The 72089-nt window shown below is 37.0% G+C and overlaps 1 long non-coding RNA gene across 1 annotated transcript; it reads right to left on the bottom strand.

Annotated features, from left to right (window-relative positions):
* Positions 1-29764: 29764 nt before the first annotated feature.
* On the bottom strand, positions 29765-61611 carry LOC123651221. The gene is made up of 4 exons (XR_006739776.1): positions 61397-61611; positions 44346-44428; positions 33123-33213; positions 29765-30737 (listed from the first exon to the last, which is right to left on the bottom strand). It is a non-coding gene; the product is annotated as an uncharacterized LOC123651221 (long non-coding RNA).
* Between the last annotated feature and the right edge of the window lie 10478 nt (positions 61612-72089).

Here is a 72089-nt window from a genome sequence, read left to right as displayed (position 1 = left end):
ATGCACGATCTAGGTGAAATCATCACTTTCGTTTTTATATTATTATTTTTTTTAATTGATTTTGTACAGAGAGGAAGGGAGAGAGATACAGAGTTAGAAACATCGATGAGAGAGAGTCATCGATCAGCTGCCTCTTGCACACCCCCTACTGGGGATATGCCCGCAACCAAGGTACATGCCCTTGACCGGAATCGAACCCGGGACCTTTCAGTCCCCAAGCCTACGCTCTATCCATTGAGCTAAACCGGTTTCGGCTCGTTTTTATATTATTAACCGGACTCACTTCCAACTATGGTAACTGAAGATACCTATATAGTCTCTTGAAAACTAGTTTGTGAGTGTAAAGGGCAATGGGACTCTCTTCATATACTATTTGAAAAAGATTATTGTTAAGAAACCAAATTGCCTCATTTCTTTTCTCAATAACAATAGCAAATATTTACTTTGTGTTCATAGGCTATATGACATTATTGGATGCTGCATATATCTGAAAAATATCTTATAAATGCTCTGAGATTTTAGAGAAATTTCATAATCTTAAGCTGTAGTTGTTCATTTATTTGTTCATTTATTAATTTATATAGTCATCCAAACATTTCTTGAGAATGTGCTGTGTGCTAAGCACTGTTTCTGAGAGATATTCTTAGGGATATCTCAAAAGACGGGTCTGTTGTAAAATAAGTTTGGGAAACACTACCCACTGTATTGTCCTTCTTTGAGCTATAATAAGCATCTTCGTGTACTGGGCAGGCCTGTTCCACTCTATTAAATCTGAGAAATCCTGTATTTCATTTATATGTTTTCATAATTATTGGAACCTTTGCTTCATCAAAGCCCCCTTTCCAAAACAAAACAAGGTAATAACACCTGGAATTCTAGATAACTGAAAGATAAAATCTGGCAATCATTGGTGTAAGAGTAGCAGTTAGGATTGTATTTATTGTATTCATTTCTAATGGTAATTTTAGTAGACTAATTAACCAGTGTAACAAGTTTCCAAGTTCTGCCCCAAAGGAACATGAAGGTATAATAATTCTTAAACATGGATTTCCTAAAAAAAAAAAAAAAAAAAAAATTCAAAGTCTGGATTCCCAAGTTAAAAGCCTAGAATCCTAAAACGACAGGATATCTTGAGAAAGAGAATAGTGTACATGACTAGACCAATCTTTACATATAAAGCAGTGATTCTACTATATAAATGAAAGTAGAATTTATTTCTTGGAACAATTGTTATGAAAACCGTTTTCTGCTAAGAAATAGTTCAACAACAACATATTATTAAACCCCTTTTAAAATGCCGGGTAGCTCAGTTGGTGAGAGCACCATCCCAATACATCAAGATTGTGGGTTCAATCCCTGGTCAGAGCACACACTAGAATCAACGAATAAATGCATACATAAGTGGAACAACAAATCAATGCTTCTCTCTCTCCCTTCACCTCTCTAAAATAAGTTAATTAAAAAACTTTAATGCAGAAGTGTGTTAAATTTTAGAACTTGAGGTTTGGGCAACAAATAAAAATATTCCTACCCAGTTTAGCCAATATGTCTGGATACAGGCTAAGATAATAATAGCATATTCCCAGTCTGTTATTTTTAAATTTGAAAGCTTTGGTTTTACTCTATAGGAGCTAATGTTGCAAGGAAATATTTCCTCTTTGTAGATAGCTACTTAGCTACATTTTCTGGATCACGCAAATTGTTGCTCAGTATAAGTGACAGTTTGGACTGTCAATTCAACTTATGATGCAATGCTAAAAAGAACTTAAAATGTAAGTTTAATAGAACACAATAGTAATGACGATATTCTATAGTTATGCATCTTTTATGAAGAAAGAAGGATCCACTGGAGAAGGTTATGAATTCCCAAAAAGAAAAAAGAAAAGGATTCTCATCACAGAACTATTACTACTGTGTTTCCCCGAAAATAAGACATCCTCCGAAAATAAGACCTAGCGCATGGAAAGATAAGACATCACCTGAAAAAAAGACCTAGCGCAACTTTGGGAGAAAATTAATATAAGACACTGTCTTATTTTCGGTATCTTTCTGATACTCTACTGAAAGTGAAACGTTCATCAGTTCTACAAAGGCAATTTTACTTCATCTTGAATAGATCTTCCTTACAGGCCATATAAATAGAATTAGACTAGTTTATATGTTTCCATGTTGTTTTTTGCAGAATAATCTCATTACAGGTAGTCCTTCAAAAATTTTAAAGGATTTAACTGCCTTTTAAATATGCTTAAAATATATGAAAATAAACATCTAAAATTGAATAAATATTCTGAAACAATAGAAATGTGAATGCAAACTTAATACAAATCCATAAAGTGGTGTGACTATACATCACTACAATATATAATATGTACCTCTATAAAGCATGAGAAAACTCTAGATCAAAGAAGGACAAAAATCCATCCTGGGTGAGACACGTGGAATTGCCAACAGATTATAAATGGCAATTTAGTTTATTTAGGCAATATCCTTGAATCAAACATCACATTTACAATAATAAAGGGAAATTTACAACAATTGGCATGGGATTCCGTTGGCCTGGGCATTGATCCCCAAGAGAGAATGCACATTTAAACGTGTCCTCACACTTTCAGAATAACATATTTCAAAGTTGCCTGATTGACAGCTGCCAATTATCAAAAGTTTCTGTGAAATGAGAATGGAGTAAACAATTTAACACTAATTATGAGCATAAACAAAACTAATAATCTAGTAAATTTAATCAAATCCCAAAGCCCTGGGGTTGCTAAGGAACCTGTCCTTGCCTTAGTTCTAGTTTCTCAAAAGCTTCTGGTAGGATTTTTTATATTTTATTTTATTTTTCAATTATAGTTTACATTCAATATTATACTGTAGTAGTTTCAGGTATATAACATAAAGCAGTGTTTTTCAACCTTTTTTGGGCAAAGGCACACTTGTTTCATGAAAAAAATCACGAGGCACACCACCATTAGAAAATGTTAAAAAAATTTAACTCTGTGCCTATATTGACTATATATAAAGTAATTCTCTTGAATAGGAATCAAATAAACACAAAGAAAGTATGTTATAATTACTTTATTATGAAATATTAAGTAAAAAAAATAGTGAAAAATTATAAAATTCTTGTCTTGTCTGCACCTACGGCACACCAGGCAACATCTCGCAGCACACTAGTGTGCCGCGGAACAGCGGTTGAAAAACGCTGACATAAAGTACAATATGTGATTGGTTAGACAATCACATACTTTACAAAGTTTTTTCTCATTATTTCCAGTTCCCACCTGGCACCATGTAGAGTTACTACAATATTATTGACTATATTTCCTATGTTGCACTTTACATTCCCATGACTATTTTGTAACTACCAATTTGCACTTCTTTTTTAAAATCTTTATTGGTGAGCATATTACAGATGTCCCTGTTTTCCTTCTATTGCCCTCCCCCCACTCCATCCCAGGCATTCACCATCCTACTTTCTGTGTTCATAGGTAAGATCTTTGGTTAATCTCTTCCCACTCCCCAACCCCTTCCCTCTGAGATTTGTCAGTCTGTTCCATGTTTCCATGCCCCTCATTCTATTTTATTTACCCATTTACTTTGTTCATTAGATTTCTTATTCTTTTATTTTGATTTTTAGATTCAATTGTTGATAGATATGTATTTACTGCTATTTTATTGTTCATATTTATTTTCTTTTTTCTTCTTCTTCTTCCTCTTCTTAAAGAATACCCTTCAACATTTCATGTAGTACTGGTTTGGTGGTGATTAACTCCGTTAGCTTTATCTTGTCTGTGAAGCTCTTTATCTGACCTTCAATTCCTAAATGAGAACTTTGCTGGATAGAGTAATCTTGGTTGTAGGTTCTTGCTATTCATCACTTAGAATATTTCTTGCCCCGCTCCCTTCTGGCCTGCATAGTTTCTGTTGAGAAGTCAACTAACAGTTGTATGGGTGCTCTCCTATAGGTAACTAACTGTTTTTATCTTGCTGCTTTTAAGATTCTCTCTTTGTCTTTAACCCTAGGCATTTCAATTATGATGTGTCTTAGTGTGGGCCTTTTTGGATTCCTCTTGTTTAGGACTCTCTGTGTTTCCTGGATTTGTAAGTCTTTTCTTTCACCAGGTAGGGGAAGTTTTCTGTCATTATTCCTTCAAATAGATTTTCAATACCTTGCTCTCTTTCTTCTCCTTCTGGCACCCACAGAATGTGAATTTTGGTACACTTGAATTTATCCTGAGGCTCCTTACAGTATCTTTATATTTTTTAATTCTTTCCCACCCCCCTTTTTGCTCTTCTGCTTGAGTATTTTTTGCTTCCTCATATTCTAAGTTGTTGACTTGATTCTCAGAATCCTCTACTGTTGAATCCCTGCAAACTAGTCTTTATTTCAGTTAGTATATGCTTAATTTCTGACTGGTTCTTTTTCATGTCTTTGACATTACCACTAAGATCCTTGAAAGTCTCACTAAGTCCCTTGATGCTCCCATTAAGATCCTTGAGTAACATTATAACCATAGTTTTGAGCTCTATATCCAGTATTTCTTCCATTTATTTCATTTGTGACATGTTTCTTTGTCTCTGAATTTTGGCTGCTTTCCTGTATTTGTTCCTATGTATTAGGTAGAACAGCTGTGTCTCCTAGAATTGGTGAGTGGCCTTGTGTAGTAGGTGTCCTTGGATGGCCCAGTGGCTCAGCCTCCCCACTCACCTGAGATGCACTCCTGTGTGGGCTATATTGTGGTTGAGTCTTGATTGCTATTGGCATCTCTGGGAGGATATGACCTCCAGGTCAATTGGCTGTGAGGATTTGCTTCAACTGTAGTGGGAGAGCTGCTGTGCAGGGGACACCCCTATGGCATAGGACTTGCTTCAGTGGGACTTTGGTGCTCACTGAATCTGCCTTTTAAGTGTGTTGCTTGTGGATGAGTAGAGTTGCAATTTTCTATGGATTAGTAGAGAGCTGCTCCCAAGTTCCTGCTCCAATGTCAGACAATCCAGTACTTCCCCACATTTGTCTGGGTCCCCCAGAGCACTGGCCCGCTGCCTGACACTGGAGCTCAGAGGAAGCAGGACCTTGTCAGTTTGTGCGCTGGCCCTTTAAGAGAGACACGGAGTCTCCAGCATCTCCCGTGTTCCACGGCCACAATCCTCATTGGTTTTTACAGCCTGAAGTCATTGTGGTTTCTTTTTCTAGCTCTGGAACCCCGGGATGGGGAGTCTGGTGTGGGGCTGGAACCCCTTGCTCCTCATGGCAGCCTCTGCAGAAACAATCTCCCTCTCGATAAAAAACAAAAACAAAAACAAACAAACAAAACAAAAAAACTGCCCAGGTGGGTGTCGATCCAGCCTTCTCTTGTTGTAGCACTTCCATTCAGCCAGCTTTTGGGTGTATCTGAATGATGGTTGTTCTGTATTTTAATTGTAATTTTGATGTGGTTTTGGGAGGTGGCGAGAGCCAACATGCCAGGAAAGAGTAAAAAGGAAAACTTGAAACTATATTCGATGTCAGGTAAACACCTTTATCCCAACCTATCTTTATTCTCACACAGCATCTACGTAGCACTGGCTTATACACTTGTAAGATTAAAACAAAATTGCCAGAACAAAACGGGTCCAATTCAGAAAAAGAAATCCAGGCTTAGCTTTGTAAGGTAATTTTTCCCCCCAAAACAGGCGTTAGTTGAGTGGGAAAATGAGTGATTAGTTGAATTCTCATTTTCTGTGTGTTCTTTACTGAGAGAGAAATTGAAGGAAGAAATATTGAAAAACATATACTTGGGGAAATACTGGATGGCAAATCCAAATAGATAATTGTTTTCTAGAAAAACATTAAACCACACAGACAGAACATTTTGAAGAAGTGGCTTTTTAAAAAAAGCCATTATGCCTTCGCTCTTCAATTATTCTAAAAAGGAAAACAAAACAAACTTTGAGAAGCAAGATGAGCTCATTCCTTTCATTCCTGTCTTCTGACACGGAGTCTACTTTAAAAGGCAAACGTTTCTGTTATGCAGAAGTTCTGGGTGTAGCCTCCCTTTGATTTATAGATTGCTGGATTGGCCTTGGTACTTTTTTTAACCCAGTTTCCCTGAGCAGACCATGTGTATTCTGCTAGAGGCTACTTAAACCCAGTGGTAGCCGGGATTCTATCGTTTGACCTGACACCCTCCTTTTACTTCAGGTCAGTAGTGGCTCGGCCACAAGACTTCTTGAGGGGGTGCTTGCTCTTTGAAGACAGAAGCTGTGCCTTTTGTATTTCTGATTTCCCAATAATTCCTACAGCACATGCGATATAATGGATACTCAATACGTTTGTTTTTTTTTTTCTGAATAAATCCAATAAGTACAACAAAGCTTATATAGAGTAATTCACTGAAACCTGGGAAAGGATTCCATGCTGTAGAACAGTGTGAGTTGTCCATTAGGACGTTCTTTGAGGATGGAAAGGTTCTGCATCTGTATAGTGACTAATGTCTAATCATCCGCCACATGTGGCTATTGAACATTTGAAATGTATTGTAATTCATGCAACTGAAGAATTACATTTTTAATTTTATGAAGTTTTTATAATCACATTTTTATTTAAATAGCCACATGTGTCTAGTGGCTATGTAGTTTTTAGGGTCCCGCCCTTACTGTCCTTCAACCATGCCCATTCCCATGCCAGAGGTCATCATCCATGATTCACTCTTTGAGACCATGCTTCAGACACCCAGGCTCCAGAATTCCCTTTCTGAACAGTCTGTGCTCCCTGCCAGGCCTGTGTGGCCTTTCCTTGGTGCTCCTCCCCAGGGCCAACCTTGCTGCTGGTGTACACACCCTATATATCAAAGGAATATTCAGGAAGTACCCATTTGCTATAAGGGGTGGCTGGGTGGAGGCAGTGTGACCAGGGACTGCTGCTGGACTGTCCTTTACATATTCATGAGGCTCCTTCCCACGCAGGAGGATGGAACAGGGAGCTGAGAATGTGGCAGGCAAGGGTGCAGCTTTCCCTAAGCAGCCACGCTCCAGCATGTATATTTAGCATTTTAGTGATTTCTTTGCAAAGCATAAGCAAAAAATACAATCAATTTTTAGTACATCATAGGCAATATGATTCAATGATTATACAGTCATTCATTCATTCATTCACCAAATATTTACTGAGCACCTATCGTGCTATAGTCACTCCTCTTGTTCTAGGCACAAGAGATGCAGCAGTGAACAAAACAAAGTTCTTGGCCTTCATGGGACTTACATGCTTGTGAGAAAGACAAAAAGTGTGTGTGTGTGTGTGTGTGTGTGTGTGTGTGTGTGTGTGTGTGTGTAAGAAAATCAAAGCATCCTGAGAGAGCAATAGAGGTATTTTTAAAAATTGTACAGGGAACACATTTCTGAAGAAATTGCTTTGGAAGAAAAATCTAAATGGAAGAAAGAAACAATGAAAAATCTGGACAAAGAGTTTTCCAAGCAAGATGACAGCCAGGGCAATGGCCCTGAGACGGGGACTTCTCTGCCATATTCTAATAGCAGGAAGGTCAGCCTGCTTGGAGTGTAGTAGAGGTTGATTGACATGAAGTAGGGGAGGTAGCTAAAGTTCAGGTCACATAGAATTGTATAGATCTGTACTAAGGACTTAGCATTTATTCTAAGTTTGATGGGAGGTTATTAGAAGGTTGCCATCCGGGTTATGATTTTTGCATTTAATAAAATCCTCTCTGGCTGCTTTTTGGAAAATAGATGGTAGGGTTGCAAGAGTGGAAGCAAGGAGACAACTTTAGTGGCTCCTGTAGTAATTCAGGTGGGAAATGCAGGGAATTTGATCTGGGCTGTCAACAGTGATGTCTTCATGGCAATGCCCGAGTTTAAAGTGACACAATGAACTTCTTTCAGTCCTGTCAGGACAGCTCTGCAGCTGCATGCGTGACCTCATTTAGAAATAATGTCAAAAGTCTAAATTTGAGATCTTTGTGACTGTGAGTCCAGGGTCAAAAGTATCTTCTACTTATCCCCCTGAAGATCCTAGAACTGGCCTTGTTAGCCTCATTGAAGTGGCGGTATCTCAAGCTACATGCCCATGAGTTTCATTGACATCAGTGGAGCCTGGATTCACTGCATTAAAGCACCCAGTGACTCTAGCTGAAGCACTGCTGTTTCCAGTGAGAAGACCCTATGGGTCTTAATTGGTGGTGACATGAATCTCTTTTCATTTAACCACAGGTAAAGCTGTTCTCAAGAACTTTAGCTTCTTCTTCTGCCCATACTTTCTGGTCAAGGAGGAAGCTGAGGTGATATTTTGTGAAGGAAGGGGAGGATTGAGTTACTACTGGCCCATATTTTTCCACTACAAAGTCAGTCTCCAAAAACAGCCAGCTTGCAGTAGCTTAGGAGAAAGAAAAACTTTCCCCTCGGCCTTTTCCAACTCTCCTACAAAAGACAAGTAAAACAGTACCGATGGGGGGGGGGGGGATTGTGTGAGGAGCAAAAGCAGTTTTTGTGCATACATTTCTGTGCATTGCCTAAATATTTTGTTATATTGATTTATTTGTATTTTTTTGAATTACTCATTGTGATGTGAAATTTCCCCCTTCCTACTTTTCTCCAAGGACATAATATTATTGCGGGCTCTTTACTAAAAGATAAAATTACTGCTACAAGTAGTACAAAATTACAGAGAGATCATATTTCAGATCGAATAGTTTCTGAACAAAGAGGATGCTTTTTAAAAATTCTAGTAAATGTGACTTTTCAGGGGCCAGTGCAGGCAGTCTAGACACTAAAATTACCTAGCCCATACATGGATGGGAGGGGCCATGTCTCTTGAACCATACATAGGGTGGTCTGCTGATAGTTGGAAAGAGCTTCTGGGGTCAAACTTCAGAAACATTAGTTTTCTTTCCTGTCCTATTACCTTGATTCTCAGTGACTTTCATACATGAAATATTATATGAAAAATAAAAAAGTTCTCTTAAATCTCAGAGTTTTAGTGTTTCAAAGCACTCACATGTATTTCAATAGAACATATATAAAAGCATCTTGTAAATTGCAGAGTACTATGCAAAAAGAAGATGTGACGATTATTACTGCCTCATTTTTTCTCTCATGAAATCTTAGGAAATGCAGCTGTTAATGCAAACCTCATCATATAAATAAAAAATCATGACACAACCAGATTTTTAGCTCCATGTCCTTTTAGTGAATGATTTGGGGATTACAGAAAGCTAGTTAAACATTCTTTGTGCCAACACTTATAAATCTACAAAAGTTTTGATGGTAGATCTATTTGTGAATAGAAGAAGGATGCTGTGAAGCCAAGAGGGAAGTGACATAATCCAATTTGCATTTGCATGGGCACAGAGAATTCATCATAAAAAGACAGAAACCTGGAGGAAGGGGAACAAGTTACTAAGTAGTTGCAGTCTATCAAGAGAGAGGAAATGGTGAGTCTGTATGAAGTTGGTAGATATTTGTATGCGGAGAATTGGAGGCATTGAAAAATATTTTGAAGACAGAATTCATAGCTCTTATGATAGAGTGAAAGGATAAAAGGAGAGCTCTCTGAACATAATTGCATTAATCGTGGCACCATGTCCTACAAAACAAGAGGATGAAGATGTTACATTTTGGATATATCGGGTTTTAGATGTCTGAGGGACATATGGGAGGAGTCTAATAAGCAGTTAATATATGAGTCTGGCATATAGAACAAACAGATCTTGGGTGAGAATATAAATTTGGAAATTAACATATTGATGGTAAGTGAAGATTACATTATTAAATTCTGTGAGCAGGGGAGGGTGTCTCATATTGTGAACCAGCTTAAATAATGCACAAACTTTATTAGTGTCTATGTTCATCATTCTGGAGAGTTAGTACATCACTTTTCTCAGATTTAAAACAAAAAAAAATTGAGAATTACTGGTATAAAATGAGAAGAGAAGAGGACCTGGGATCAAATACTGAAGCATCTACATCTTAAAAGGGTATTTTGATGGAGTGGCCAAATAGGTTAATGGAAATCTAGAATCAAGCAGTAACAATGCTTCAAGGATGTGGGTGCTGCCAATGATGTCAAACATTGCCAAAAGCTCAAAGAAAAGGAGAATGGAAAGGGCCCATTGGGATCATCTTCAAAGTAGTTATTGTGACCTCCTCCAGAGCATTTTAATATGAACCGGTGGGAGCAGAAATCCTTATGTTGAGGGGTAAAGGAGAGGTGAAAGGGGGATCCTCAAACTTTAAAATAAGAAGACTCTAGAGCTTAGCTAATTCCAAGATAAATAACAAAGACTCGTTTTGCATTTTTGAAAATGGGTAAAACAACTTTCAGTCTTTCTTGTACTCATTTCCCTTTCATATTCTTAGAAATTCTGCCTGTTTTATCATTATTTTGTGACATTCTATTTCTTCTCTAAAAGAAAAGTCAGAGGAAAAAAATCAGCAAGCAAAACCTTGTCCCTAGGCCTACATAGCAACCAAATCAGTAGAATTTGCATTGGCTCCTAAAACACAACTTACAGATGTATATTTTCTTTTTAATTCTCACCTGAGGATATGATTAGAGAGAAGAAAGGAGAGAAAAATATTGATCTGAGAGAAAAAACATCAACCAGTTGCCTCCAATACACACCTCGACCAAGGATCGATTCTGCAATCCAGGTGTGTGCCCTGACTGAGAATCGAACTGGAAACCTTTTGTGCACAGTACGACACTCAACCAATTGAGCCACTCTAGCCAGGCCAGATGTATACTTCCATAGCTACAAGTTAGCATTTAAATAATGGTTGAATTGAATGCAATTATATTGGGGAGATCACCTGACTAGACAATGGCAAGAAAAGTTGTAACTTCTAGGGAGCAGGGAGCTTCCAGTCAAGAGTCTAGATTGTGTTTAAGTCACATCCAAACTAGTAATTTTAATTATCAGCCAAATGCTTTGAAAAGAGCATGCTGATAAACCAAAGAATGAGTTGCTTAAATTTTTATTGTTAAAAAGATTGCTTTGGCATTATAGAGGCAAAAACATTGTTAAAGATAACTTTAAAAAATAGAACTGTTCAATCAGAGGGATGAGTATAATGCTGAAAATGTGGTTTGCTTTTCTTGATAACACAAAGCTTTAAAAAGACATTTTTAAAAATGTTATGGCATTTTAGGGAAGTTAAAATTCTTCCCTCTTTCTTTCCACTTATTACCATCATAGTTCATGAAACACTTTGGTATACTTGTTTTTTTACATGCTTATTTCCCACTACTACATCTTAAGACTCTTTGGGAGCAGGAACTGTATCATATTCATCTTTATATTCCCAATCACTAGCACAATAATTGGGACTTAATAATCCATTGAATGAATAAATTATTTTTATTATTTACCTAAATATACCTATCAGTCTCACTTTGAATTTCCATTTGTGCAATAGAAATTAGAATTCTCCTATTGTCTTATAGCTAGAGATGACTATTTTTCCCAGAATTCATTTGAAATATTATTAATAAGACAATGGAAAAGAGAATGCCATGACTCGTTTGAAATGCAAAAAGCAAATAAACAGCAGCTAAATAACAGACATTAAATGTTGCACTTTTGTCAAGGAAAAACAAGGATGCTTTTTCTAAAATTTGAAACGTTGATGAGTGAAATTGATATGGCATTAGAATATTTTTTAGGCTAAAAGGAATCGGATGCAGATTAATAGTTACGTTCATTAAAAGAAAGAAGAGAACCATGAATTGGTGGAATCAGCTCTACTGACAGAAGGCTCCATAACTTCACAGCTTGTACTTGACATTTTACAAGAGTGATTGGGATGCATATGGCTGAGGAAGAGAATAAGGACAGTTTTCTTTGGTTACTGTAGTTACACTTTTTATAGTTTCCTCCCTCCTTGGGGATCACAAGTGGACCCCCTCAGGAAGGACTTCCTAGTACACTAAAACAAAACACCATTCAGCAAAGAAAATCACACATCACACCATTGGATACCTTTATTTGTCCAACTCTATCTGATAATGAAAGAGGCAATGAGAATTTTCAAGATGATTTAATCTAATTATAATTAGCAAATAATAGCATCAACATGAAAGGATGAAACCTCACTTCCACATTCTAAAAACTTTTAATATGGCAAGATGTACTTGGTTGACATTAAAAAACAAAATTTGGATAATATGTATTCAAAAATTTTTGTGGGATTTAAAAATATAAAATGGTGGTTTTAACATGATTATGTAGGATCACCAAGTTATATATCTCTGCAGTACTTAAGAGATTTTACTAAAAAAATGTCAAGAAATAACAGTGGTCATTCATTTGTTTATTATATCACCTAATGATGTCAGGCACTGATATCATTCCTCTAGTGATAATAAGCAGGGAGGCAATTTTAAAGATATATAATGGGTGTGTTTTTTCTATAGAAAACCATGTGAATATATATCTGCTTCTTGGAATTTTGAGTAAACTTTTCTATCTATAACATCTGCCAGGAAATCTTACAAGAATAAGTTTGCTTGCAGGATTTCTTACCCTTGTTCTTGGATGACATACTGTGGTGTCAATAATATTTGTAGCTTCTGTATGAACAACTTTTCTTACAGAATTCTTGTCAAAATCTGAGAGAATGACAAGATTCTTTTCCCCCTGATCATCTAATCACAACAAAATTAAATTACTGTAATGAATTACTTAAAATAAACATGCTTATAAAAGAGCTGTCTCGGGGGGATGGCTTATCATGCACCTCTACTTTCACAACAAAATGAGTAGACTCCTTTCTGAATTCTCTCAACCGCCACCAGAGAAAACAAGAGATCATATTGGGAATTATTTTAAAAATTGAAGATTTAAATGTACTGTTATACTTGATCTCATTTATCCTTCCATCTTTATATATCTAGCCCTGACCTCCAGACAAAGTCCAACTTCCTGCTCCCTATATCCACTGGAAGTTTAATAGGAATTTCAAACTTAACATGTCCAAAACTTGTGCTTGGTACCAGTAACTTCCTTTCCAATAGCCATCTCCCTTGTAACAACCTGCACCACCATTCACCCACCAGCCCAGGCCAAATATCTAGAATCATCCTTCACTTCATTATTCCTTTACATGCAATCAATTTTTCAGAAGTCTTACTGGAGCTATTTTCAAAACATCCTGAATATGTCAATTTGTCAGCATCTTTATAGCTGCCACCTGGGTGATGTCCAAGACTTCCTAACTGATCTTCTTGTTTTTACCTTTTCTACTCTACTCTAATCTCCACTCAGCAAATAATCTCTTAAAAATATAAATCACTAAATAAAACCCTCGAATGGCTTCCCACTACCATCTCCTTTCACAGCTTGCAGTGCTCCAATTGGTCTGGGCCTTGCCTGTCTCCCAGGCCTCAATTCTTTTCACTCTTCCCCCCATTCACTGTGCTCTAACCCTAATCCAACCAGAGGGCTGATGCTGAACATACCAAGCTCACACCTCCTTAAGGTGGCTGGGCCTGCTTTAGTGCCACAGATCTTCCTGTTTGGCTATGGCTTTGTGGGGGGCCGGGAGGGGAGCAATTGTTGTTTGGTAGTCAAGTCAAATGTTATCTATATCAGATGTCTACCCAAACTCAATATTAACCTGGAAAATACCTACCCACTGCCCTATTGTTTTTCTTTCTTCTTAGCTCTTATCACAATCTAATATTGTCTTTTTCAGTTTTTGTTTTGTTTTATTGTTGTTTTTTTGTCTAATTCTCCCAACTAGAAAATATCTTCCATGGAAACAGGCATGTGGTCTGCCATGTTAACTACAGTATCCTTAGCAGCCGAAATAGTGCTGGCCCATTGTAAACACTAGGTAATATTTGTAGAATGAATAAATGAATAAATTCAGCCCTAGAAGTTTTAGGCAGTATATTTAAAATTTAGTAATTAACAAGACTATACTAAAACACTGTATGTTTGCAGAATAATTGTTAATGTTTCAACTGCAAAGGGCCTAAGAAATCCAGGTGACAATATTTCAGTAATCAAAATATGTTGTACTAGGTCTGAGAAACGAGTTTTTGAAGTATCATAATATGCAAACTCGAGCCTTTTGATGTTGTTGGTTAAGATATATTCTTTAAAATAAAAAAATCTGGAGATAGTAAAAAAGGCTGACAAGGGAGCAGATGTGTAAAGCAAGCATGTCAAACTCGCGGCCTGTGGCCCACATGTGGCCCACTATGAGTATTTTTGCAGCCCCCCAATATAACGGCATGTAAGAAATGTTTTAATAAAAATTTCATAACTTAATTTTTACATTATCTTGTATACATAATTATTAATAGTGAACTACAACATTTGCTAATGACTGATTACTATAATCACGTTGCATTCATTTCCCTTATGTGCAGGGCAATATTTCTTGCCACTAATACTAGCAGTGAATATTTTAGCAGCTGATTGCCACGTCATTAGTCTTGGACTGACTTGTTTAATGTGCTCAAAAGGAAATATTTCACTTTCAGAGAACAAGAAAAATAGGTTTATTTGTGTTACACTTATTAATTTGTGTAGTTATTCAGTGTCTGCTAAGTTAATGTTCAAGAAAAAAATACTAATTTTTATTAAAATGTTCTATGTTAACAATTACTCATTTATTTCAGCCCTTTGTATCCAGCACATCTCTATCAAAATGAACTTATGTTTCTATGAAAATTCAAGCTTTTGTTTTTTTGTAGCCCACATAAACTTAAACCTTGTTTATTTGGCCTGTGTTAGCCTTTGAGTTTGACATGCTTGGTGTAGAGTGAATGGAGTGAGAGCTGTTCAAAGTTCTGATGGTGAGTGATAGCCAGGGAAGTGGAAACTAACCAGGTGAGAAGAGCAGCCTTTAAGTGCATCCTGCCCAGCTGAGGTGGCTCAGTGGCTGAGCATCAAACTAAGAACCAGAAGGTCATGATTCAATTCCAGGTCCGGGCACATGACGAGGTTGTGGGCTCAATTCTCTCATCATCGATGTTTCTATTTCTCTCTCCCTCTCCCTTCCTCTCTAAAAGCAATTTTATATATATATATCTTTAAAAGAGCATCTTTACCTAGGCTGACCTAAACTAAGTTAAGTTGAAATTGCCATAAAAGTTTAGGAGGAAGTTAAGAATTATTCTTATATAATAATGTCCTGTAAACACAGTATTTTTAAAAATGGTTTTGAAAGCTTTGGGGCTTAGGTGACTAAATTTATCAGGATCTTGTTCACTGCTTTTGTTTGCTGAGGGGACCACTAAAACACTTTTTAAAGTCCCTCTCACTTTTTATACTATTGGTAACTGTCATAGAAGCAGAGTAGATAATACTCATGGGGAGTGTGGAAAACAAAGCCTCCAAAAGCAATACACACTGTATAAAATTTGCAAAAGGAAAGGTGAGATCCTGACAAACTCCAGAAAAGGATATAAAACAGTAGATGGTAACCTTGACTCATAAGAGTTAATACCAAATTCAGAGTTATAGACACACACAATTGATCCTAATTATTGTGGCAATATGGCAAATGTTAGCCCTGGGATGCTTCTCCTCATCACCGGCAGAAAGAATGTAATGTGTAAATTTGGAATAGAAACTCATTTCATATTCACACAACATAATTATGAGGTAAATTTTCTGGAAAAACAACGAATGTAATAGATTCCAAAGTCAAGTGGAAGTGATTTTTAAATTATTTGCTATTTTAGGTTATTCAAAATAACCAAACATTGATTTTATAGCTACATCATCACATATTTGAAATGAATGAAAGAATAAATGAGTTTATATACAGTGAAACATTAGACTGGAGTAGTAATTGGCTGCAGATAGAAAGGTGGAGTAGTTCGAAATATAAACTCTCATCACTAGTATAACTTTATGCTTGAAAATTTATAAATGTTATATAGATAACATATACATATATAAAATCAAATGAATTTCAGGCTAGAATGCACCTGATAGGTTATTTAGTCCATTATTTCATTATTTTGAACTTATGTATTCAATTTTACCATTAAACGTGTATTCAAACATGTGATTAAAATTATTGTGTGAAGTATAACTAAGGAACCTTAACCCAAAGAGTTTCTGGGTTTTACTCAAGGTCACAGTATTGGTTTAGGGTGGAACTGGCATAGCTCTTCATTCCTAGGGTAGTAGTCTCCTAAGAAAAGCACATCACTATATCCATGATTAGATAATTCAAACCAATTTAGTTAGAACTATTGAACAGAGTATTTCTCCATCAGGTGATTATTTTCATTACTTGAATTCCTTTTTCATTGTCTTTTAAAGCACCTGTATGAAAAAAAAAAAAGTTTGCACCATTTTTTGTCAACACTATATTTACAATCCTATATAATAAAAGTGAAAAATGCAAATTGTTTGTTTGACCGGGAGTTCGACCAAGGGGTGAGACCATGACCCAACTGCCTGTGGCCCCTTCCCCCCCTCTGCATGACCAGATCTCAGGGTATCGGCGGCAGTGGGGGGCAGGGCCACCACCCGGCTCCCTCAGCACCTGGGAGCCAGAAGGTAGGGCAATAGGATCTATGGGGCAGGCAGCCACCAGGGTAAAGAAGGCCCCGGCCAGTAGCCAGCAGCCACCAGGGACCCTACACATGCATGAATTTGGTGCACTGGCCCTCTAGTAGTTTAATAAAAACTCTAATATTTGAAGGGAGTGTTTTTACGTCCCAGGCCTATCTTGTTTTCTGGTCCACATAATTATGAAAAAACTTGTATGCTTAACAAAATTATACTGTAAGTTTAGCATCCGCAAATTAAAGAAACATGTTTTAGCTATGCTACAGGAATTTGTTACTTTTTCAGATTTTTTTTTTTTTTTTTAGCCAAAAATTGGTCTTTATTTCTTTTAAGAACTCTGGATCTCAGAAGTGACAGTTGACATCTGATTTCCCCTTGGCAGATAGAATAGACATTAACAAAATGCAGAAAATGCCAAATACAGGAAAGCAACAAATATGTCAGGTGATTGAATATTGAGTACAGCTGAAAGTTAGCAGAAATTATCTTTCCATCTTAGTTTGCAAAATAAGTTAAAAGTGCTTTTTGCCTTTGTAAAAATACTTTGCAAAGCACAATTCTGAAATGAAGAGAGTGGTTTTTAGATATGTTCTTAAAATATATAAACATTTGATAGTCACATAACAGTTTGAATCAGTATGTGTTTAATAGTAAGTGGGAGATACATAAGCCCAACATTTAGGAAAAACAAAATAATGATAGGCAGACGATGAGTTTCTTCTACCAGGTTGAGCAATCAAAATCAGCCTGAGAATGATTCAGGTGTTTGCTCATCACCAGTGCTCATTGACCGTACTTGTCACCAAGGGAGCTGTCGACAGAAGAAGGCTGAAGGCCATGAACCCAGCATCATGCTGCCTGCCAAAGCATACTGGCTATTGCCTCCGCACTCATTTTCCTTCCTTTCTTTAATGAGGATATTTTAACAGCTGTTTCTTAATTTCAGAAATAATGAAAAGCTAATGCAAATAATTAAAAAATTATAGAAAAGCACAAAGGAAAAATGAAAATTAAAAAAAAAAATCACCACCATGGCAACTAAGATGTTAAGATGTTGGTATATCATTACCATTAAGTCATAATATATATTCTGCTTGTACTTTTCTTCTCATTATGCTAAAACCACTTTTTCATTTCAGTAAATATTCTTCTACAACATTGCTTAAAATATTCTTCTACAACATTGCTTAAATGGCTGCATACACTCTTCCATGATATGGATATACTCTAACTTACTTAACCAGTCTACAATAATTAGAGATCTGGATTTCCAATTTTGTTATCATTAATAACGTCAGCACATTAATTTTTGTTCTTTGGTTTTTCTTATTTTTTAAATAAAAAAAAGAATACCAAGTAAAGGAAGAATAACCAAGGAAGAAGCATCTATTCTATTTTTATGAATAAATACCCTCTTTCAAATAAAGAGTTATAGAGGTTATTAAAAGTGTTTTTTTTCAGTTCAGTGCAGCTTGATGGCATTGAATTAGTCATTAAATCAGTTCTAGTCTGCTAAAAGAAACTTTTTTTTAGATTCTGAGTTGTGGTTCTGCTATTAATCATAAAATTAGAAAAAATCAGCACATTTATTTTTGCAAAAGTTTTTATTGTCAGTGATAGTTGTAAAGTTTACACAAGAATTTTCTTTGGCAACCTATTAAACACAGAGCCACTGAGGTTGGGCTTTAAATAAAGTAAAATTGGTAAAAGTTATATATTTTTATGATTTCCTAATAACAAAGGGAATTAAATAGCAGCCATATTTTGCTGCCAATTTTGTATCCTAGTATATGCTTTTAAATATGATATTGAAATATTTAGTAAAAAGGAAGCATTTAGAAAATTTTGACAGGAAAAGGAATGGGGACTGCTCAACTATGACAGCTGTTAACTGTGTCTAAACACAATGATGTGGTGGACCTCTATTCAAATGTGGAATTAGGAAAAACTTTAAAAACCCGCATAAATACATATTCCAAATTATAGTGACAACACCAGTGAACTGATTTAAACGATGAAAGTTATTAAACAAGATTCTTTCTAAAAAGTTTATTATATGTAAAACTATGTCCTGTGCTCTTTTTATCCTAAAAAAACAAAACAAAACAAAAACAACAACAACAAACAAACAAAAACAAGATACCTCACTTTACTACTCAATCTTTATGGACACTGTAAGAACTGAATGCACACACACACACACACACACACACACACACACACACCAGAATATCTGTAAACTTATAAAACCTTTCTTTAGTATTTTGACAAGTTCAACGGTAGTCAATTATCTTTATAAACTAGGACATTGTGTAGAGATGTTCTCACATTAGAGTTATGAAGCAGGTTAATAATTTTATATTAGATGCCATTGTTCTTCTAGGCAAGTATATTTCATGCCAATAACACAAAATCAAGAAACACATCCAAACCAAGAACACATTTTGCTACAATCTTTTAAGAAAGGAGATATTGCCCTAACCGTTTTTGGCTCAGTGGATAGTGCGTCAGCCTGTGCACTAAAGGGTCCCATGTTCGATTCCGGTCAAGAGCATGTACCTTGGTTGCGGGCACATCCCCAGTAGGGGGTGTACAGGAGGCAGCAGCTCTCTTACCTATGTTTCTAACTCTTTAATCCTTTCCCTTCCATTCTGTAAAAAACTCAATAAAATATATTTTTTTTAAAAAGGAGATATTTCTTTTCCCTGGAATTAATTTCTTGACTCACAGCTGTAGTAACTTCCATTTTTCTTTCCCAAAACCTAATATAAATTCCACACATATTATGGATCAGAACATAAGCCTTTTGAAAAATCTATATAAACCAGCTGTTTACAAGTTTTCTTTTTTGTTTTATTGGTTAGATGCAAATGGGTTTTTACATAGACCCCAGAATACAATGAGAATTCTCTATAGGCACATTCAGCATATTCAGGTGTGGTACAATATTGTAAGAAAAGTACATATTGTTTTCAAGATTAGAATCTTTTTTAAAAAGATGCACATTATGATAATCAGATAATAAATATCAAAACGAAGCTGTACATTATCACATCTTTGAACACTTTTTCCATTATACTGATCATAAAAATGCATTGTGGATTTGAGATTAATATGACCAATGGATAATGATGTCAGTCGCACTATAATATTGAAAATGTGGGGGGGAAAATTCTTGTTGTGTTTACTCTCAATTTGATGACACAATGCTAGCAACAATTTTAAAAATGCTATATTCTTTGTTCCAGTATGTACCTTCACAAGCAGTTACTATCAAGACACTAAAACACCAGATCAGCATATATATGCATATATATCATGATATAATTTAAAGGCAGACTTACTGTTTTTTTGCAAAGGAGTTTTAAATTATGGTGGTAATTTCTTAGGTTATATGCATGGTGATGTTTCCTCCAACTTGTTCCCAATCTTTATAATTTCTAATCATTTAAGTAGAATTACATGTGATACACTAAGACAGTGGTCAGCAAAATCATTAGTCAACAGAGCCAAGTATCAACAGTACAACGATTGAAATTTCTTTTGAGAGCCACATTTTTTAAACTTAAACTTCTTCTAATGCCACTTTGTCAAAATAGATTCGCCCAGGCCGTGGTATTTTGTGGAAGAGCCACACTCAAAGGGCCAAAGAGCCGCATGTGGCTCTCAAGCCACAGTTTAATAACCATGGCACTAAGATATTTGTGTTAAAACTTGTAAAACTTGCCGAAACTGGTTTGGCTCAGTGGATAGACCATCGGCCTGAGGACTGAAAGGTCCCAGGTTCGATTCCGGTCAAGGGCATGTACCTTGGTTGCGGGCACCATCCCCAGTAGGGGATGTGCAAGAGGTAGCTGATCGATGATTCTCTCTCATTGATGTTTCTAACTCTCTATCTCTCTCTCTTCCTCTCTGTAAAAATCAATAAAATATATATTTTTTTAAAAAACTTGTAAAAGCTGAGGTTTGATGCAGGGGAAAGACACTAGCCTAGGTGTCTTAAGCAGAAGGAACATAATTCAGACCACAACACATTTCTATTCCAATTTCTTATTGCTTCCAAAAGACACTGGCTAACATCTGTAATTGCTCACTTAATTCCTGGGGGGATGAGGGGGAAATCTGGCTTAGCATGGGTGTCAACATGGCCCAAAAACTAGTAGTCACAGGGAAGGGTCTCATATTACAGAAATTAATGTATTTGTCCAATTGCCTAAAGTGGGCAGTTCTCAGGGAAGGGACAAGGACTAAGCACTCACACCAAAATGTGTTTTCTATATGCCACTAAACCCTACGCAGGTAACTGTCATACAGCCCGAAGCATCTGTTTGAACTTATTTTAATATAGCTTTCTAATGGACTGTACGTGGTTTGAGGGCAGAAGCTATGATTCATATTTTTTTGAATCCTCATTAGCGGATATTTTTTTCATTGATTTTTAGAGAGAGTGAAAGAGAAAGGGAAAGACAGAGAGAAATATTGATGTAAGAGAAACACATCAATTGGTTGCCTCCTACACATGCCCCAACCAGGGCAGAGCCTGCAACTGAGATACATACCCTTGACCAAAATCAAACCCAGGACCCTTCAGTCTGCAAGCCAACACTCTATCCACTGAGCCAAACCAGCTAGGGCTGATTCATATTTTTATATCCCCAGTGCCTCGGACAGCATCTAGTACAAATGGGTGCTCGGTAAATGTTCATTTAATGTGTGAATAAAACAGTAGAGGGAGAAAGAAACTAAACTAATCATCTGGCCTAATTATTTCTTACATGTGTTCCAAGAAGCACTAATCCTATAAAACATTTTATATTAGGATTTGGCAAACTTTTCTATAATAGACAGATTGTAAATATTTTAGGCATTGTCAGCTCCATTATAACATATTTTCCTTTGTGTTATTTTTTACACAACCCTTTTAAAACATCAAAAACAGTCTTAGTTGGGGAACTGTATAAAAACAAGCAATAAATTGAATCTGGCTCACTGACTATAGTTTTCTGACTCTTATTTTATGTGCTCAAATAAGTCTGCTATGGTAGACAGAGCAATGGCCCCTGAAAATGTCCATGTCCTAACCCAAGAATCTGTGCATATGTTACCTTATATGGCAGAAGGGACTTTGCAGATGTGATTACATGTATAAGACTTGGATGGAGAGATATATCCAGATGCACTTAATGTAAGCCCAAGGGTGCTTATACGAGTGAGGTAGAAAATTAGAGTCACACAGACAGAAAGAGAGACTTGAAGATGGAGAGAGATTCTACTAGCCAAATAATGCAACTTCCGGAAGCTCAAAAAAGCAATAGTCTCCTCGCGGGGGGGAGAAAAAAAAAAAGATTATTCCCCAGAGCCTCCAGAAGCATTACAGGCATGCCAACCCATTTTGGAACTCTGACCTCCAGAACTATCTTATATAATAGAGAGGTAATATGCAGATTGACCATCACACCCTCACAAGGTGGCTACCTATGACCAGGCCAGCAAGGGCATTAGTGAGGGACCACCAAACAACTGAACAAGTAGGCTGCGTGGGGCGACCAGGACAGCAGAGGGGCAATTAGGGGAGACCAGGCTGGCAGAGGAGGGCAGTTGGAGACGACCTGGTCGGCAGGGAGGGCAGTTAGGAGTTACCAGGCCAGCAGGGAGGGGGCAGTTGGGGGCAACCTGGCTGGCAGGGGTGGGGGCAGTTAACAGTGATCAGGTCGGAATGCAGAGACAGTTAGGGCTGATCAGGCAGGCAGGTAGGTGAGCAATTAGGAGCCAGCGGTCCAGGATTGTGAGAGGGATGTCTGACTGTTGGTTTTGGGAGTTGGGCCTAAACCAGAAGTCAGATATTCCCTAAGAGATCCCAGATTGGACAGGATGCATGCTGGGCTGAGGGGATTTTCCTCCCCTCCCCCACTCCCACCCCTGCACAAAATTCATGCACTGGGCGACTAGTAAAATAATAAATGTATTTTTTAAGGTGATAAATATGTCATAATTTTTTACATCAACAATACAAAGCCAAAACATTTGGGAAAATAGGAAGAGTATATTCCCCTTCCTGGATATTCATTATATATATTACAGGCTCTAAGAAATCCTCGTGGGTAAAACTGTTTACATTTGCTTAACAGAGATCTTTCCAGAGCTAGTGAACACTTTTTTAGGACTGTCCAGCATTAATTCTGCTATCTGTACCCTAGTTACTCTTATGGAAATCCCTCCTCCCTTATCTCACTGCATATGGTTTGAAAGGGTCTGATACAAACACTGTGGGTTAATAAATTCACCCCAGCCACTTGACTGCTCAAGGATAGGTACATGATCTACTTCCAGTGAATGTAAATCAGGCTAAAAACCTTTCCAGTATTTATTGGGGAAGAGGTCCTTTCTTTTTATATGTCACTAAGACTAGGGGAAGGAGGATGGAACTGCTGGGACCACCTCACTCACAAAGAAAGTTCATTAGGAAGCACAAAAAAGTGGTCTATTAATTTTCTGTTGTCATTATAACAGATCATCAGAAATTTAGTGGCTTAAAACAACATGAATTTGCCCTCCAGTGCTCAGTTCTGGAAGTCAGAAGTGTGGTACAGGTATTGGACTAAATTCCAACCGCCAGCAGGGCTGTATCTTTCTGAAAGCTCTAGAAATTAATTTTCTATTCATTTGTATTGTCATTAGAATTCAGTTCCTTTGGTTGTAGGAACAAGGGTCCTCATTTTCATTTTGGTTGTTCAGTAGAGGGTTGTTCTCAGCTTCCAGAGACCACCACAATCCTTGGCTTGTGGCCCTCTTTTTCCATATTCAAAGCTAACAACAGCAGGTTAAGCCCTTTTCATGTCACCTTTCTCCTCTTCCGCTTCTTAAAGACTGCGTGATTAGATTGGGCCCAGGTTAATCCTCTGCATCTCAAACCTTAATCACACCTGCAAAGTCTCTTTTGTCGTGTAACTTGTTCACAGTTTACAGTGATTTGGGCACAGATATCTTTGGGGGACCATTATTATTTAAAACCAGGGGAGTCAGCCATGGCCAAGGCAAACTCTCCCCCTGAACTTTTAAACTATGAGATGATAAATTCTGTTTTTCTATTAAGTCAGCTTGAGTCAGGTATTTTGTCACTTGCAACTTAGAAGGCTCCAACTAATACATAGTTCTGCTTTTTTTATTTATGTCCCAAAGAGCTGCTATTCCAAAGCATACTCTTTGGGAAATGTTGATTTTTTTTTTCCAACTCCCTAATTTTGTAGAGGAGCCCAAGACCCAAAGAAGAAAAATAATTTCCCCAAAGTTACAAAGCTCTTCATTCCAGAATCAGCAGTGAGTTTCCAAATTCCAGACTCTCACTACTATTGTCTATATAAGAACTTTCATCTTCCTTGTGATGTCTAAAATCTCCTGCAATAGCCAACTGCCACACCTCCTTTTATAAAGACATACCACTCTCTCTTAGGCCCCCTCAGGTTGCTATGGGAATTTTTTCTAATTGCAACTACTGATTTTCTGTCTAGCTAGAGGGCATCAATTGACTACTTACCTGTTAGACTGATTGTTTATCTCTCTACTCATTCATTCTCTCTTTCTTTAACAAAATTACTTAATGGTACTAATAAACCAAATTATCATCTCATATTTATTAAATATGCATTAAATCTCTACACCTTTTTAAGTTTATTTCTTCTTAAAGAAATGTTAGGAATCTTTAATTGCAATATTGTCATCTTCCTGTAGACAAGTGTTCCTTACTGTTTTAGTTCTTGACAACCTGGGCCAAGGTGACCTTGTTCAGTTTCCAGTGGGGAATGGTATCCATTTTCCTGTCAAGCATGTAAGGATGTACAATGGAAAAGGATTTCTAATTTCTGAGGCTGAGAACAACTTAGTCTCAAAGCCACTCACAACTTGCTTAAGAGGTGCCTGTGATGTTTGACTCTCTTCCCAGCTATCAGCAATGGCTTAAAAAAGTGAAGTAATACATTAGCATTAAATAACTTTAAGAATTCTCAAATATCTTCTCATGGTTAACAAGAGATGTGATGTAGATCAAACTGCTTAAGTTTACATTCGTATCCTATCATGTACTAACTGCATGATTCTAAGTAGGTTATTCACCTCAATTCCTCAGTTATCTCATCTCTAAATAAGGGTTATAGTGCTTTACATCTAGGGTTGTTGTGTGGATTAAATAAGATAGTATAGAATAATTGAACTCACATCTAATTTGTAGCAGCATGCAATAAAGGTTAGCTATTGATTAGTATTTTTATTATTCAAAAAGTAAGTCCTTTGTCTATTATATACCAAGGAAAGAGATAAATTGTAAGAAGAAGCAAAGGTAGCAGTATTAGCGAGAAAAGTAGACATATTTATGACACCAGTAAGAGAACAAAATGAAAAAGCTTTAGACCCCAATTTTTTTCCCCTCTAATCAAGCCACAAGAAGCTGTAGCATGTTGTTCCATTAAGCCCTTTGGATTTTCCTGCACAAGGTGTTAGATTCTGTGGCTGAAAATATTAAATTGAGGAATTATCTGGTTATTTCTATGGACAAATACATTCCAGATTACAAACAAGCCAAACTAGAAAAAAAAAATGTTTGAAATGAGACTCCTCAGGACAGCTAATAGAGGATATTCCGGTTAGATAAAAGCACAGAATGTAAGTGCCATTTAGATGGTCATGGTCTTGTTGCCATCATACTAGATGTTTTCCTGCAGCTTTTTATAAAAAGAGAAATCAATATGAATTTTAAGTGTTAATTTAATTTCAAGAAGGGATAGAAGTAATGATTTCAATAAAATTTTGTAAAATGAAATACTTCATTATATTTGCCTTTTTCCACATGAAATAATAAAAACCTTAAACTTTTATTCACATGAGAATTCTTAAAGTATATAATTATTTCTCATTAAGATGAAAATAAAGAAATATTTCCAACTTTAAAGACATGAGAAAAGAAGGGAAATTAAGGTGATTATCAACCATTGCCCAAATGAAATGAAGCCATGTTGAAATTTTAAATAAAGGCTTTCTATTTTCCATAGACATAAGATACCCCATAGGACATAGTATACAACTAGATTACCTGTTATTTACAGTCTCTGTTGAGCAAATCGAGAAAGTCCCCAGGCTGTTAGTTCAGGTTGCTTTAGATTTAACAACAAATAAGAGTTTCAAATTTCAAGATGCTAAAGAAAGTGTGGGTGATATAATAAACTGCTGCCGGGACCGGTTTGGCTCAGTGGATAGAGCGTCGGCCTGAGGACTGAAAGGTCCAGGGTTCGATTCTGGTCAAGGGCACGTACCTTGGTTGTGGCACATCCCCAGTGGGGGGTGTGCAAGAGGCAGCTCATCGATGTTTCTAACTCTCTGTCCCTCTCAATTCCTCTCTGTGTAAAATCAATAAAATATATTTAAAAGAAAAAAAAATTTAAAAATAAATAAAAATAAAAAAAATAAACTGCTGATTACAAGACAGGAAAAATAGAAGGTGTGTTCTGATTAATAACTATTTCCAATCTTTGGATTTAATTTTTATCATGAAATGCTAGTATTTTATAATATTTTACCTAAAGTTTGTGTGATTCCAAAATAATGATCAAGACCCAAAAAGATAGAATCAGATAAGTATGTAAAAGAAAGCAAACCAAAGGGTAACAAAATATAAAACTACAGGCGTGGGGTGAGGTGGAAGGGGACGTCAGGGGCGAGGGATTGAGAAAAAAGAAAAAAGGTTGGTGTAAAAGATCTCACGGACATGTGTGGTGATTTCTGGGGGAGGTGGAGGAGGTTACAGGGGGGATAAAAGGTGATAGATGAAAACTTGACTTGGGAGGGTGAACATACAGTGTACAGATGATGTGTTGTAGAATTATGCACTTGAAACCTGTGTAATTTTGTTAATCAGTATCACCCCAATAAATTCAATAAAAAGAAAGAAAATTAAAAATAAATAAATAAATACAAATACAGTCAGTCCATGTGAAAGGCACTTTAGGAACAAGATAATTAAATGTTGAGATTTCCTTCCAGAATATATACACAGTTACAATGAAGAACAGAATTGGGATTTACAGGCAATGTGTTCTCAGTTTTTTTCTCAATGCCGTATTAGCTAACTACAGGCCAAGGATCCTCTCTCCCTCTCCACACACATAGACACACACAAAGCAACTCTTGGAAACAGGGCACTGTTGCCAGCATCCCGTAACACGATGGCAGATTTCCCAAGAATTGTACTTAGGGTTAAAGGGAACCTAGGGTGGAGACTATCTTAAAAAGAAAATCCACAAAGAGATATCTGACCCTAAACTCATCTAGGAGATGAGAGAAAAGAAACAAAGACCTAGTTATACAGACAACATGGAAACAAACACATGCAGGACATTGATAAGCGTTTTTCTTAAAGGGAGGAAATAGCAGGAAGGGCTGAAAGTCTCCACACAGACCAATCTGTTTGGTGACAATGTGTTTCTTTTTTTTTCTTCTGGTCTCTTCTATAAGGCAGTATACAAAGTGCTCATTTATGTTTTCTTTGTTTTTATCCCAAAGATAGAAGATCAAAGAGTTAATAAAACCTCCTTGCTATAGGAAGTTATTCCAAAACTAAATGCAGCAATTCAAAGTGAAAAATAGAATGAATGCCAAGGAGATGCTAAGCGAAGTAGCATTCTAGATCTATTCTTTGAAGAACATTTGCAGTCTCTTTGATTGCTTTAGAATGCACAGGGCAAAATGTGTCCTCCATGGGGCAGAGCTGGCTGGTGGCTAGGCTCTCTGAACCCACAGCCAGGCCACTTGGAATCACAAGTGTATTTGATAGAGAATCACTTAGTATGGGGAAATACTCAAGAGTATTTTATGATAGATAGCAAAATAGTATTAAAAACTTCCATTCCTCCCTCCCCCACCCCTTAGATCTAATTAAATGTCAAAACCTAAGACATCACAGTGTACACACTTGAAAAATAATTTGAAGCACCATTTTCCCCAAAACTGAGAAAGTTGGATGACAAGGTAAGGGATTAGCTTGATGTTCCCCATTAGCTACTGAGATCTTTCTTTTTCCCTTCTTTTTTTTTTTTTTTTTTTTTTTTTTTTTTTTTTTTTTTTTTTTTTTTTTTTTTTTTCTTTAGTGCTGACATCTTGAAATTAGAATATAGAGAGGTAGCCTGGGAAATTGTTGATATTGCTGTATTGATTTATTCGAGACAGGCTGGCACAGGTGCCTTGCATCTCAACATGACACGTCAGAATTTGCCATTAGGTTTCTTCCTGGAAAAGAAGCAACAGAACAATCTAGAATTTCCATAGTGACCATCCTGCTGATAGAGCCATGGCGAGGTGGCAACACAAAGGCCAAGGATAGAGGTTATTTAGAGCACATGTGTCAAACACAAGGCCCACGGGCCAAATCCGTCCCGCCAGGCCTTGCAATGTGGCCCGCACCGCGCTGTCATCACTGCACTCGCTGCGTTTCCATCACAATGACAGTTTATGACTGTTCAGTAAACCATTCGGCCCACGATTTAGGCTGGATTTTAGATTTTGGCCCCTTCTCTGATTGAGTTCGACACCCCTAATTTAGAGCCTCTGACTGAGGTTTAATCAAGCAATTCTTTTTCCTATTTGAAAACTTGGGAGATACAGATTGTTTTCATTCTGAGGTAAAGGGAATTCTTTCCGAGGGTAATTCAGGGAATAGATTAAAAAAACTGACATAGCTTGGTGTTCAGAGAATGATTCCACTAAAAGGAGGATTATCATTAACATAAGAATGTAAAGATATCTGAGATTAACTTTAAGCAATTAAACTTTTTAATTATTTGACCTGTTTCACTATAAAATGAAATGGTTTTGAAGTACCCCTGAATGTTGTGTTGATGCCAATAGTCTTTCCTTTTTGCATCAGTGGTGCATGTCACCTTCCTGCAAGGCACCCAGTTTGCAGATCTGGCCAGAGGGAAAATTACTAGGCAACAAAATGAAAAGGAGGCACAAGTCAGCTCAGCTCTCTGAACCCTCGGAAAGGCAACTTCCCTCTCGCTCATGAAAGGGGATGATTGTGCTCAGTACCACTTATCCGGTGCCAACAATTTGGTAAGCCCTCTATTCAGCGCTACACCAGGCCTACAACAAGGTGACCCAGAGTTAGGGGCCGAGGTCAGGGAAAGGTCACTGCCTGAAAAATGGAACCAGTCAAAAGGAAAGAATCCTAGGAATGGGTGAGATTAGTAACTCACAAAAGTAGCCCAACCCAAGAAATGACACAGAAAGCATTTTTTTTTTTTTTTTTTTTTTTTTTATGGAATCCAACGTTCTAACTCGTGTTTTAAATCCTGCTGGCCCTTGCATGTAGATGCTAGGATGCTCTGAAGTGTGATCCTAGGGATCAGCATTTGTCACTTAAATTCCTATGAACTTGTGCCACTCCTTAATCTCAGCTTTTCAGATTCTTCAATTCCCTCTTCTCTTTCTTTTCCCTTCTTTCAACCATCACCCCAACCTCAAAACTGAGGGCCAGACACTAGGTATGAAGATACCATCGCCCTGTTATCTGAAACCCTCTGAAGGAGGGTCAGCCTTCCCTTCCCCAACATCTTCCTGGTGCCTCTCTGTAAAGGCAGAGTGTCAGATAGATGCCTCCAGGGTAACCTTTGTTGGTCATACTATGACATGCATACTCACTTAAAATAAGCCCTGCCTGACCTGCCTGGCCTGCCTGGCTCAGTGGTTGAGTGTCAACCTATGAACCAGGAGATCATGGTTCGATTCCCGGTCATGGCACATGCCTGGATTGCAGGCTCAGTCCTTAGTGGGAGGCATGTAGGAGGCCGCTGATCAATGATTCTCCCATCATTGATGTTTCTATCTCTCCCTCTGCCCTCCTCTCTGAAATTAATGAAATTATATTTTTTTTAAAAAAGAAAACCTTTCAAGGTTAAAGGAACCTTAATATTTACAATATTTATTTGCCCTTTCATAATTTTCCTTATCTCATTTGATGCATTTAAGTGCTTACAGGGTGCTTGTTATGAGGAAAGGCGACCGAATGAAGGGTCATGAGCTCAGAGCTACTTATTTTCAGCTTCAAATGAACAAACAGGAAAAGCAACAGTGACATTTCTCCCCTGGATGGCAAAATAAAACATTTCAAAATTAATCCACAAATAAAACTGTATCATTCTAAAGATGTGAAAAAATTAAGTGCACTTTGAAAGGATTTTTATTTTATATAGATTGCTAGATGCTGATATGCACAACTAAAATGGCTACTATTCATCTGGTTTCTTTTACTAGGAAACCCCAATATCATAGAGTTAGAAAGCATTCTATTACTTCTCTTCAATGTGCAGAAGGATGGAGAGAGAGATTTCAGGTTCTTTTTGTTTTATACTTGTCAAAAATTCATATAAGAAAGTCCATTTTATACAAAATAATTTCATAAAATTACTTTTAAGAGAGTCAATTTCCATATATCAATTTTACTAGGTCATATAATATGTTTTAATAATAGCTCCTTAGTTTTATTAGTGCATTATAAATTATTTATCTTAAAAAATACATTAAAAACAGAATTAGAATGTTTTTGGTTTATGTAGCTCACAGAATTAAGTTAAAATAGTATAATATATGTTGTACAGAAAGAAATGTAAATGTTGTCTATAAGAACATTTTTTGAGTCAGTTTCACATTAAACATTGAATAGAAAAGTTGACTTATCTTAAAATAAAGCAAGTCACTACATCACTCAGCTATAAGCAAACATTTTGTTTGTAAATAAGGATGAAGTGACAGTGTTTGAAAGTGTAGTTCATCAAAATCATAACAAGAAACAAAATATTATGAATGTGTAAAATTTCATGTTTATTTAATATCCATTACATACAGTTTATTGAAACCAGACTTTGTAAAGACAAATAGCATTTCTGATGAACATAAACAATATCATATAGTTGAAATTTATATTTTGTATTTTCCCATGAATAAAGATGTCATTATGGAAGAGTTTCAACAATAAAGATTTGTGTAAATTGGCATGACATCTCTCAGTGCTTCAGGGTAGTACCAGCCTCATTGATTTGAGGGGATAGATTATTAGCAGCTTTGCATCAAGAAACTCAGCTGTCATGGAACCTTCCCCCAGTGGGATCCAATGTGTTCTGTGTCATGCACACGTTCTCAGCACACATTCAGAGCTCCAGATGTGTATTCCTGGGACAAAACAAACAAGCAAAAACAGAAGGCAACATGTAAAAGGGCTCACTCTAGTCAAAGAGAAGTATAAATATTATACTTAAAATAGCAATGATTATTTCCTAGAATTGTTCATATCTATTACAGTTTACTATGTGCCAGGCACTATGTTAAGCATTTGACACTCACCTGTATAAAATGGTCACAAGAGTACTTTAAAATAAGCATTGCAATCATATCTATATATATAAAAGGCTAATATGCTAAGTGTCCAACCATCTGACCAGTCACTATGACACACACTGACCACCAGGGGGCAGACACTCAACGCAGGAGCTGCAGAGCTGCAGTGACATGGCAGTGGTGGTTCTCAGGTGATGCACCCCAGAACCAGAGAGGTGGGAGCCTGATTCCTCACAGGGCTTCATAATTCCACCTTCGACCATGGATTATGTTGTTGCTGGGGCACTGTCAGCCCTGAATCTGGTTTGCTGCACACTTGTGTTTGCGTTCCACACCCTGTACGACAGCAACTTTGCAGAGTGCCCTCTCACACTCCAGGATACCTCAGGGGATGTCAGAGAGCTGGTTTCAGCCTGATCCCTGCAGGCCAGGCCGAGGAACCCTACCTGCCAGAGGGACCTTGCTCACTCCACAAACACCTCTCTGGGGTGTGTCTGGCCCATCTCGCCCAGTCCTGTCCTGCCAGCCACCTTCTAATTAATTTCCTTTCAATGTGCATGAATCCATGCACCAGGCCATTAGTTTGTATTATAAACATGGATGCTAAGCTTGACAGAGGGCAAGAAACTTGAATGCAGTTTCACAGTAAGCAGTAGAACCAGAATGCCCTGTGGCATCAAACACAGTCCAGGAAGACCAGCAGCTTCCCGTGCCTGACCCTGTGGATGAGCTGACAGTGTCTACAGAGCCACTTACTGCCCTTTCTACCTGGTTTCCTTTACCATGAGACTGAAAAAATAAATTTTTGACATTCTAAAAAGGCCTCTTTCTTCCTCACTGATAAATATTTTGTTTTCAATTTTTTACATTCCAAACCATAACATGGTTCTCCTTGCTCCTAGGAATGGCCATGTGATAGAGTCTGACCAAGGAGATGTGAGGTGAAACTGCTAGCTGAGGCTTCACTGAACGCTCTTTGAAAGAGACAGACTGTTATACAGTAGATCTCTGGTTAAGAGGATAAATCTCATTTTAAGTGTTCTAGCTACAAACAGCCAAAGGAGGAAAAAAAAAAAGAGACAGATTTCTGATCTTTTCACACCCCAAGCCTTCTTTATTCTGGATTATTCATCCTCAGATATGTTGACACATATGGAAAAATATCTTTTCTGCTAAATCCTGTAATCTGGTACTCAGGGCTGACTGTTTCTAGTACCTAAAACAGCTTTACAGGCATGCCTCGTTTTATTGCTCTTCACTTTATTGCATTTCACAGATATTGCTATTTTTATACATTAAAGATTTATGGCAACTCTGTGTTGAGCAAAATCTATTGGCACCATTTTTTTTCCAAAGGCTCAGAGGATGGTTAGCATTTTTTAGCAATAAAATATTTTTATTAATGTACATACATTGATTTTAGACAAGTTATTAGACACTTAGTAGACTATAGTATAGCATAAACATAACTTTTACATGCACTGAAAACCCAAAAAATTCCCCTGACTTGTTTTATTGTGATATTTGCTTTATTATTGTTACCAGAAACCAAACCCACATTGTCTCTGAGGTATGCTTGTATAAAGTTTTGTGACTTACTGGGAAGGGGAGCATTAAATACTAACATTTTTTTAAAATAAAAAGATAAATGACTGAGTAGTATATTTTAATTGTGGTATAGTCTGTACCATATTTATATAATAAAAAATGTTGAATGAGTTTCCTTTCATTGAATACTAAACAAAAGAATATCTGAAATAGCTATTGATTCTTACTACATTCCTCAGGAACTAGCTAAAGAATTTCTAGCTAGGATATCTGAACAAAAAAACAAAAAAACAAAAACAAAACAAAAACAAAAACAAAAAAAGGAATTCTGAGCAAACCATATTACCATTTAATCATTTATCAATCCAAATGACCCATCCTTTTCAGTGTACAATCTTATCAGCATTTACTTTCCATCAAGCACAATACTTGAGGGCCTATAAAGTAATTGTGAACAAAGGCAAACCCATGTTGTAGATAATAATATGAAAGCATAAAAAATAGTATCCTACAGTATAATGGTTGTTTACTGTGAACTATTCAGTAGGCTAGGTATCTTCATCATTATCACTAATCCTCTCCACAACCCTGAAAAGTGGATTTCAGTCCCATTTTACAGAAAGGAAAACCAAGGGTTAGAGCCTTGACTGTCGCTAATTTGGAGTGCCTAACCAGAGTTTGACTTCAGTTCTCTCATATTCCAATGTTTGAGCTCTTTGCACTCCATGTACTGCATCCCAGAAGATGTGAAGATTATGAACTTCTAGAATAAAATAAAAAAGCCAAGGAAATCATACATCTAATTTGATATAAAAATGAGGGTTGGGGACTTTATTTAGATCTATAACATCAAAATTATTTATTGTTAATAGAAAACAATAATAATGTCCAATATTACTATCAATATATCAGTATACAAAGTTATCTTTATAACATTTCTGTGAAGCAGATATTATTACTTTCTTGTATGAATAGATGTTGACATTCATAGAGAAAAATAGTTTTCTCACATAACCAACCTTGGACCCACTCTCTGACCCCATTGTTTATTACTAAGGGGTGTGTGTGTTTATTTTTCTTCATTATGCCACCACATTCTGCTTTGCATGATACTTTGCTTGGATTTTAGTGGGAAAAGGGATAAAGAAACAGATAAAGACATGGAATAATCACCGTCTTTGGCTCTTCTTCCTTCCATTATCTAAAATGTTTTCTGCTGAGCAAGGATTTTTTAAACAGGGTGTCTTCTGAAAAGTCATTCCAATAAAGTATGGATTCAATAAAGCAAGTCTTCCCACAGAGCATGGTTGGGCAAGTATTAGAGTGATTTTCTAAAGGTCTTTGTTCATGCTTGGTTTTCAGTGTGTTCTTTTTCTCCTCCTTAACACCTGTTTTCAAACGAGCAGTGAGAAATCACTTTAAGGGCTAGAATACCTCTGGGGTATTTAACAGGTGCTGGAACTCATGTCTAGGTCACCAGTTCAGACCCAAAGATATACGGTTCTCTCTTCTTCTAACCTATAACTTCAAGCAGTAAGACCAGACCAATATCTTTAAACTGGTGTACTGTGCCATAAAACCATTCCTTCCCTACTTTGATTTAGAGGTGTTGGTGAGGAATCAACTAGGATTGTTACCACCATGAACTAAAAGGGCAGTAAGCATCATTCACTCTAATGGCACATGGTGTGGCTCTTATGCCATTAGAAGCAGCACAGTGGATATAAGCAACCAGGTGTGGTGAGACAGAGCATATTCCATTAAAAATTATTTTTTTTAGTATGGGAAAGGGGGAATTAGGGTGAACAGCTGAAAGAGCAGCAAGGAGTAGTGGACAAGGAAGAAAGGTAATAATGATCCATGTTTAGATTAAATTGGAAACATCAGAAAGAATGATCAACTGAGCCAATAACTACACATGGGAATAAAAAAGAGTCAAATGCCAGATATATCACCTTCAAAAACTAGAGAAGCCTGGACAATAGAAGTGAAGGTCAAAGCAGAAGGCAGTTCAGCACTTCATTACTCTTAATTATCTTTTTGATGATCTTTAAATGTTAAAAACATTGTGTTCCGGTATTGTTAAGGAACTATGCCTACATAAGGAAGACACAATAATATTTATACATAATATCCTGGTTCCTGGAGTGGGCCAAAGGTGTCAAGGTGTCCTTCTCAGGCTAGCACTTGCAAAAGCTTCTTTCTGTTTAGCTGGGCCCTACTTTACATATTTTTCATTTGATTCATTCTTGATGTCTGTTTATTATTGTGAAATGCCCTATTAGCAAGAATAAACACTTTTATTTTCACTGTTCTCTTAGGCAAATATTTACTAATTTAATCTTCACAACAATCCTCTGAGATAGGATCTGTTATTATCCCCAGCTTACAAATGAGGAAACTGGCACAGAGAGCTTCAGCAGCTTCCCATGTCCAGGCAGATGGTTAGTTAGTGAAGGTAGGCTTCACACTCAGGCAGTGTTCTCCAAGGCCTTGCTCTTAACCACTGTACAATAATGTTTACTGGTTAACTTCAATGTTTAACTTCAGTCGAAAATCCAAAATATGTTTCCAAATATTTAGTGAGTCCATAACTGACCTGAAAAAGAACTTGTTTTTTATTAAGAAACTAAAGTATAGAATAGGGAATATAACAAATAATATTGTAATAACTATGCATCGTGTCAGGTGGTTACTAGATTTATTGGGATGATCACTTTTATAAAGTATATAAATGTCTAATAACTATGCTGTACACCTGAAACTAGTATAATATTGTATGTCAGCTGTACTTAAATTTTAAGTTTCCAAAATAATAAAAATTGTGTTTAAATCATACTAATTTTTTAAAACTAATCTATTTAACACCTAATCTATTTAGGTATGCAAGTTATATTTTTCAGAAATAAAGTGATATTATTTTATAGACATAATAATTATTATTATATAAACATGAACATTTCATGAGAAATCTAAAAATTATAATGTTTAAATGGTTTTGTTCTAAAAGCTAAGCTAAAGTTAATGGGGCACCTCTTTAGGTACATCTAGTTTAAAATAACAAGAGATTTCTATTTCCACCATCATTTCTGGGCAATGTAAATGTTGTTTGTATTAATGAAAATGCTAGTTCTGTTGGTGGCATTTTAAACAAGGAAGCAGCCTCTTTGGAGCTGAACGTAAACATAATTGGAAAAGGTGATGATGAACTAAACTATATTTACACAGGCATTTGAAATAATGGCTTATGAATCCTTTAGAATATTTTCCCCATTTAAAACAATTCATACATGGTACCCTATTGGTTTATTTCTTGGCATCTTATTCATGCTATACATTTTCCTGCTGGATAGGAAATCTAGTCCACATCATCACCATTTTAAAAATTAAGCTTATCTTTCTTGCTGTGTACTTATATAAAGTAAAATCTAAGAATTCCTCTATTTGTTTCATTATTTTTTGAAACCAGTATTTTGACCAGTGGCAAGTAGAATACAAACTACTGAACTTTATGTCATAGTAGGGGAGGATGTCCCTAGGAGTGTGTGTGTGTGTGTGTGTGTGTGTGTGTGTGTGTGTGTTTCATATGCCCAAACAGAGACTATTTCACTGATGACAAAAGTTGTTAGCACCAGCCTGAGACTTTCTTCTTGATATAATTAGGAGCCTTCGAAAACCTGAAAAAAAAGTGGGTTTTCTCACTTGGCATTCAGTATCTATATGCCTCCTACCATTACCCTGTACACACAAATGCACAAATCCCTCAACCTGGGAAACACTGGGCTGAATGTTGTCCAAGGCCCCTGCCAGTTGTAAGAGTTTGTCATATTGCAAGTCAGTAAATTTAGTTTACAGACACACACACACAAAAAGACACAAACACGTCGTAGGAAGAGCTGATTCCTCTCCCTATTCCATGACTCTGGGTAACTTGTTCCGACACGGCAAGGTAATATGGAAGTGTGAATAAGAATGAGGATTCAGCCCGTCAACTTGATTTGGTTGTTGCAAAAGACCTGAATCTAACAATCAAATTGAAATCCCAAGCCTATTTTTGGCAGAGCTGAACAGCAAATGCTGGGATCAGTTTAACAAAGTAGAGAATTGATGCAATTTTGGTAAAAATGCCAAACTTACTCAAGCATCTTTAACTTGTTCTAAGTGTCTAGTGACCATTTACATGGTAGAAGTGAATGTTTTAAAAACTGAAATGAATAACTATTTCCATTGATAATTTTGTTTTCATTTGTTTTTTGTTGTGTTTTTTTTTTTTGTTATAAGCTTGTACTATTATACACAGAGTAAAACTTAAGTTCAAAACCTTTGCTTCTTTCTTCATTAAGTGCTTCTAGAGTTGCACAAATGACCAAAGCTTATCATCTTTTTGTTATCCAGCATGAAGTAAAATGAATAATTAAAGCTGACTCACACAGAGTGCAGCAATGGAAAATTAGTGCAAAAATTCATAGTTAATTTTTGTCTTCTATTGTAAACATAAATACCATAATGGTAACTAAGTTATCAATATTTTTAAAAAATATATTTTGTATTGATTTCAGAGAGAGGGAGGGAGAAGATCAGAGAGGAAGAAACTTTAATGATGAGAGAGAATCATTGATTGGCTGCCTCCTGCATGCCCCTTACTGGGGATCGGGCCTGCAACCCATGTGCCTTGACCAGGAATCAAACCATGACCTCCTGGTTCATGGGTCAACACTCAAACATTGAGCCACACCAGCTAGGTGAGATATCAATATTTTTTTAATCTATTTTACTTGACAGGAGCACCAACGAGCTCCATCTATCTGTCTGAAATGTAGACGTAGCATTTTTCATAGAGTTAAAGCTGGTGCTGGTCATTTCAGACACTAAGTTCTGAATGGGAGATAGGTGGCTCACCTTTACCAAAACCAGACTACAAAAATCACCGCAGCACTTTCCACTGTGGGATAGAAATTTCAGTTATGGCAGGCTTCTGCTGCTCCTTTTTGTTTTCACCTACTTAATTCACATTTCAATTTGCTTAGAAAGCAAGGAACACACACCAGGCCCTTAAGTTGCAAGGCAAATTACAATATTCACAATATCTGCAAAACCATACTCTAGATTGGAATCTTGAAACTCAGTGGCTTGATGTTTTGGAGAGCAAGGGCCTGGGAACCAGGAGACCTGGGTTTCAGGTTCAGGGTCACCATTAAGTGGGTAACATTGAATAATTCTATTGTCTTTACTGTCTCCTTCTTTAAAAGAAAGGGTAAGGAGGAATCTATTGTATATAGCCATTTCTTGCTTTAACATCTTATGATTCTAATTTCCATAATGTTACAGGGATATCTAGCATTAAAAATAATGTTCAATAATCTTAAACTTTAGAGTAGCAACCCAGTCTTAGAGGTTTAAAAATATAGGCAGCATAAACTCTCATTAACAAGTCATATACTTTATTAAGGAATTAATAATAGACCCATGATTAGACAGATATGTATTTTCGATTTGCTAGTTAGCTCAATGATTCTGCTATAAGTTGACTCTCAGAAAGTAAAAGAATGATAGATGTGAACCTAACCATTAGGTAGCTGATCTTAGTACACACCTGCATTATATTTTATTGATTGCATTTCATTTTCATTGTAGTGTGATTAAAATTCCAATGAGATAAATACCTTCCTTTATGTGAGACCCCAGAGAACAGCAGCTTTGAAAAATATATCACAAAAATAAACTGACAATTACCCAACAATTATGCATAAAAATGTCTATGAGTGACTAGACTAATATAGGCCTTCATGTAAAACCAGTGATTTACATCAAGCTTCACGGGAAGAACATATTTCCACTGAATATTCCCAACCTAAAAGCCGAGCTGAGAAAATGCACCCAAAATATTATTTACTTAAAGTCTTTTCTGTTCTACAACAGTTTCATCCTTCAACCTGAAACTAAAAGCCAAAAACTATGTCTTCCAAGCATTTTGTCAAAACCAAAGGATTATTTTTATTTATTTTTAAATTTGAGCCAAAATGTGATCATTTTTAATCAGACTATTTTTAATTCTTATATTCTTCTCTTTTCCAAGAGCAGAAGTCTGAGTTTAAGAAAGGTGCCCTACCTGGTTTGGCTCAATAGATAGAGCCTCAGCCTGCTAACTGAAGGTGTTTGGTTTGATTCCGGCCAAGGGCATATGCCGAGGGGTGAGGGGATTTGTGGGCTTGATCCCCAGTAGGGGGTTTGCAAAAGGCAACCAATCAATGATTCTCTCTCTTCATTGATGTCTTTGTCTCTCTCTCTCCGTATTTTCAGTCAGCCAATGTCTGCTGAGAGTGAGCCTTTCTAAATAGATAAGTGGAAAACATCAATAGGAGTTGGACTCAGTTTATTATTCAAGTTATTCCAGAGAAGTGATCTTCAGTTCCTTGGCTCAATTCCCATCTCCTGATCATTCAATTCAGCAAACTATTGGGGCCTACTATGTATCAGAACATCCTAATCTCCTCATGTTATTTCTCATTAAACTGTATTTTTCAATTAATCAAATATAAAATATCTAGCAACTCAAGCTTGTAATCATATTTTAGAGTTCGAATATCAGTCTGAAGCTAAAAAATCATGAGAAAGCTTTTTCTGCCTGAGATCCCCAGATCTCCTTCCACTGCTCTCTGAGTCCCTTTCCCTGAATTACACACTTCCATGCCTGGTTTTCTTCAGAGAGAGCAAACTGTAACAAAGACTAAGAATGCTGGCTCCATGGCCGGACAAATTTGCTTTTTTTAAACTTTATATCTATTACAGATGTACCCCCCCCCCCCCCCCCCCCCCCGACACACACACTTTTGCCCACCTCTACTCAGCCCTCCCCTCTGGCCATCACCAAGCAGTTGTCTGTGTCTATGGGTTAAACATATATGTTCTTTGGCTCCTCATTTTCCCACTTACTAGATATATAACTTGGCAAGTTTTTAAAACCTCTTTAAGCCTAAGTTTCTGATCTAAGTTGAAAATAATAATATCTTACTCAAGGTTGCTGCAGGGATAAAATAAGATAATGTGAATAAAGCTCTTAGTACTGCATCTGCAAATGATAAGTACTCAGGAAAGTGTAGCTTCAATTTAATCTTGTCATTAGCAGAGCACAGAGATGACAGATGAACTAAGATTTATTAAGTTCCAAATTCTCCTTGGGCAAAAAAGAGGTTCTAGAAATTACCCTCTCCCCATTCTTTCTACCTCACGAGTTTCTTTTTTATGAATTTGAGAAATAATTCTCTAGCTTGTGTACCATTTTTCCCTTCATCTCTTTTTTTCTAATTCCTCATGATTCATTTTAGAAATATCACTGTACATCATACAACCATTAGCAGAGAAAAGGTGTAAAAGAAAAAGAGTAAAGATTCAAATCTTTACCTTAAAGTTATTTATTAGTAAATATTTCTAAGTGGTGAAATTACTGATGATTTTTGTCCTCTTGACTTATGTTTTTCATATTTTCCACATTTCTACCTTGACATGTATTACTTTTATAAGGGAAAGTATTGTGTGATTTTATAGTGGATCGTTATAGAGATCTTTACAAGTGTTTAAGGATGATTAGGGTACTGGTTAAGGTTTTGCATGTTCTAAGAATACAGTATCATTTTTCCCATTTAAAATAATGAAACATTTTCTCTTGCTATACAAAAATTTGCTTTCCCACATGTTTCAGAAGTGGGTTAAATCTAGATAATTAAAAATGCCTGTAATTATTGTATATTATCAATACTTGAACATTTTCTGTGTTAGGCTTTGTGCTAAATATTTTATATATATTATTTCTTTAAAATAAACTGCCTCAGCAGAGACACCTAGAAGAAAGATGAGAGAATAGATATGGAGGAGAGGTAGACGATTTTATTTAAAGGGTTTTTTTTTAGGAAATATGTTCGTAATTCTGGTGCCTGTCTTCATTACAAGGACAGGACATTCATTCCCTCACTTTCTACTTATTCCACCATCCTCTGAATTCTAGTTTGTTTCAAAAAATCACCATTTCATTAAAACTCTACCAGGTGTATTCATTAACAGCCTTTTGTGGTGAACCCAATGGGTTCATATCTTATATGATTTTTTTACTTTATTTAACAACTTTGACCGTTTAATCTTTTAAAAACTCTCTATTTTCAAATAAATATTTCATACTTATTCAATAGCTTTATTCTTTATTTGATCTACTGATCCTATATTTAACTATACAATGCACATCAAAATTTAGATGAGTTACAGTCACACAGTCTATGATTTAATTAAAACTGACTTCATCCCCCTCATCCCAAATCTGCTTTTCCTCCAGGGTTTCCCATTTCAATAAATAAAGTAATGATTACCTTCATTTCTTGAGCCAGAATTAAGACATGATCCATGGCTTTTCCCTCTTCCTTATCTCTAGTATCCAATCAATCATCAAATCATTGTCTCTTGACTATTTTATGCAGAAATTTACTAGTTGGCCTCCCAGGGGGGGTCAAATAAATATTAAAGTAAACTGTTTATTTTTCTGGATTGATCAAATTTATATGCTAACATGGACATAAGAAGATCCCTAACAAAGCCATTGGACCATGATTAACTTGGGACTGGTACAGTAAGATGGCAGGAAGAAGGCAGTGAGAGTAGCCCTAAAAAACAGACATTAGGTTTAGTTGAGTCATGGAGTGCAGCTAAATTTAATTACCGGAAGTCATACAGGAAATGCCAAAGACTGAAGTAAGGACAAGAACTATATGTATAACTTCTTAATTAAAGTTTATCAGTCCATTGCTTCCTTATTTTATGAGATGTAAGTCTTCTTATATCAAGAGAAAGGCTGAAAAATTAGAATCGTATCTATTAAAATAGTAGTATGCAAACTGACCATACTTCCACTACACCCACAAGCCATGCCCACTGGCCAATCAGGAGCAAGTATGCAAATTAACACAACCAATATGGCTATGCCCACAGTTCGAGCAGGAGGCTTGGGTTTCCCCAGCAATGGAGGAAGCCAAGCTTCTGGCCTGCCCTGGTCTCCACTCAAGGCTACAAAGTTTCAATTATAGAAGATAAATAAATCCCAACAAAAATGCCAGCAGCCATGGAGCTGGAGAGAACAGGAGGCTTGGGTTTCCCCAGCGATGGAGGAAGCCAAGCTTTCCGCCCACACTGGCCTGCCCTGGCCTCCACTCAAGGCTACAAAGTTTTAATTATAAAAGATAAATAAGTCCCAGATACCTTGGGTCACCAGGGGGCATGGCAAAACTGCAAACCACCACAGGCCCTTCGCCCAAGCCACCCCATACCCCCAACAGAATGCACACTCTGATTTGGGACACCCTTCAGGGCAAACCAGCCAGACCCCACCCATGCACTAGACCTCTATCCTATCTAATAAAAGAGTAATATACAAATTGACTATCACTCCAATACACAAGATGGCTGCCCCCATGTGGACACAAGATGGCCACCACAAGATGGCCAGTAGGGGAGAACAGTTGGGAGTGACCAGGCCTGCAAGGGAAGGCAGTTGGGGTCAATCAAGCCTGCAGGGGAGGACAGCTAGGGGTGACCAGGCAGCAGAGGAGGGAAGTGAGGGTGACCAGGCCTGCAGAGAAAGGCAGTTAGGGGGAACCCAGACCTGCAGGGGAGAGCAGTTGAGGAGGTTAGGGGGGACCTTGCCTGCAGGGGAGAGAAGTTAGGGGCAATCAGGCTGGCAGGGGAGCAGTTAGGCATCAATCAGGCTGGCAGGGCAGTGGTTAGGGGGTGATCAGGTTGGCAGGCAGAAGCAGTTTAGGGCAATCAGGAAGGCAGGCAGGTGAGCAGTTGGGAGCCAGACCTGGATTGTGAGAGGGATGTACAACTGCCCAGGGATCCTAAACAGGCAGTTGGACATCCCTTGAGGGGTCCCAGATAGAGAGGGTGCAAGCTGGGCTGAGGGACACCCCCCCCATGCATGAATTTCATGCACCGGGCCTCTAGTATGAAATAAAGTAGATTTTTGGTAAAATGAGGAAGAATAGATTTGGGTATGGAGTATTTTTTAGAGAATTAATGAAGCGTACTTGACATGTCATAAAATGTACATGTTTAAAGTGCATAGTATATTTAATTTTGACAAACGTGTACATCTATGAAACCATCACCATGATCAAAATTGTGAATATATCCATCATTCCCTGTTATGATGCCTTCCCTGGTTTGCTTTCTTTTAGTATAGATTAGTTTGCATTTACTTAATCTTTTTTCCCCCATAAATTTAGTATATATTTAAGTAGCATATTATGTATATATATTCAACAACTCATATTGTGTGTATCAATAGTTCCTTATATTTTGTTCCTGAATAATATTTCATTATATCTACATTATACAATATATTTATTCATTTACTTATTTGAATTATTCCCAGGTTTTTATGTTACAAGTAAAGCTGCTATGAATATCCCTGTATAAAACTTTGTATAAAGATACACTTTCTTTTCTCTGTGTGAGTCATAAATACTTATGAATGAGCAGAGTGTTTGGGTATAGTATAAATGTATACTTAGCTTTTTAAGAAATTGCTGAACTGTTTTCCAAAGTGATTGTTCCAGTTTTCTATATCCTTACTAGCACTTGGCATAGCTGGTCTTTTTACTTTTACAAATTTTAATGATTATGATAATTTTAATTTAGCTATCTCTAGTGGCTAATGATATTTAGCATATATTCATATATTTATTTGCCATTTTATATCTTCTTTCACAAATTATCTGTTCAAATAATTTTCCAGTTTTTTAAATTATTTTGTTTATTTTCTTATTTATAAGCTTTGAGAGTTCTTTATACACTTAGGACAGTTTCATTATTAGATATTATTTTTTTCAGTGGTGACTTATTTTTTTTTTCATTCTCTTAACAGTCTCTTTTGATGAAAAGGATGTTTGATTTTGATAAAATACTATTTTTTAAAATATATTTTTATTGATTTTTTACAGAGAGGAAGGGAGTAGAGATAGAGAGCTAGAAACATCGATGAGAGAGGAACACCGACCAGCTGCCTCTTGCACACTCCCTACCGGGGATGTGCCCGCAACCAACGTACATGCCCCTGACCAGAATCGAACCTGGGACCTTTCAGTCCACAGACCGACACTTGACCACTGAGCCAAACCTGTTTCGGCTATTTTTTTTTATTTTTGATAGGTTATGCTCTTAACTATATAGCAATTCTTTGCTCAACCTAATTTTACAAAGCTTTTATCCTATTTTCTTCATTAAGTTTCTTAATGATAGTTCTATGATCCATTTAGAGTTCGTTTTAATATGTGGATTAAATTTTGGGTTTTTTGTTTTGTTTTGTTTTGTTTTCTCTGCACGTGTCTATCTTTGAGTGTGTATGGAAATAAAACTGTTCCAGCATCATTTGCTAAAAAAACTTCTTTAAAAAAAGTAAGAGTGACTACTAAAACCAACCAAGGTAACTGACACGGAAACCAGGGAGCAGCAGTGGAGGGATTTGTAGGGTCCTGCAGAATATCCTTGTTTTCATTCAGGCCATTTTTAATATCAGAGTGTACACTTTCTAATTCTAGTACAATGGCATCTTAAAAGTTGTTGTACATCATCTTTCTTGAAATACATGATCTCAAGAAGTGGGATAAAATATTTCAAGTGTGTATCCAAGTAGGAGATTATTAGATTAAACCAAAAATGGTCAGTAGAAGAAAAAACTGAGTTAGTTAATTGGGGAAAATGTAAAATTTATGTCTAACTTATGTCTTTTATATCTCATCTAACTTAACTTCATTCTAGGTTTTCTTAGGGAAAAAAACTTAGCCTTTATCCCCTATCTAGCTGTTAGCATTTGTAGTATTTGCTTAGGCTTCTCCCTAGTATAATTTTGCTTACTTTGAAACAGAATTCTGTAAAATTTGTTCTTGCCACTTTTCATTGTTTTAGAGAAAGTGTTGATATAATATGTTGGTCTTTATCTAGAAGAATGAAAAACACATGGAAATAATTAGATATAGATAAATAATATGCTATATAGCAAAGGATGTCATTTTAGGTGAAATAAATGCAGGGAGCTTGGAATATTCTAAAATACTGCAATAACTTTCCTCAGACACAGATTAAAATAAGATTTTGTCTTTTCAATCAACATCAACTTCTTGCAAATAATTTTCAGTCTGGGTTAAAAAAAAACTATTTTCTCTTAATTTTTTATTTTGTAAAAATCTTAGTGAAAATAGATAAAATTGTTTATTGTCCTTTTTAAATATTATAGTTCTACATAAATATAAATCTGAGATCATCATATGCCTTGAATAATTGATGAATAAAAGCAGTGCACAGGGTGAAATTTGGAAATTATATTGATTTTTCTCAATTTTTAGAAATTTAATCTGATACAAGCAAAATAAACATGGAGATTTGCAAAGTCTGTTTAGCTCTTCATTTTTAAGTATTATATACCTTTATTTCTTTGTTCTAACTATAGTCCCTAACTGATGTCCTGGTTCCATTGTCCTCAGGGATAACTCTAAATTCTATCTTTCTAAAGATGAAGAATTATGAAACATTAAATGGAATGCTGTATAGTTAAGAGTAATTAATAATGATTATTATAGCCATTAATTAATAAATCCATTCTAATTGTAATTACTTATGATAGTGCATTAGAAAATGACTTTATGTTAATGGATCAATGAGAGAAAAAGGAGGGACTTTAAGTTTGTAGAAGAGTGGGTAGGAAAGTTATTAGATGATAGGAGATAGGGCTCATTAAAGATATCATTGAAATGGCTCATCCACAGACATTTTTCACATATCTTCTGAGAATACAGGATTTTTTTTTTCTGATAAGATTCTCCATGTCCAAATGGTTCAATGACAAAAAACCTTACAAATATTTCCTCCAGATTCCATGTTAAAATATTGCAAAGAACAGCTCATTGAACCTATCTACTAAGCTAATTTCCTATGGGAGAAATTAGCATAGAGTTGTAATATGGTGATTTTGTGCTTTATTTTTTTATTTTTTTAAATATATTTTATTGATTTTTTACAGAGAAGAAGGGAAAGAGATTGAGAGAAACATCGGTCAGCTGCCTCCTACACACCCCCCACTGGGGATGTGCCCACAACCAAGGTACATGCCCTTGACTGGAATCAAACCTAGGACCTTTCAATCCGCAGACTGACGCTCCATCCACTGAGCCAAACTGGTTTTGATGATTTTGTACTTTATTGTGGATTTTAATAAATTTGTATTAAAGTAGATTGAAACTGATCAGTTCACATAGTGATATCTACCTAAGACAAATATATTCAGGTAGTTTCTGTTCCTTTGCTCACCGTACCACTCCCCCCAATTCATCTCCCTATTCCATTTTTATCAAACACAGTAGTAAGAAGAGGAAGAGAAATCTTCAGAGATGTTGTGACAACGCACACAACTGTCAAACTGAAATGCTTATTGGATGGATCCTATTATCTCTAGGAGAAAGAACTTTTAATACACCAGTACCTCCACTTCAAACAATTGTCTATTGTTAGTCTGACATGGGTTGAGTCATCTTCCCTCAGTCACACGGTTGTGGCACTGCTGGAACCAGAATCTAAAACTTGGTGATGCTCACCCCTCATTCAGGACCAAATCAATTTCTAACAAGAAAAAAATAGGAAGTAGTTTTGAGTTAAAGCAGGTATCATAAATATCAGAAAGAAGATAAAGAGGGCAATCTTAATCCCCAAATTCTTTATGGGCAACTATACATGATTCCAGTTACGTAGGTAATTTTAAAACCTACCAACTGAATTATTTTGTCAATGGCTAACATCTTTTCTGATTGGTTGCTGTATCCATTCTAATTGGCCCTTTTATTTTTAATAGCTCTACTGAGGTAAAATTGATATATTACAGATTGTTCATATTTAACTGTAGCATTTTTTTAAGTTTTTCCATGTGTATACATTTGTAAAATCACCACCACAGTCAAGATAATGAACCAATCCATTACTTCCAAATTTTTTCTCATACCTCTTTGTAATTATGTTAAAATTCTTCCAATGTTTTCATTTTTGTGTACTGCTGAATGGTATGCCATTGTTTGAATATAGTACCATTTATCTATTCACCTGTTGATGAACTATTGTCTAAATTGTTAGGGTTTTTAGAGCTGTGCAGGGTTGTGCTTTAGATAGATATGCAATTATAATTGCATTTGCCTACTTTTATAAGCCTAGTTAGCAGTTCATCATAATGTAACTCTTAAAAGGAGTTATTTTCTGTTTCAAAAATGACAAAACATCATTATTTCAGGATTGTAAAAACTATTACACTTTTTTTGTTTTATTTGGGCAGGATCTATATATTAAATCAATTGGTCATGTCAGTCATAAGGTATTTGAGTGACCAGAGTAATCAAATTAGGGGGGAAATGGCTTTCGTTTTTATTTTATAATTTTAAGAGTAATTTTTAAAACTAAGAATTATTAATTTTTTTTAGTTTGAAAAATCTATTGATGTTATTCTTTTAATTGGTTGAAGAGTATCAGAGCAAGATAAGGTAGATTTCTGATTTCATTGATTAGCACTATAGGAAAAAGCTCATATTTCACAAGTATACCATTATTAATGCCCAATCCGCTAGTCCCTTTTCATGCAGAACTCCCACTGGGAGTACCATATGAGAAAAAAATGTAGGATGAGACCCGATTATGAGACTAATTATGACTTTCAGTTTTCCTGGATAAGCTAATTCTTTCTGCACCCTGGGATCAGTAAGCACAAAAGTAGTTTCACAAGGATTTCAGTGCCTTTAACATTACATGTATTTATAAATGTAAATCCAGAAACATTCACCAGCACTTCTATTCTCCAGTATTTCCTTTTGTGTTTTGTTTTAAAAATGATTTTAAAAAAAATTAAAGGCAACGCTGCAGGTATATAGTTTCATTAAAAAAGAAGGCAGACACCAATTCCGTATTTTTTGGCCCTGACTCATTTGTTTTAAATAGACTATTTAGTTTTATTGGCACCGCGGGTTAAATAAGACTAAAGGGGGACATGGGAAAGCAGGATGAAAGGGAACTTGAAAGAGAAGAAAACAACAGACAAATGAGAGTTGGAAGGAAAAGAGAGGAAGAGAAGGACTGCTGTGAGATGAAAGAAGACTGGCAGGAGAGGCTCTGCTTAATTTTCATTTTTATTTGTGGAGAGCTTTGTGAGTGACATAAAATGATTATATATTCTTGAATGATTTGAAATCTGTGTTTGATTTTTTTTTTTTTTTTTGGTGTGACAAATCTTACAAATACTGATTCCAGAGTTTTCTATGATGCCACTATCAACAAATCCCTCCAGCAGCCCTTTTTATTCAGTCACCCATTGTACATCTATCTGAGGGGGAGTTTCTTTGTATACTGAGTAATTTCCATGTTGTGAGGTTTCTTGTCTTCAGTTACCTCCAGTTTTTTGCTTTAGTCGGAACACTCACATAGCATTCAAAAGGGAAAACTCAAAGCAATATAGACTGTTGTGCCTTTTACAAAGAATTAGAGCTGTGTGCCCCTACCAATGTAGCAATATATTATATAAGGTCAATACTCCTTTTCACATGCCTCCAATACAGATGCATTTTATGAGGTAGAACAGCAAACACTGAATCACTCTAGTAGAGATACACAAAACAAGTAATTATTGCTGGTTGCATAAAAATAATTATGCACTTGTGTGATGAAAACCAGTTCTTAACTGGGAGGAGAAATTCTACCAAGAAAGCATGTGGAAAAGCTAAATGTTGTGCTCTGGAAAATAAGCCATTCCATAAAACTTCCTAATGCAGCTACATTATCCAGAAGAGGTACCATACTTTTTTTTTTAATAGCACATTGCACACTGGAGGTAATGCAGTATACTTGTGTACAAGGCACATATAATTACTGCTATTTTCTGTTGACTTTTCTGCCAAAGTGACCATTTTCTCTATTATCAATTCATCTAATATTTTAGCGAGAATGCCCTTAATTGTCACTTAATGCTTGCCAGGTAGTTCTTGATTATGATTCAATAGGCACCTAGAATCACTAGTGGTTCTTATTTTGAGTCAGCTATTACCATCATAGATGTTACTGCATATTCTCTGTGTCTAAGATATATAAAATAGCATTTAAAATGGGGGGGGGGGAAGCTAATGGGGGTTTATTTGTAATGCAGCATATTTTTCTTTAGATTATATAGGACACCTATGATGTGTTCATTCTATAGAAGGTACGTAGCTCAAATATCTGCAGTGAGTTCCCTCTGCTCTGACGTGTACCTAGCTCCCAGTGAAGCCAAGAGGATTTTGTTGCCTTACTGTTAAGCATGGCTGTTCTGGGCCCTTTAACTAAATCCACCAGTATGAATGAACTTAGAGCAGAAATAGCAAATACAGCTACATTTAGGCTTATATCAGCATTTCTGTTTAACACATTTTAAGACTACAGTTAAGTAATGTGGAGGTTGTGACATGAAGTGACAAAACCCTAGCCGGTAAGCTGGATGAGACTCTTGAGCCAGGCTTCCTGGACCAACACAGTAGGCTAAGGAATGAGGCTCGGCCTTGCCTCTGAATTTTCAGGAGTGTAAAGACACTTTAAAAAGTCTTAATATTAAACATATCTTATCTATACACCATAATGGTATCTGTGGCCAGCACACAAGCCTGTGAAGTTTGAGGAAGTTTCCATCCTAATCCTTTCAATTGCTTCTTGCTACTTCCTCCCCCTGCCCATATTTTCATACTGGACTCCATGCCACCAAAAAATAAAAAGAACAAACAAACAAGACTTCCTTTGAGGCAGTTCTATGTAATTTTTCTGAGCAAAGCTCTGAAAGTGATTAAGAAATTTGGGGCAAGAAAAGGAAAGGTCAAGACAGAACCTTAACAATTCATTTTGTAACATGATCACCGATGCAAACAAATGACAAATACATCTACATTTAGCATATCTATAAAGTCTAGTCTACTCTAATAAAATATAGAAACCTTGGTGCACATATCCATGGCTCTATATTCATTTTAGCTTGCTAATTATTGCTAATATGTTTAGGATACTTATCAATTGTATATCTATCTTTATCTCCTCATTTCCTAATCAGTTCTAGAGCTTGATAGTAAATACACATATTGATGTGATATATTGCATTGCCATTAATGATAAATTATTGTATGCCATATTCTAAATGTTTTAGACTATTTTTGCTCAATAATTTAATGATGTAGTAAAACCAAATAGAATTCTCAAATTATATATATGGGGTTTTTAGTAGACATTAAATATTACTAAATGTTTTCCTATATTGCAAGTTATATTAAAAAGTAAAGTTTTCTTTTAAAATCTGGGAAAATAAATATTTGTTATTAATCTGATATATGTATCTTATCTTAAAGCATATTAGTGTTTATTCTGGTTATTAATATTAATTATGGCTCTTTTAAAAAAGGTAGATCTACTCATTTGGGGGATTGAGTTTTAAATATGTTAAGATTAGTGTGATTAAGTACCCTGAATTTTTAAATATTTATTTTAACCACTGCTAACAAATTCAAGTTGAATACTTTTAAAAGTTCTTCGAAAATCATTGTTGGTTTTATTTTGTAAAATCTGCTTCAAAAATTAGTTTACCACTGTGAATGAATTACTTTTAATAGAGAGATGAAGAAAAAGGAGGAGGAGGAAATTCAGGAGAAGAAAAATGTAACGTGAATCAATATGAATAATTAAATTAAATGTGAATTTATAAAATTCATATACATAGATTTATACAATATATTCACAGTGACATTTCAAATACGTTTTAAAAATCTCCAAATAAAGTTCCATGTACATGAAGACATTTCCATCTTTAAAAAATTAAAAAAAACACTTAAGTATATAATAGAATTATATAACTTTACTGCCAACTACTATATATGTACTTTTGTTGACAGAAAAACAGGAACAATTGTATATATAAAATTTTTAAAGAAAATATATCTATTTTTACTACTTTCTGAGATGTTTGTGCTTAAGCCAATAGATAATCTTGACCTCTAACATAACATAAATACTTTTTATTATTTTAAATTTGTATCAAGGTCGTTTTGGTGTTAACCCATTAAGTTTACAACTCTCTATGTTGTTCTTCTACTAGATAATTAAATTATTAAACTTAACAGTCAAATGTCGATAATACCAAAAGATAATTTTTGCAAGTTGCAAAATATGATATAGAGGAAAGGAATTGGTTCTAAGTTTTCTGAAATACATTTAAAAAAAAAAAATTCGGGTAATACAAAGACAAAATGGAACCTTAAACTTACTTGTAGAATTAACGTCTTTGAATGTTAAAAAGGACAACAGGGTCTTTAACATGGCACAACACCTAAAAAAAAAAAAAAAGAAAAAAAAGAAAAAGATTTGGACAGTTCAGTCAGTACTTAATGGAGTGATTTGTGATTTGTATGTAAGTCAATTTAACTTAAGAAAAGCAGTAGTCTTTGGATATTAATTTTGAGTTGTTTATGATTGCTTTCTCCCACAAGTCTATTAATGTTAGTGGGTTTGTCCCAAACCTGTGTATTTCATGTTGGTTTAAAGCCTTTTATTTCTGCTTTCATGAGAAGTATATTATCTTGCTTTCTCACAAATTCAGTCATAGCTATTTTAACAAATGATATTTTCCCTGTAAAAAGGTTCCAAGATAAAGATTTTATATCATAGAGAAAAATGAAGAAAAATTGGGAGAATACTTTATTTCCTTTAATAGCCTGCTACTGATGATCAAAAACAAGAGAACAAATGTAATTGGTAAAACAAACCCCAAAGGAAGTTTCAAATATCTCAAGTAGGGGGATATTCTTAGTTGAAAATAGCTCAATTTTATATCTAGAATCTAAAATATATATCCCTGCCCCTCCACCCCAATCTTGCTTCCAATTTTAATACTTCAGCCTTATCAAAGTAAACAAGCTATTGTTAAAATAGAAAATCCAGGTTTGAGAGCTGCTGCCATTTCCCTCTTCCTAGTATAATCTGGTGCCAATAGCTTTTGGAAAAGGGGAGAAAGAAAGGTCGCTACTATGCTGTGTGGAAAGTAAAGGGGCAGAGGGGCATCACTTCAATCTCCTGGCTCTGGTCCTTTCTCCCTCTCAAATATCCAGAGAAAAGAGATGCTCCTCATTCACAAAACAAAACAAGAAAATCTCTATAATTATTTTTGGCTCAGATCCATTGAAATTCATTCTCCTGGAAGCGTCTCTGTTTTAGATTAAAACAATGCTTAGAATATTCATTCTCTGCTCCCTCTTTCATTCTTTCTCAGTCACTAACCCTGTGTGCCACCCACTCCCAATCACCATTCCCCATCCTTCCCCCACTCCTGCCCCATTTGTCTCTTGCTTTCTTATTTCTCAGTGTTGGTTTCTTTTGCTCTCTGTCCCAGCCTTTGGTTACATTTTCCCCCTTCAATCACACTGAAGTTAGACCTCAGAGGTTGTTAACATCAATGCCTACAAGTGCCTACTCAAGGTCTCCATGTTCATTGTTGATTGTTCCAGTTCCATACCCTCTCCCAACAAGGAAATTTCCTCAATTCTGTGTCACTGATCATGTCTTATGATTGTTGATTTGTGATCTGATGTTTTAAACTGAAAAAATAAATCATAGTCTTATCTTGTTCAGTAAAATTGGGTATAAATTTTACTTTTTCTTTCCTCTAGCCCTCTCTTCAATAATCAGTCCTCAAAAGATGGATAAAATCTTTATTGTCCATAGTAGGATATAGTTGTTGAATTCAAGCAATAAAGTATGAAAATTTTTATTTTAAAAATAAAAAAATCCATATTTAGTTATTGAGAAAATGTAGTGCATGAAACCAAAATCCAACGATTAAATTTATTTTTCTATCACTAACTTAACTTTGATTTCTCCCCTAAAGGGCAAACACTTTTAACATTTTTTTAAGTAAAAAATTTTCAGCAAATGCTTCAAATAGTTTGTGTGTATATATTAACAAAAGTTGTCTGTGCTTTGAAAGATGGGATTCTTTTTTTCTTGAAACAGTGGATTCATTTGATCTCAATACAAGGCAATACTTTTATTTATAATTACTTACATTTTGTGGAATTCCAATTTCTTATACCTTTTAATTCTTGGTAACTATAGACAAAGTTGCTGATAAACCCTTCATGGAAAGAGGTAGATCTGATACCGACTTTCATTAGCATTAATGTCCTTCTATTTCTCACTTTCTAATTGGAATAACTAATTTGTGCTCATTTCAGATTCTTGGTTGTTAGGAAAGGCATCCAACCTTAGTACCTCTTACCGGTGGGATATGCCTCCTGTTTAGGGGTGCATTCCTGCTCCTTTGAACAATGAATGTTTCGTGTGGATACTGCCATCACAGATAAATAAGTCCTAGCCTTCCTGCAGTATCTTAACAAACAAACAAAATCCTGGTAGTTAAGGTCTCTGGGATTTCCGATCTGCCCAGCAGCATCATAGCCATCTTGTAAACATATATTTAAAAGAGTTTGGGAATCTATTTCTAAGACCTCACAAAAACCTTGGTTACTGAATTCTATTTGGCTTACCAAATAGAAGGAAAGGAAAAAAAGGAAACCCACACACACTACCATTAATTACACTGTAAACAGTTAATAAATATTCTTTTTTTCCCATCCTTTGCCCTTTTCAAAGTAAGGGTGGGTAATTTACATCCATTATGCCTCTTTCCTGTCATTGTTTTATTTCTGTTCTTTCTGGATTTCTTTTACTTGTGTGGAAAAAAGAAAAGAAAAAGAGGTGGACATATATGAGAAGATAGAAATGTTTACCTAGTTCATCTTTTTTCATATAGAAAAACAGACTAGGCACCTCCTACTTTTGCTTATGACCTTTATTAAACCACTAATGCTGGAAGTTGCATTTTAATTACAAAATACTGTGAAGGGGATATAGTAGGAATACACAACGCTTAATTCTGAGCCAAATGAGATGAAGTTTAATAGCAATGTATGGTTGCAGGAATGGTTGTGTGTGAGATCCATATGCATGTTCAACTCATACATTCAGGCAGTGCAATAAAGCAGGGAAAAAACAGCTGATACACAAAAGGGACCGTCTAGACAGTACCCCATCCGTCTGGCTAAATTTGGTGCTGGCATTCCCAATGGGATTGTAATATAATTGTTCTGGTGTCTGCGTTCATTCCCCCTGTCAAACACCATTCCAGATATACATCCTTCTCCCCCCAACGCTTTTACTTCCATAAATATAAAGCCCAAACTGTGCCATGCTAGAGAGGGTTTGTTAGATGGCCCAACCTCAAGAAAACATTGTAATTTAGCAAAATCATGTTGTTTAATTCCTTAAGAAAAAAAAAAAAAGTCCTCCTGTTACTTCCTCACTCCAAATAGAATTAATTTCAAGATTTAATAATTAGACTATGGAAAAATTTAAATGCAAATATAAATAACCTTGAAATATTGAGCACTTTACATGAAAGTAAGTAGGCCTTTTTACCCCTTTTTATATTTATTAACCTCTGTTAGAAAATTTAACAGAAATCAGAGATGTGAAAGTGTAATGATGGACATGGATCATAAATTCTAATGAAGAAAAGACTAATGGAAAAACGTTAAGCCAAAGCACTGAAAAATGCAAATTGTGTATTTTTTCTTTCTTTCTTGGGTTTAAAAATGATATTTTTTTCTCTTTAAACATCTTTTAAAAGTGAAATTTCTGTTAGTTTTATGTAGAAATGATTTCATATAACTGGCTTTTTAAAAGAGAAACCAGAAATATTTATCCACTGATTTGTAGTAACTGTCAATTAATATTTTTTAAATATTCTGGCTTAAGACATCAAGAAAATGAAAAGCACTACTTACAGGATAAAATACACTAAAAAGCTCATCATTAAAATAAATAATGCACAGATTAGTGACAAAAAATGCTTATAATCTAAAAAAACACTTCTACAACACTGAAATTAAAGCTGCCAGATTCCTTTTTAAAAAAGAAAAAAAAAAAGAAAGAAAGAAAGAAAGAAAAAGAAAAATTCAGATTTTAGGATTGCCATGGTATAACCAGATATACTTATTATATTATCTGTTCCAAGGTATCACCTCTAGGCATTGTTTAGATATTAAAACTGATCAGGAAACCTATTTTTTAAATGTTTATTTTTAACCCCAAGGAAAATTATTTTGGGAAAGTGATAGGGTTATCTGTTTTGTTTTATTAATTGTGGGTCTATATTTGTACTTTCTTTTTTAGAAGTAAATAATCCTTTACCTAATTCTGTAAATAGAAATTTGTCTCCCATCCATCAGCAGTTTTGAGAGACTACGTTAGGATCCCAACTGGGTGAAGACAGTCTCCCCACCCCCATCATGGACCACTCTGACTAGAGCAAATTCAAAGAAAATACTTCAGGCCCTACATCCTGGCTTTATCCAACTTCAGGAAGCTGAGCGACAAACACACCAACCAACACAGGGCACATGAGCAATGGCTGTTCCAGGAAGAAGCAAGACACACAAAGACAGAGCACGATTACACAGAAAATCACCACCATAGCCATCAGGACATATTCAGACACCTTTCCCAGATGTTTTAACATTCTCCCATGGAAATGAAAGATAAAAACTACAGATGTCTAAAATGCTCATGTGGCAAAATAAGATTAAGAGATTGGAGCCTTCCTTTTTAAATTTTAAAGATAATAATTTCACTTTTTTTTCTCCTTTGTACTCACTTGTTCTTCAGACTTTGCACATGGAGATGAGAAACACAGTCATTAGAAAAAGACAATCTCATAATATTTGAGCAGTATCTGCTTGCAGCTGGGTGGTTTGCTTGCGATTGTTTTTTTATTCACTTTATTTATTTATTTATTATTTACAATACGTACTGGTGGAAGGTGAAAGAAAGGCATGCTGTGGGCCTATTTGAGATGAAACGGTATAGCAAAAATCTGAGTTTTATACTTGGTTTTCAAACTATTGAATAATATCCTATGAGACCTCTTAGGTCTTAACTGGATTAAAATGAATATATTTGTGCTCTGGCTCTTTTCAGCTAATTCATGTGCATGTGAATTGATGGTGTGCAAGGGGCGGGGAGGGGGGAGAGGGTTCGTGTGTGTGCCATTGGGAGAGGTTGCGGGCATCAGGCTGAGGGTGGCCATGTGAAGGAGCTTGCAGGACTGTGTGGGCTGCCTCCAAAGACTGAGCGAAATGAAAATCAGCAGGCCTTGGGGTCTGGTGCGTTTTGTTGGGAGCCAGAAGAGAAGCTTAGTTGGGAGATGAGGAGGGAGGAGAAGGGTGGTGGTAAATGGAGGGTGGAGAAGGGGGTGTGGCGTGTGTGTGTGTGTGTGTGTGTGTGTGTGTGTGTGTGTGTGTGTTGGCTCTGAGGTTTCAGTTATGGCTGAGCCTCTGGTTTTTGTTTTGTCGGTTCCTCATGTAAATAGGCTAGAATTTCAGGTTCAGGTTGGAGTGCATGCAGAGGGCTCGTAGTTGGAGTTTCTTTTTCTGGCCCTTCACTATGGTTGCTGCTCAGAACATTGCTGCTGCTACAGAGGGGGCGTGGGGAGGGAGAGCAAGGGATGAGGGTCTGTCTGCAGCTGCCCCTCTCACACTTGAATAAAAGAACTTTTTTTCAGGGGTAGGGAAGCTGTGAATACCTTTCCCAATAAAAGATGAGGCATATTGAAAACTATATTAAATTACCCTGATTAACAATTTAGCCACGAACAGGGCAGCTTTGGGAGATCTCTATAGGCAGGACTGGGGGCTATTCATGCCAGCAGCTAAGAGGTCGAAAGGTTTCTGAAGTTCACAGGCTCAGAGCCTTTGTTATGCTAACAGACAATCTCAAATCAGCTGCCTAGTGGAGTGTGAAATATAAATGATTCCTTGAGAACTTCCAATAAGTTGTCACTCTTGCTCTCCAAATACCAGGACAGGCTGCTAATTTCTAGCAGGCCCTTTTGCAACATCGCTAGCCCTAAATGAATGCCTTTGTAGTTCAAATAATCTTTTCAAGGGAGCTGTCCTATCATCCTAGCCCAAATGCATCTTGGTTTTGACTATTAAGAAAATCAGGCCTCAGCAGTGCTTGACTTTTCCAAGCGGCCTGTGTTTGGGAAGGGCGGTGGCAGCTCTCATGCACAAGTTAGCACCCACTGCAGGAGGGCCAGGGCATTCATAACAGGTCTGGCCCCAGGAGCTACCCTAACTCTCACCCCTACTCCCTACCCCGGAACAATGCTCCGGGAGAGATTTACGTGGCTTCCCTCCGGCTGGACTACCTTCTTCTTTCAATCCCATCAACGTTTCTCTGATTTATGGATCCTCTGTCCAAGAGGAGAGCCAGCTGACCTGCTAGCATCTGACTGGTCACTTCGAAGCATCAACTTTGAAGATGAATGTATTCATTCTTCAAGAGCCAGCAAGGCCAAGGGGAAGAGGGCAAGGTGTATGTCCAGGCCAGGCCCCTAGTATCAGATGCCTGTGGATATTCTTTTATCGCTTTCCCATAAGAAGGATGCGAACATGGCTTATGACCTCGGGTGTGACCTTTGAGCATGTCCAGATGAATGTCCATGATAAAGGGTCCTGAAATCATGTCCCATTTCAGCATGTCTAAAACAACAACAACAACAAGAAAGGTCTGGCTCCCTGAGTCTGAATTGCAAAGCTTTTTAAATAAGGAAAACCACTCCCCATTCCAAACCCAGGCGAGTTGGGGAATCAAGAATGAGAATCAAGCTGGGAGGTTATGCTCAAATTAAGCATCCTAATAAGAAAGAACAAAGCTAATTTACACAAATCAAGAAAATAGGAAAAGAGAGAGAAAGAGAAAGAGAGAGAAAGAGAGAGAGAGAGAGAGAGAGAGAGAGAGAGAGAGGACAAAGACCAAAGGAAATTAAAAATCCATCTGGATCAGTCTTCACACAGGAAGGGATAACTTTAGTCCTAAAAATTTTGCTATTTCTGACTCTATGTCCTCGGTGACTTTGCTTAAATACAAAAAGGTCCATGATATCACAGAAGTCTCCGCTTTGTCCAAACAGAACAGGTTTGATTTTTGGCAAGGAGTAGGAAAAAATCAAATCGACGGACTATGTTTCTTAATATATTTTTAGGGTAAGTTTATAAACCTATAAAAGCTGTATCTTTTAATACTTCTTTAGGTAACTTTATAAAGCTTGAAGATACAACGATGCAGAAAAACAAGAGCCTTGATTTCCCTTCATCTTCTTCTTCCTCTAATGATAATAACTAGAAAGTATTACCAACTATAATGATTTTAAAATATTCCATCAAAAGTGTTTAGGGAGTTCCTTTATTTATTTATTTATTTATTTATTTATCTAATACCTTTTCTGTTTAGATATACTGAGACTGACAATATATTCAAAGATTAATTAAATGTACATAAAAATGTTGGTGTAACTGGTGCCAGTTTATGTGTTTAAATCTTGTTTTTTAAAGCCATGGTGCTAAGCGCAATTGTAAGGGACTCTGGGATTCAACTCAGAGAATTTATTGTAGCTGTCAGAATAGGAGAGTGTTTAGAAATCAAGTAATTATTTGTCCTTCAAATATTTGTTTGTTTCACTCAGCAAAACAATCTGTCAATAATATTGGCTAGAAAAATTAGTTCAGATTACAGACATTAAAGGAGTAAAAAGTTTGTGGTTTGTTCTGCCAAATGCCAGCATTAGACAATAATTTGTTATTGATCCACTCATACCCTTTTCAAGGGGACTTGGGATTCTGGCTATCCTTTTTTTTTTTTTTTTTTTTTTTTTTCCAGAGATAGCAAAAGGATTGGCCTCAAATGCACTCCTTATCTCACACACACACACACACACACACACACACAGAAAAAGGCAGCACTGACAGCTAAAAGTTCAACAAATGGGACACAACTTGCTTAAAGAAAACTTTTCATCCCCTTTCCCTTTAAAAATTTTTAATTAATATTAAACCACTACTAACTACATGTTATTGACACACACTGGACACTCACAGGGGAAACACCTTCCCCTGTGCTTCCAAATACTTCTTTTACCACTTCCAAGTGTCCTCCTCCTTCCCAGTCTTTAACACATCAAAACAGGGAAGAAAGGGCTTTTGTGCGATAACTACAGAGAAAACAGTGGAGAATGTGTCAGTGCCGTGAATGCCAGCACCAGTTTGGGGGGTGGTTTGTTTTTCCCCCTGCCGGGGTATTGCTTTTCCCTTTGCTTCTGCAGTCTTTAAACTCTGGCCACTTTGAGAAAAGCAATGGTTGGAATGAAAAGTTAGGACAAGCTGCTTTAAGCCCGGGTGCTGCCGGAGCATGAGCATGATGAAAGCAGGGTGGGGACCTCGCAGAGCCAGCTCTCCACACGGAAAATTAAAATAAAATTAAAAAAAAAAAATGGGAGCTGCTCCTTTGCACTCTTTCTTAAAATGCTTAGGATCTAAGAGAAAGGGAATTCCTGTTTACAGAAAAACAAAAAACAAAGCAAACAAAAAAAAGTTCCCAGGGTTGCCATCTCCCCATGGTGGGGGCCTGGGTGTGTGTGTGTTTATGTGTGTGCATGTGAGTGTGTGTTTGGGGAGAAAAGAAAGCATGGGGGAGGAGGGAGGGCAGATAACTTTCCTGACATATTAATTCTTTAGATAGCAGTAAATGAATGGTCCAAACAGGCATTTGTTTCCCCTAATAGGTTTTGTACAGGTCTCTCACAGGCGGCGGCATATGCTTCATTTATATGTACATTTATTTAGAACGATAGAGAATAATCGGTGTAGTTTGTCTAGAGTCGCACTTATTATTTAAAGTCCAAAGAGGCTACAACTTCTCTCTGCTCCAAACACGAGCACAAAGGTCTCTTGTCTGTGCCTCCTGCATTAGACTGGAGGCCAATTAAAAATGAAGATGATGTCCTCACCAGTGAGCCTGAGGGGGAGAGAGAAGGAGACTGGAAGGCAAAGTGACGCCAAGATGGCTGCCTCTTCCTTCTTCCCCCTCCTCGCTGCTGCCTGTTTCCACGCAGAAATTAATGTGATATTTAGTTTAGAAATCACATTGTAGGTCATTTGCAAATGAGGCAGCCACTAAGGCACCAAATCTGCCTCGAATGCCCCCCTGATGCCACTGAGGTATGGAGAGAGATTAAAATGCAAACATTTAAATGGACTTAGGCTTGTGCATAGTGACTGGACTCACACACAGGAACACTCCAGTGTGTTCTGAGCCACACACACAGCTGCACATGGACCGAAAGGTCGAAATCCCTCTTAGTTCCCAGGACAGAGGGCAAAGGCAGGCGCCAGGCCGCCACCTTCCTCCTCAAAAGTTCAAAAATGCCCTGTTCATGGTCTGGATTCGATTTTATTTTTTTTTAATGATATATCGTACTGATGACTCTCTCATTAGGCGGACTTTTGAAGTCTGGGAAAACAAGATTTCCATAAATTATCCCTCTAACTCATCCCATGCTGCTACAAAATGGAGAGCTAAATTTTTAAAAATATTTTTATATTAAGAGAGAGAGAGAGAGAGAGAGAGAGAGAGAGAGAGAGAGAGAGAGAATAGCAAGCTAACCAGCTTCCTGACTAACATGTTAGAGAATTAAAATCACTAGTAATTACTGTTATTAATTAAAATAAAAATGTATTCTCAATCATAAAATCCTATCCTTAAAGTTAAGCTAAAATAACATCAAGAATAAATAAAAGTATATCTGGGGCTTTAGAACAGATTTATAGCAGGTTCCTGTGTAGAGTGGAGTGCACTAGGCATAGAACAAAGCAAATGGTTTAGTTCCTATAGGAAATATATTAAAAAGAAAAAACCCACAACCCTTTATCTAAAAGCCATCAGGGACAAGCACTCAATACAAGTTAACAAGCAGGAACTGATAAGATAACATTTATATGAGGTCAGAAGTCAAATGCCAGTCAAAGGCTTTTAACCTCTTGGGTCATAAACAGGAATAGTTAAAAGTGAGAGGTGGTTATTTATCGGATTTTAAGGGTACCTGATCATTGCCACAGAATCACCAATGATGAAACTAATTAGGATTTATAGAAAAAGAACTTTGTAGCTGTTCAAAGAAAATTAACCTACAAACCCATAATTCTTCAATTGTAGGGAGAGAAACAAACAAACAAATCCTCTTTTTGGCAGGGGAGAAATAAATCTAGCAATTTAAACAGATTTAGTTATTAAAATCTCACCCAGAAACAATAATGTATAGCTAATGTACATATCGATTCATATTTGGTAAATAAAATACCTTATAAACTGCATTAATAATCTAACAATAAAAATAATCATCACATAATTTTTCCAATTTTTGTTCTTTTTCTTTTACTCCCCTTGAAATGTCCTAAACTAGACAGAATATAAATCCGACATCACAATAGTTCTTGCCCTCAGAATACCATCATTTATAAATTAAAATATACAAATACGTATTCTAATAGCAATTATTTTAAAACATTGGACTAGCAGGACTGCTTAATTAAATTTCTATCCCAATCTATCCAGAGAAACAGATGTCTCTCCCTTTATTTGCTGTTAGAATATTTTCCTTTGTTTTGGTTTTTGTCCTGTTTATCTTTTTTTTAAGTATCCATTCCAAAGACCCAAACAATTCCTGGTCCCGGAGTCCAAGCTGACTTACATTTTCAAAGCATACCACCCCCCTTTTTCTTCCTCTTTTGCAATAAAAGAAAGCAGATCTAGATATTTCTTTCTAGAGAGAGAGAGAGGGGTTGTTGTTAGGCCTGCTAAGGCCCACTGTTTCTTTAAACAGAGTCCACAATACACTAGGCGAGCATTGTGGATTTAAAATGCTTTTAAATATTTATCAGAAGTATTTTATCATCATATTCAAATGACACCTGGAGTGCACTCACCTTTATTGACAATCTCTGTTCTGAAAGTCCATTTGCTTCCTTAAAGCCCCCCAAGCAGAACAAGGACTACCCGTTTTCATTCAGTTAATGTTTAGCAAAAAACCAAGCAACCTTAATCAGCATGCTGATTGCATCGTCAACTAACAAATAATTTACTACTCTGAGCATTGCATTCCATTAAAAGCTCATTAAATTTTCTGTTCTCCAATGGGAGGTTTAGCTTTTGAACTGCATGCTTTTGCTTCAAATGATCATTTATTCAATTTTTGCAAAATGTTGTGAGTTTTTTTTGTTTTTTTCCTAAAGTGTAGGTGAGTATTTCAATACCTATAGTCTGTAGACATACGGAAACACAGCCCAGGGTTTAGGAATGTCCCATTTGATTTATAAACTCTGTTTAATAAAAATGCAGCATAACCTTTTATACTTTTTAGGAGATCCTAAAATCATTGAGGGTATCTGTGGTTACGACTGACCCAAACATAGCCTCAGAAATAGGAATACATAATATAAAATATCAAATTCCTTTTTCAGAGCTTAATTTTTTCTTTTCTACATAGTACAGCTATTGTTATTTTTTTATTATTTTTTATCCTTGTAAATAGCTATTTCCTACTAATTAAAAAGGAGCATGACACCACAAAACCTTTACCATATTTGGTGCCAAACTTAATGCCTCAGTGTTTGTGTGTGTGTGTGTGTGTGTGTGTGTGTGTGTAACAAGGGAGGGGGCGGGGAGTGGCTAGTTACCCAAAGAAACCCACATCATTTTCTGGGGCTTGCACATACATCGTTTACAAACTCACAATCCCCAGAATTATTTTCACACCCAGACTGGTCTAGGAAAGAGCATTATTTTTAATTTAGGGAAACGGAGGAAAATACTGGCCTCCTAATTAATATGCATCTTTGGATTGCTAATTATGCTCATTGCAAATTTGGGTCATTGTGCATGAGTGACTCTAATGTGGCGCTGAGATTGCCACGCGGCGCAGTGGATTCCTGATTCCCCGTGCTAATCCTGCACTCGGCGATTGTGTCAGGTGCAGTGCTGTATGCTCCAGCAGCTGGCTCATCCTCATCAATGCAAATAAGGCAACTCCTACAATCAGAGCCTCGTGAGTGTGAGGCCTGATTGCTGAGGGCAGGCGAAGGCACTACACAGGCTCACTTTCAAATCACGCTAAGTGACAAGACAACTGCAATACCCCTCCAGCTCAAAATCAACCTTTCGAAAACAAAACAAGAGGGAGAGGATGGCGACAAAGGAGAGGAAAACCCGAGAGTTTGGGAAATGGGCTTGCTTAGAGGGGCTTTATTTAGATACAGAGATCATGTAAAATGCCTTTCCACGAATAATCCTTTAGCTCCCAGCCTGTGCGAGAGACTTTGTTTTAAGGGCTGCAGGGGATGCGAAGGTGAGGGAGAGGCAGTCCTCCCTCCCTTCAAGGAACCCTACGATTTGATTGCAGGAAATTGTAAAGATTAAGATAATAAAAGAATCCTTATTATTTGGCACAGCCACCAAAATCTGAAATGAAAATCATAAAACATAGTTTACAGGAACTATTCAGAGATGACACAGTGGTATTCATTCAGAGCAAGACCTTGGAAGCTTCGGGTTCAAATCCCAGTTCTGCCACGTATTTGCTCCAGTTAGTGCAACTCCCAAAGGCCGTCCTCTGAAACATGGTGGTGACACAGGGTCCTATCTCCTAGGGACCTTAGAAGAAAGCAAGCAGGGTTACACACACAGCACACTGCTTGCCACAGTGCTTGGCCCATAGTCATGCTGAATGATGCCAGCTGTGATGGGTATTATTTCCTCTTGAACATACCAACAAGGAGCAAGGAGGTCCACAGAAATAACAAGACGCCATGGTCTGAAAGGCTTTTATTTGCTCTGTTCCTAACCTCCCGTTCGTTTTTATGTGTGAAGGAAGGGACATACTGCGGAAGGGAAAGGCTGTGAACGTGAGAAAGCCCTGCCTCTCTCAGTGGTGCCCAAACAACCCTGGCAGCTCGGAACATGAAGGAGAGAACAAGAAATCCCTGTGCTTTTGCTTTTCTTCTCTTCCAAACACGTGTGCAGACTTCCCCTGCATTTCGGTCCCACCCTCTTTATTTTGCTGCCTAATCTATAAAGGGGGATTAAGAGCAGCACGCTGCTTTGGCACAGAGCAGATTCTGGGTGAGGACCTTTAGGTAGAGTTTAATGAATACAATTTTCTAGGACTATGAGTGCATATTTTTAGCTACATGCTGGGCTCTAGCGTTGGCTCTTGAGACACATGAACAGACCCTTTGATCAGACTTGGGCATTGCTCCGAGAAGACCCTTTTTCAGAAAGTAGTGGGGGGGGGGGAGGGAGAGAAATGTCTATTTCTCTTATTCTTAATGGCACTTCACAGATTTAGATTTCGGATAACCGGTCCCAATAAGTCACTTGACAACACTGAAATGCACCATTGGAGGAAACAAAGATACTCCTGGGTAGGATTGGACCTGCTTTCTCACCGAAGGCCAGGGCTGGTGCTCCAGTGGGCGGCTGCCGTCCTGTCCCTTGGAGAACAGGCTGGAGGTAGTTAACCTTCCCAGGGGAGGCTTGGCCTAGACAACATCATAGACACCATATCCCCCCTGGAGTTCCCAAACAATAAAACCGCTTCCTTTGCCAAATGCAAAGAATGGTCTGGAGTTGTATATTAGCAAACTGCATCAGGAAGAATGAGAGGGAGGGACTGAGGAAGGGAGTGAGGAGGAAGAAAAGGAGAAAAGAAAGAAGGGTGGAAGACGGGAAGGAAAATTAGGCAGAGAAAGCTTCCAACAAGAACTCTTTTTCTGTTTCATGTTGCCAGGAAGGGAGCAGCCAGCAAGTCCCGTCTTGATTTTAGCCAGTGCCATGGCAAGGATGGGGAGGTGGAGAAGGGTTTTGATGTCATGCCAACCAGATCACAGAGGAGGTGCCAGTTCTTGTGGAGACTGCTGAAACGTTAAGGCCTCAGCATGGGGAGAGAGTGAGCAAGGTGGTGAGTGATCTGATCTCTTGCATTCCTATTCGGGACCCTCTTCTTCTCTCCCTAATAGGATTAACAGATATTTTCCTAAGCAGAAATAAAAAAAAATGTGTCCCATCATCTGAGACAGTCAATTTGTTCACAATGCTCACATTCTTGCAGTATGGATGCAGCACTATTAAAAAAAACTAAAAAAAAAAAACCAAAATACACACACACACACACACACACACACACACACACAAATAGCTTCATTTCCAGAGATACAATGCAGTGGGGAGGTAAACATTTATCTTCATAATCTTACACACCTTTCAGACTGCTTAATTTTTCCCTGTGATTTTCCCCTCCTCTTTCACGCCACCCCCAAGCTCAGCTTCAAAACATCTAGTACAAAAAAAAGACATGACTTCCCCAGAGGATCGGGCCTCAGTGATCCTGATGATGCAACGGGAGCTCTCCGCTATTCCTGGGCGCTCCCTGGGTGTGCTCTGCATCCTGCCTCACAGCCTTGTCCCCCTGTTGCATCACTTACAGAGCTTCATCCAGCACCTGCAAAGGCCACCTCCACCTCTCCCTCCCACCTCATCCCAGGCTATCAGGACTCCTTCCTACCCCACCCCAGCCCACTCCACCCCCACACTCTGCTTTTATTGTTATTATTGCTATTATCATTCTCTCCACCAGCACAGCCCTCTGTGGCTTCTCCTCAGGGAGGCATTAAGTTGCCTTCCTTTGTGCTGCCTTAAAACTGCTGGTCCTCCTCCAGCTCCCTTTGAACACAAGGACAAGTGTCATCTTTGGAAGGATGAATGCGAGTGTTTACAGTGGGATTCCAACCTCACATTGTTGGCATTCCTAAAAAAATCTCTTGCATTTTCATCCCCCCCTCCTCCTTTCTTCTCATTGAGACCCTATAAGATAAGCAGCAATTAGATGCTCCGAAATGAATAGAAACAATAGCTACTGATATGGCTCATTCTTAAGATGTAAATGGTAGACATTTAGCAAGCAGATTAAAGTCTCCATCATTTTTCCTTTTTTTCTTACCATTTGTATATTCAGTATACAGGTAGAGTTAGGTTTTTTGTTGTTTTGTTTTTAGTGGATTGTTGACAGTATTTTCTGTAATTGTGTATTTTCCATTGATATCTGTTAAGTGTCTATTTAACCATAGCGTTCTCTGTGATTATGGTCCCAGATCCTGCCTGGAGAACTCTTCTCCCTCCCTGGTGACTCCTAGTGGAGGGGTTTATGCCTCTGCTCTGTCTGGATTGGCTTTTTAATCTAGTTACTGTTGATGCCTGTCTGCTCAGCAAGACCATGAGGCCTGGAGGACAAAAAAAAAACCACATATGTCCTCCCTTCTGGACCCTCTGTTACTCCCGGGAGAGTGCCTGGCATGGTGAAGTATAAATGACCACCTGGCTTTCTTTCAGGCCAGAGAAGAGCCTACCAGGTCCTGCTTGGGGTCCCTCTGGAGTAGGGGACATCCACTCACTCCCGGCCCACTTCTCCCGCCCCATTCTCACTTATACTTGGCAATGATTTTGAGGCTTCCCTACATTAGGAGGTTTAATTTTTTTTTTTCATCTAAATGCTCATCTTTAGTAAACACATAACTAGATGGATTGTGAAGTGAGGGAATTAAAAAGTGCTATCTTATATCTGAATGAATAAATCATTTATATTAGCTCTTCTGTTCCTAGGCTGGCCGGAATTGGCAACAAATCCCAAGGCATCAGTACTCTCTGAGTAGGGTATTCATTTATTTGTTTTTATTTTATTATTTTTTTTAATTTTTTAAAATATATTTTATTGATTTTTACAGAGAGGAAGGGAGAGAGACAGAGAGCTAGAAACGTCGATGAGAGAGAAACATCGACCAGCTGCCTCTTGCACACCCCCTACTAGGGATGTGCCCGCAACCAACGTACATGCCCCTGACCGGAATCGAATCCCTGACCTTTCAGTCCGCAGACTGACGCTCTACCACTGAGCCAAACCGTTTCGGCCATTTATTTGTCTTTATTTTAAGTGCTCTGACAAGTTGTGTACTGGGAGCCAAATGTCAATTGTCACTGGCCTGAGCAGGAGTTGCTGAGTTACATGTGATGGTGCGTAGCTTTCATCCTTCCTGACTCCCTTTGCTTTTATTTGCACAAGGTATTTACCTTTAAAGACCCACCATCAGCACCATCACAACAAAAAATCCCTACTTAAAATATTAACATTTTCTTAAAACCACACCTTGTTGGCAACCCTATCACTTCAGTATTGAATTTTTTTCCCCCTGATAAGGCAAATGACACTTTAGCCTTAGTTAATGTAAATCAGAAAGGTGTTAATCTCATTTTCAACATGTCAGCTCTTCCAGGTAGGGTATTAATACGCAAGATCCTCTGCTGGCAGACTCAACAGAACCTTTCTGGCTGTGAAGTGAAGTCCAAACCTGGTAATTTTTGCTTTCCTTTATTGTATGTGCTCAAGTCTACTTCATTCATTGAAAAAGATACATCAGCAGTTAATGCATGAAAAGAAACAAAGAGACGTTTGCAAACTATTAACTCTGTGCTCAGACACTGTGATAGGTTTGTTTTAATATTCACACACTACAAACACTTGGGTATGTTTGACAATAAGTAGCAACAAGGTAAGGCATGTTTAAAAAGACACTCTGAGAGCTATTATTTTGCATCAGAGAACTCCAGTCTAATGTCACTATTTGCTTTGTTTAGTTTGCTTAAAACAGTAATTGTAAAGAACTAAACAATAAAAATTATGGACTACATTGCATGCAGTTTTACAGAACTCCATATCCCCATAGGAAAAATTAATATTCTTGAAGTAATGTGAGAATCAAACTTTTTATGTTTTCTTCAGGATCTAGAGATGAAAGAAAACAAGGTTTCCATGGTATTAAATTATAAGGTCAGTGTCAAGGAAATTTGTTTCCTACAGAAATTGGTAGAAGGGTTTGGGATTTGTCCTACTTTATTCCTACAAACATTAAGGAGAACTGTTTAAGTGCCATTTCAAAAGAGGCCAGAATGTGCAAAAACAAAATCAGTCATGATAGTGAATATAAAGAATATTAAAACTAAGCTTTCTCATTTGTAAATATGATTAATAGATTTTAAAGAAAATGTTGTATGGTTCCAATTTAAGGAAGAATAGAATTGACATTTTAATCTCACAGAGAAATGAAGTTTTATGTGTGTGTGTTTTTTAAATCATGGATAAATAGATGATAGATATTGATGAGCTATTAGTTTATTTGAATTAAAAGTGTGATAGAAGCAGAAAGCATAGTAGTAAAATGGGATGCCAACAAAGGCAGTGAAATGACCTTGGACAGGTGAAAGGTCTGTGGAGGAAACAGATTGATAAGCAGGAGGCTCCCGAGGTAAGTTGAGGAGAGATCTGAGAGAAAAGATAGTGAGGATGATACTTAAGAGGATAATTTTTTAACACATTCTCCCACCTGCTAGTCACATGTTCCTGTGTTGTGGCTGGGGCAAGTGTTATCATTCCCACTTTGCAGATGAAGAGACACAGTACAGAGAAGCCGAGTCTCCTCTGGGCCAGACCTGTGAGTCTTGTTCTTCTTTATTTGAGTTTAGAATGGGAACTTGAAAACTGTGAAAGGAAGGTAAGGAAGGTGAACCAAAAAGATGTGAAACAAAGAAGGGAGAGTTAGTTACTGAGGAATTTCGAGCTGTCAAATTTATCTAGAAATGTAAGGCAGGGAAAAAGTGAGGTGGTAAGATTTCCCCCCCTCTTATTTCTGCCCAAGTGAATAACATGCACAGTACCTCTTTTTGTTCACCCTCTGTCTGTACATATTTTCTCACACACTATTCTTTAGTTACATAATTCATTTTCTTGCCCACTGGGTTAATGCTTTATCAGGCTGCCAGTTTCTTTTTGTAACAGCTTTTTATACTCTTTGCCCGTGAAAGTGTACCCCAAGAAGAAGAAGTTGATAAAGGAAGAAGACGGTGGGCAGGAGAGGCCTGGTAAGCAGGTCATTGTTAGAGCTACCTCTGGATTGTTCCATTTCCCCAGAGGGAATTATTTTGCATCTCCCCATAAGGACGAGGCCATGTTACTAGTATTTTGCTGTTTTTAGCTTTTACCTGAAACATGGATGCACTAACTTAAAAATAGCATTAAATTTTAGCATTGTTCAACACAACCATATAACTCATATTTTATATACTGCATGTTAAATCTCCTGGAAATGTAACAGTATAACCAGTATAATTTGTATCTTTGACATTTTGATTTTATTTGAAAAGAATTTAGTACAAATTTAATTGAAGATCTTAAACCTCAAGGGTCAGAAGGTTTAGGATAAGATGTGGAAATAGTGGGAGAAAATAACTTATCAAAGCTGTTAAATGACTTGCATGGAATCACACAACTGGCTGAGCCTAAATGAGAAATTTGGACTTTCATCCTGCACATTGCCTCTGAACTTCAATTCAGTCAGTGCTATGTGCTACAGACAATTGCATTGCCATTCTCTACTCATGAACTTTTCTTTAAAAAAAAGGGGGGGGGGGCGGGAAATATGTTCCAAATAGTTCCAGAAAAAACAATCAGAACACCATTTGGAGGAAGAGAAATTTCTAAGTGAAAATAATCCCCAAAACCAAAACAAAGAATCCTACCATGCATTTTTTATTATGAAACAACATAGATGAGGTTTTTGCAATAAGCAAATGTGGGGTGGGGGCTGATCTTATTTCTCTCCTATCAAAATGAATAAGAAGGTAAGTAGTTTAGAAAAATATGCACACTACGCTAGCTTCCTTACTCAAAGCTGCCATTTCCAAATATTTTGCCAATCAGTCAACAAATTTCGAATGTTCATATCCATTTCCTGTCAGGCACTGTGTTAGAGATCTGAGAGTAAACAAAACAGACATAATCCCCATCCTATTGCATGAACTAATTTGGATAACTGTCCTACTTTCGAAATGCAAACATCATACTTATCAGCTATTCATATTTTAGTATGAATTACTTCAGATGAATACCAATTTTCTTGGCTCTTTGTTCTAGGAGGATATCAATTAGCAATAGCTCAGTTTTATTGTTTATGTTAAGGATTTAGGGCAGTAAACAGAGGAACAACAGTAAAAAGTGAGAGATAATTTTAGAGCATGGAGAACTTTGAGAGGGCGTACCAGCACATGATGCCAAAGTAGAAAGTTTGCAGTTATTTTAGGTTCTAGATATCTAAAGAAAAGTGGGTAGAAGGGTGACAAGGAGAAGCTTTTGCCTAAGGATTTTGGTGGCAATCTCTTGACCCAGGAATCTGTGACCTTAGAAACTTTTTTGAAGAAGTCTGAATATTATCAACCTTGAGTGATATCTACAAAATGTCATCTGTCATGGGTGGTAGTTCTAGCCCCAGAAAATTAAAAAGGAAGACTGCTGTATGTTTATATACTGACTATGCCATAAGCCCGATCATTGATATTTGAGGTAGGTTTAGAACAGTTTTCTTGACATTTTCTACCAAAGTATCCCCTAACTGGTAGTAGAGAAAGATGTTTAGGTGGCAAAACTCCATCAACAGAATTATACCAATAAAGGCAGGGAACAGGCAGGGAACAGGCAGAGCAAGTCTGAAATGTCTTTAAAATATTAAGCTGTTTTCCTTGAAAGTGTAAGATATTGTTAATGTACCACCTCATAATAGGCCCGTGTTTGTTTTACAAGAAAATATTGCTTTAAATTGCTTGTTGTTGGCAATTGACTCTCTGGGAAGTAATGTCACAATTACTGTGTTGGTCTCAGTCTGCCTGCACATGCCTGAACATGTGTGTATGTCCGTCCATTGGGCTTCACTGAAGAGGATAGTAAATGTGAGGTTTTAGTTGTCTGACAAGGCACAATGCCAGGGTTTAGTTGAATTGAGAGCCCTATGCATTCATTTGTAAGGGTGATTACCTGTATCAGGATTCCCATAAGTTTCTAGGACCCCCAAGTTTCCAAGAATTTTTCCATGATTTCTATCTGATTGCCAGCGATATGGCCTCAGGATATGGATAGGTGAAAACTATGGGGCCCAAGTCAAAATAAACAGCATGATGCACTGGGCAGGAGTAGAGATCAGTCTGGGTAAAGTATCATGGCTAGCCTATGTCTTATATGGGCTGTGAATAGAGTTTTGCCATCCCACGCCTCCTCTCCTACTACCAGACAAAGTAGGCCGGGTGTGAGACAGTAGGGAGTTGATCCAACTCTGCTATTATTTAGGTTTCTTCATCCCATCAATATTTATTAAGTTTGAGGCAGACATTGTTTGAGATTCTTTGGATATTAACAGTGAAGACAGACAAAGTCATGGTGGCAGCAGAATATTAGCCCCCAAACATATCCTTGCCCTACTTTGATAACTTACTGAGGGACTTTGAAGATTAATATATGAACTTTGAAATGGGAGATTAATCAGGATGATCTGGATGTCCTTAAAAAAAATCTGAGTACCTTTCTAGGCTGAAACACGAGAAGACCGATTTGGAACATAAGATGGAACAATGCTCAATCCACCAAACCACACCGGCCAGGCTCCCCAGAAGTTATGGGGACTTCTCTTCCTGGCACTGGAACTCTGGTCTAGGGGGCTTGCTGTGGGGCTGGGAGACCCCTCGCTCCTCAGGGGAGATCCCCACAGCTGAGATATTTTTCCTGATTTTTATCCACCAGCCCGTTCTTTTTTTCTTTTTTTTAAATATATATTTTATTGATTTTGTACAGAGAGGAAAGAAGAGAGATAGAGAGTTAGAAACATTGATGAGAAGGAGTCATCGATCAGCTGCCTCTTGCACACCCCCTACTGGGGATATGCCCGCAACCAAGGCACATGCCCTTGACCGGAATTGAACCCAGGACCCTTCAGTCCCCAAGCTGAAGCTCTATCCATTGAGGCAAACCGGTTTTGGCACACCAGCCCGTTCTTTGTCCTGCCCCTCCTACCAGTCTCAATGTGGCTTCTTTAAATTCCTCGTTTGTAGAACTTCCTTCCATTCAGCTAGATTTCAGGTAGCTCTGAACATTGGTTGTTCTGTAGTTTAGTTGTAATTTCTATGTCAGCTAGTTATGTGTTATAAATAAAATGAAAGACAGAGCTATAGGCTGCAGGAAATAGGATGGGCAGGAAAGGCTTTTCTGAGGAGATGACATCACCTAGAAAACCAGTACACTATTGGGACACTTGGCTCAGGGAACTGAATTTCAAAAGGGTCCTTAAAAATGAAAACAAATATTGCAGGAACATCTTTGCCAAAGTTAGAAATGTTGGGAGAATCTAACAGATGTTAAAATGTCCGGAGAAATAAAGATTTTTAAATGCCAATGTGATCATCTTTTTAAATTGTGCTGGTAAGTAATTCAGTTGATGTGCTCAACCTTAAACTTGCCAAATACACATGACTACATCATTAGGGAGATAATCTCTTACATGATGAGCATTTTTTTCAACCATGAATTGGCTTAAATATTACTTTGGATAGTTGTTAGGTGAACAAGTACAGAAAATGAAAAAGAAGACAAAAGCAATGTTGGCTCTTCATCACTTTGTCAGAGCTCTTCTGGTTTGATGGACTAGACTGTCAACAAGGGAATAAAGCCAAGGCTAACAGAAACCTCAGCTTCAAGCA

Source organism: Pipistrellus kuhlii, unplaced genomic scaffold (assembly GCF_014108245.1).
Source record: "Pipistrellus kuhlii isolate mPipKuh1 unplaced genomic scaffold, mPipKuh1.p scaffold_m20_p_4, whole genome shotgun sequence".
NCBI classification, from domain to species: domain Eukaryota; kingdom Metazoa; phylum Chordata; class Mammalia; order Chiroptera; family Vespertilionidae; genus Pipistrellus; species Pipistrellus kuhlii.
This window is presented reverse-complemented; position numbering and strand designations above follow the sequence as displayed.